General features: G+C 37.3%; 2 protein-coding genes across 4 annotated transcripts; one reads left to right on the top strand and one right to left on the bottom strand.

Moving 5' to 3' along the window:
• The first annotated feature begins 17,407 nt into the window (after positions 1–17,407).
• Positions 17,408–33,695, top strand: LOC143888414 (PQ-loop repeat family protein / transmembrane family protein). Of its 3 annotated transcripts, none has more exons than XM_077392819.1 (14): positions 17,408–17,546; positions 19,155–19,443; positions 19,768–19,810; positions 20,192–20,218; positions 20,526–20,624; positions 25,410–25,621; positions 26,597–26,789; positions 27,207–27,332; positions 27,811–27,927; positions 28,252–28,272; positions 29,744–29,802; positions 29,961–30,051; positions 30,608–30,711; positions 33,305–33,695. In XM_077392819.1, the coding sequence occupies exons 2-13, from the start codon at positions 19,208–19,210 to the stop codon at positions 30,707–30,709; spliced, it is 1,326 nt and encodes a 441-aa protein (XP_077248934.1). In that variant the 5' UTR covers positions 17,408–17,546; positions 19,155–19,207; the 3' UTR covers positions 30,710–30,711; positions 33,305–33,695. The 3 variants fall into 3 exon arrangements, with proteins under 3 accessions (XP_077248934.1, XP_077248935.1, XP_077248933.1); XM_077392818.1 differs by having other exon boundaries at positions 17,422–17,686; XM_077392820.1 differs by lacking the exon at positions 20,192–20,218 and having other exon boundaries at positions 17,417–17,686.
• Positions 33,696–37,057: 3,362 nt separating this feature from the next.
• LOC143887438 (uncharacterized) lies at positions 37,058–70,333 on the bottom strand. The gene is made up of 7 exons (XM_077391522.1): positions 69,813–70,333; positions 68,581–68,777; positions 63,792–63,872; positions 62,904–63,137; positions 44,713–44,790; positions 44,362–44,603; positions 37,058–38,170 (listed from the first exon to the last, which is right to left on the bottom strand). Exons 1-7 carry the CDS (start codon positions 69,925–69,927, stop codon positions 38,086–38,088), a joined length of 1,032 nt encoding a protein of 343 aa, XP_077247637.1. The 5' UTR covers positions 69,928–70,333; the 3' UTR covers positions 37,058–38,085.
• Positions 70,334–72,089: the final 1,756 nt, after the last annotated feature.

Genomic DNA, 72,089 nt, shown 5'->3' with positions numbered 1-72,089 from the left:
TCGATGAAATTTTGCAGGAACCTTGGTGAGACCCTAACCTAGATTAGGGTGAAGTTTGGGACCCTAATTATTTTATTTGATGGGCTTTTGAACAAACATGGAATGTTTAGGGCACAGTCAAAATGGGGTGTCTACATAATGGTTAAAGCAATATGAGTAAGTTATCTTTAGATTCAAATTCTCAATGGGTTGACGAGTTTATAATCTTATATCAAAGAGGGATTTTGGTGAGTATATGTGAAATACCCCAAAATACACTAATTATAAAATTCAGCTAGTTATGGGTATTTTTGTCAAATCTTAAGTTGGAAATTATATAAAGCTCTCTAACAGATTACTTAAATACTAATAGAGCCATATTTTCTCCAGAAAAGAACACTAATCTAGAGAGCATGGAGGCCACAGAGGATTTCGAAAGAGGAGAGCCGAATTCCACAGGTAAGAGACTCAGATTTTGATCTTAGTTTTAGTTTTGATCTCTATATCTAATAAGGAATAAGATATATCCATATCCAAGCTGGGGTTTGAGGGCTAATTCGATTGCCAAACTCCTTCCGACAATTTTGGGTTGAAGATGGGAGTTTGGGAGTGAGAAAATCCGCATCCCTAGCATGGATCTTGATTGTCTTGTGTAAGAAAGTTATTCTATGATTCGATTTAGGGAGATCCGAGTTTGTTGGGGTCTTTTTTTTTCTAAAAATCTCCATCAAGCTTTGTGTTGGAAAACCCAATCGAAGCAAGGATCCAAGGAAGATCATAGGCAAGGGTTAAGGGTGATTTTCATAAGAAGGAAAGTCAGTTTTTTGTGTAAAAATCACTTAGACATAAGGGATCCACGATCTGGAAGAAAACCCAAATCGCGCAATAGAATCCTATACAGATTTTTATATAAAAATACAGAACCTAAGGCTCATCCGACCAAAGGGGATGTTCAGCCGACCGAGACGGCTAGTTTGGCTGATTCTCGAGAATTTGTTTACGGGGTATTTTTAGGGTGCAATTTCACCCTGAAGTGACTTATTTCTACTCTATTATATTGACCTAGGATAAACCTGTTAACGTATTTGCCCTAAAAGCCAGTAAAACTTGTATTGAACTTATAATAAGTGAATAAATTGATCGTTTCATGGCATCTTATGGGTAACTTATGGAGTATGTCATATACTTATAGATATACATTTGTCCTCAGGTAGCATTATAGGATAGGCCATGCACATAGAGATTATGTGGCAGGGAGATATGGCCTTCCGGCTCTTTGCAAACCTAGAATATTCATGGTTGGGGTTGAGCTTGGACACCACGTACATGTACACAACCGTCATTGATCCTGCCTCCATGTATACACTGGGGTGGCTGTGGGACCCGATCTCGAACAGAGGGATGAGACCTCGCGGGCCTCTCGATCTTCCTCAGGAGTTGGAGAGCTCCGCTGTGGCTCTCTCAAATATAGTGCCCTCACATCACAACATGAGTCATGGCGTATGTGATACCTCTTGATTCGGAGTAAGAACTCAGAACCAAGACGTACCTAAATATAAAAGAAGAGTCGCCATCCAGGATTAAGGCCTGGAACCCATGAAATGCTCTGTGCAATGGATAACCAGAAAATAACAGGTCCGTGCCTGGTTACAAGTGGGGAAGGTGTTAGGCACCCTACTCGCCCGAGAAAACTCGGTCTCTTATGCCTTTTTTATTATTTTTGAAGAATTTTGGGCAAAAATCATAAGATGGGAAGAGGCATCCCCGAGAAGACGATCTATCTAAAGCATGCATGACCGAGGATGGACAATAACATACAAAAGAAAAAGAAAAATCATCCATGTCCTATGGAGGGTTGATATCAGTATCACCTGACATTGGAATGAACACTAGAGTCCACCATCTCCCCCTCTCAAATGAAAGTATGTATACATGTCAAGTACATCAGAATATCCTCACATCACTCATGGGGAGGCGGAGAAGACTAGAGCCAATCCAATATCAAATAACCCTTCTACCTGTCTCCACTAATCCTAACTCATCACATATAATCCTAACTCATCACATCTAGGAAAGCAGTAAACATCCACATGCATGCTACAACTAAGCAGATAAGCAGATATAATGAAATAAGATAAGCAAATAATAAGATAAGCAGATAATCAACATCTGGTGAGTAAGTAAGCTACAACTAAGCATGTGAGTAAGATATATTAAGCAAGTAAGTAGTAATGAGCTACAGGTAAGCATATGAATGAACATATAAGCAAAGCAAGAGAAACATAAATAATTCTACTGCTAAGCAAGTGAACATGCATGTGATCAAGGCAATAAAAATAGGTAATACTACTGCTAAGCATGTGATCAAGACAATGTAACAAATAACACTGCAGCTAAGTGTGTGCAGTCAAAGAAGTAAACACACTAACATGCCCCTATATAAGAGAGAGTGACAAGTAACAGACCACAAACCCCTAAAACTCTAAAACCCTAAAAAATGTGCATAGAGTGATCTGAACCTAGATGGTCATCCAAGCTGCCTACGTATCCAAGCCTCTTTTGGAATCAAAATCAACGTAGTTCAGTGGCGCTATTCTAAGCTGCAATGCCTATTGTGCCTAGAACCACTAAACTAGACTCGATCAACTAAACTGGATTAGTGATTAAAGCTTATTGAAAGTGATTAGTTAAGTTAATTGTAGATTTTATGACTTCCTATATACTCCTAAACTAAATACAAGTTTAACCCTGAATTAATGCATGTGGGCCCTACATCCTATGTGTGACTAGGCTTTGCCTAAAAAAAAGATGGGCTATCTAATGAACCCTATTATAGTCATCAGTTGATGATGTGTACAACTGACCATACAGAGGCACTCCTAACTCTAGGACTCTTTATGACTAATAGACTTTTAGGACAGACTCCTTAAAAGAAGATTTTTTTACTTTGACAAGTTTGAAAATATTATTGAAAAGGTTTTTTGAAAGGTTTGGAAAATTTTGTTTAAAAGATATGACTGGACTTGGGATGACAGTCCCAAGCTGCCTATGTACCCCGTGGAAGAGAATCAAGCCAGCATAGTTCGGAAACAGCTTTTTCAAAGTACTTCTAGTGTCTTTTCAACGTTTTTCTGATGTTTTCATATTTTTAAGATGTTTCAATGTTTTTGTGTTTTAAAGTGTTTTCACCCTTTTAGCTAAAGGGAACATATAAGACAACACTCTGTGATCCACAGCCTAGCGGAGTGTCAACACTAAAGGACAGAATCCCTGAAACCTAAAGGGTATCCCTAAAGAAGTGAGCTAGTGTCCCAAGGTGAATGAAAGCAACGATCCCAAGAAGGTACAAACTGAGCTAGTCTCTAAGATAGGGTAGTGACAACAAAGCTAAAGGACAGACTCCTAACTATATGACAAACTCCTATGCTAAAAGACCGACTCCTAAACTAGTGACCCTAAGAGGGAGTGCTAATGAGACTGGGTTATTCTCCTAAAAGAAGAGGAAACAAATGGGGTGCTAGTGAGACTGGGCAAGTCTCCTAGAGAAGAAAAGACAACTAGAGCTAATGGGACAATATATGTCTCCTATGGAGGGCTCCAAGTAACCTTATCATTGCCCTACAATGATAAATAGGGAATAGGTCATCTAAAAGACTAAGTTAATCTTTAACTAATGAGGGGAGTGTTCTAACAATGAAACTTGGATAGTCTCATAGGGGTTAACTTCTAATGAGACTGTAAGCCGGAAGGCTATCGATCACCAATGTTTTGATTGTAACAAACCCATATTGATTGATCATGCCGATGTTGATTGCTTATGAGATGAACAAGTCCAATACATCGAAGGCAAGCAAGACGATGTGGACTCTACAACCGACCTATGGAACCTTCACGCACACAGAAGAGAAGATGTTGTACATAAAGTTTGAAGACTCAAGAAACTCAGAAGAGAAGATGTTGTACATAAAGTTCAGATTGTATAGTCTCTCTTGGTTGTTTGAGTGTATTTGGCACTTAGGGAGGTTTTAAATGAACTTAGACTTATCTGAGAATCACACTCCCTATAATAAACCCAAAGTCCGTAGTAAATTTCCTCAAGAAATATGATTTTAAGTAGCCAGAGGAATTATGGTCGTCCGGGGTTCTGGCGGACGTCCTTCTGCAACTCGAAGAATTAAAACTGGATAACTGAGGAAATTACGGACGTCCGTTTGAAACCTGAGAGTCTAAAAGAAATAACTGAGAAAATTGCGGTCGTCCAAGAATTTGCGGACGTCCTTCTGAAACCTGAGGGTTTGGACAAAAATAACTGAGAATATGGCGGTCGTCCGAGATATTGCGGACGTCCGTGAAGGGACCTTGGCGTGCACTTTGAATTTCAAACGGCTACTTTTGTCCGTAGTCCGGACTTCGTCCGTGACGCTCTTAAAAGCAAAAAATTAGGGTTTTGTTCTCTTGCTATATAAGCAACACTTTGAGAACCCTAGAATGAAGCTCTTTTGCTTTTAAGAAACCCTAGCCACCATTTTCAAAGTCCTAACTCTCACCTACTATTTTCTTACAATTAAATGTGAGAATAACTTCCATTAATCTTTTCTTGGTGGCATTACATGCATTCTTTCAAGAGAGATTTATTAGGGTATATTCTTTGGGTGAGACAAGAGTCATTATTTGAGCTATCACCTTTGTATTTGCCTAAAGAAGAGGCTTGTGAGATTTTATTTTCTTTCTACCATTGTAAAAGAAGGGTGGTGACCCTTGGAGAGTTTAAAGACTCGGTGTTTGTAAAGAGGCCTTGGACCCGGCCTTGGTGTGGTGTCCGGGGAGAAGCCCATAGACGACAAACTTGGAAGAGTGGAGTAGGTCTTTTGAGAAGACCGAACCACTATAAATCTTCGTGTTCTTGTGGTGTGCTTTTTACTCTCTTTCATCTTTTGATTTCCTTGGTAATATCCTAATCTCTTTACTTTACAAGTGCATGATAAATAAACTCCAAAGTAATTGGTAAGATCTTATAAAACAAGGTTTTCAAAGCAACTAATTTTTGTAATACCTAATTCACCCCCCTCTTAGGTTGCCTAGTCTATTTTCAGAGACCAAGATGATCTCCCAAAGAAATGACTTTCTAATGAGACAAAGCCTGTCTCTTAAAGTTGTGACTTGCTAATGAGACAAAGTTTGTCTCCTAAATAAATGACTTACTAAAGAGACAAAGCATGTCTCCTAAAGGGGAGGCTCCGGAAAGCTCCATCATAGCCCTTGAAATGAATAGAGATAAAGAATATCTATAGTTTGGGGGTATGTCTAAAAGACCTAACAAATTTTATAAAAGGAGAAAGAAGGGTAAGATCTAAACAACTATGAAGAATATCAAAAGAATATCTTGACATGGACAATGTACATTTATAACCAAACTTGGAGAATGCTTTAAGTTTAGATAAAAGGGCTTATGTGCTAGCTGATCTCAAGCTTATGTGTTAACTAATCTTAAGATGATTGAACCGATGAAATGACATTCAATTAAAAATAATAATCACTCTTTGAGTCAATGACATAAAATTTCGCCCAGACCTTAAGACCATACTCCAAGATAAGAAAACTTCCCACATAAGTTGGATCTAAAAAATGTATCTTATACATCTAAATCAACAGGATGCTTCAACATAACAGAAATGAAGGAATAAACATCACAATACCAACTCAAAATTTGTCAACAACAGAATATCATTCGACACTCTATTTTCTTTTACTTTTAATACTAATGAACAAATGACCCTATACTATCTTGGGAGATAACCAGTGTATGATACAAAACTACATGGTGCAAGGATAATGTGGTGAATAAAACTGAACAATGTAGAAATTATATATGTGTTTCATGTTATCAGATAACTACACTTCCATTTTGAATCTATGCAATCACAAAACAAAGCTATGCCATGTATCAATGTCCTAAATCTTCATAAGATATTCTAGCAAATAACCATCATGCAGTGAAATTTTGAACTACGTGAATGTGAAGCAAATCACTACACTAAATGACTACCCTATGATGAAGTTTTAAACCATCCAATTATACATTCATTCACAGATAATTTTGAACCCTTCATATACCATATCATCTCGCTAATATGTAACATAATTCTTCACCATATGATTGTAAGGTAAATATTATATCAAACTCATAAGCTCAAAGTGGACGATTACAAGAAAATTTCAGATAGCACACAAAAATCCTAAACAACATAAAGATATATGAAAAAGAAACACAGCACTGATATTATCCCTAGAATGAATCTGAATAAGGAGGAGTTACAGATATAATAGGTTTTGACAATATTAATGCTTCCGCACTTTAATATCCACACTCAACACTGGTATCAGTAAAATAATACAAAATGTGATAATCGTGATAACCTTTCTTAAACAACTTTTTCAAAGTAAAAAAAAATGTCAGTCCCAGACAATGCTCATAAAAAAACAATTGTACTCAAATCACTTCTCAAAATTGTATAGAACATCATGCAACTGAGCAGCTATGGAACCCGATCCGAGAGAGGCGGGGGGACGTGCCCCCACGCAAGTCTCAGGATCATCCACGTGAAGGAGAGCTCCGCCAAGGAACTCTCGAAAGAGTGCCCCTCACAGCATGAGCGCCGATGTAAAGTGAGATACCTCTCGATTCGGGGACCAGCCCGGATTCGAGACGCACCTTAAACAAAGAAAGAGTCGTCATCCAAGGAAGTAGGCCCTGGATCCCATGATGTGCTCTGTCGCAACAGATAACCAGAGATACAAAAGGTCCGTGCCTGATGACGAATGGGGAAGGGGTTAGGCGCCCCCAATTCGCCCAAGTGCAAGCACCTGGTCTCTTATGCCATTTATTATTAACTTTGAAGAGTTTTGGGCAAAAATCATGTGAAATGGGAACAATCATCCCCGAGAAAACGTCTATCTAAGCATGCATGACCAGGGGATGGGCAAAGAAAGTGAACATCCAAATCCTAACTCATCGCATCTAATCCTAACTCATCACATCTAAGAAAGCAATAAACAATCGCATGCATAGCTACAGCTAAGCAGATAATGACAGATATAATGAGATAAGGAAAGCAAATATCTAAGTTTAGACAGATAATCAAGCTAAGACGAATGAATAAACGCTATAGCTAAGCAATCAAAGCAGTAAAGTAAACACACTAGCATGCAAGCCTATGCAAGAGATAAGACTAAGAAAATGGCAATCGATCGCACGCTAGAAGAACAAACAAACTAGAATGCATGAGAAATCTAAGATAAGCACACAGCAAGCTAAAAGGTGTAAGAAAAGAAAGAAATCGGAAAATCAACGGCATGTGAGAACCAAAAAAAATGCCAGGGGAAAGAAGATGGAACACACGATAGGCTCAGAGGGCGATTCAAAAGGAATCAAGCCCGGCGATCCTAATCTGCTGAAGATCGGAAAAGTCTCGCAATCGTCATGACCTATCGTTGGGCTCAGCGAGGGCAATCCCTGTAAAGGGGCCACGCTACGTCATCGCCCGTCCCAAAACCCGATAAAACGTCAGAAAACCGATGAAAATCGGAAAATCACGATGAAAACCGAAAATGGAATGAAAAGAGGGCTCCGAGTGACCTGGCAATCACCATCCTTGCCCATTTTTGCTTTTGTTTTGAAATGTTTGAAAATATTTATTAAAAAGGTTTGACTGAACTTGGGTGGACGAAAAGGTGAGAAATATTTGTAAAATGGTGATTTAAAAAAAAGGTGAAAGGGTGCAAAAATGGTGTGTGAAAATAGTGTAAAAAGAAAGGGTGTTAAAAGATGATGACTGGACTCAGGATGTCAGCTGCACGCCTGAGCTGCCTACGTACCCCTCAGCTAGGGATCAAGCCATCCGTAGTTCGGACCAGATTTTCCTAACTACACTCTAATGACTCGAGATTTTTGAGATTTTTTATTTTTCAGATGTTTTTGACACAAGAGGACAGAATCCTATCATCACAAGGGGAGGATAGACTCCTGATATCCCGCAAAGGTTGGACAGCATCCTATGCTTTGCGGGGGGGATGAACAGAATCACGATTCTACAAGGGTTGGACAGCATCCTATACCTTGCAGGAACGGACAAAATCACATGACTTGATGAGGGGATGGACATAATCCTAACCCCTATGATGATAGGATAAACTCCTGACAGACTGAAGGACTGACTCCTATGTTGAAAACTGACTCCGAAAGATGGGAGGACGGAACCCCAAACTTTATGAAGGGATAGGACAGAATCATAAACCCTACAGGGGTAGGACAGACTCCTAAACCCTAGGATGGTAGGACTGACTCCTAAACTCTCTAGGACTGACTCTAAAGAAGAAGAAATCCGTTAACCTGCGAAGACTCTAAGGCCAGAAGGGAAGGGGTTGGCTCGATAAGCATTCCGTCATAGCCTCTGCCGGGGAAGTTTTTCGAAAATCGACGAAGGTATCGAATGCTAACAACAATCTCGAACTCCACTGAAGACTCCAAAAACAAAAGGAAACTCTAGAAAACGAAACCCAAGCATCAACACAAACTCCAAAAGAATGAGTGAAAAAGGAAAGGGCAGGCTCCGAGATTCCTACGATTCAATTAGAAATACACAAAGAAAGCCCAATTAGCAGGAAGAAGAAAAATGGTCTTAGGGTGTCACCACACAACCGGCTAGTCAAACAAAATGACCAAGAATTACCGATGCCCTGAGTGAATATATCAATATTGGTCAAGAGCATCTGAAGGGAAGAATACCCCATAGGCCAACTGGATGGTCGAATCTATTGGGAATCATAAGCCTGCTATCATTAACAGGTGGCCAGGATAATCACAGAGTATTACAACTAAATTCAATTTGTAAGCACAGAGGTATCCAAAAACAAGTTAGAATTGCAGAGTGCATTAAAAAACCAAGATCAACTTGTGAGGACCGAGCAGTTCCAAATTAGTTTGTAATCAAAGTATATTACAACTGAAGTTTATTCGCAAACCCCAATCATAGCCCAATCTATCTGCAATTTCAGGACATTCAAATATATATATCAAAGCCACAACTAAAGAGGACCGACGATCACAACATTACCCAATGCTCAGGGCCAAAATAGATCCTCCTATTGAAACCAAATCATGCAATAGACACCATTCAATCGAAAGAAACGAAGCAAGGATAAACATCTAGTGCGATCGGCATTAAAAATAAATGGAAATGTTACCTGAGCTGTCAGAAGAGGAGAAATGACATACCTGAAGATCGCTACAAACTCAATTATGATGGCGGGATGCCAGAATGGGATGATCGGTGGAAATGGGTGTGATTGGCGGATGGGCAGAGGCCGACTGGAGGAGACGAAGTTGGGGGACGAGCTCCCCCTCTCTCTCTATTCTAATAAAAAAAAGAAACCCCAAATCTAAGTTGAACAGAGATGGCTGATTTGGGCAAACCTAGATTTGGATAAAAATGGGTTTGGAGAGCTCCCTCTCCCTCTCTCTCTCTCTCTTTTTCCTTTTCTCTCTCTCTTTTTTTCTTTTTCTCTTGCGATAAATATCGCAAAATCTGAGAATGAGCTGCGGTGGTGGCTTGGAAAAAGGGGGTTTGGAGAGGTGATCGGAGATGGAGGTGGCTGGCGGTGGGTGGCTGCGAAGTGGGTTTTAATGGGGTGCGGTTGCGGCTTGGAGGTGGGTGGCTGCGAAGTGGGTTTTAATGGGGTTGGATAAGGGTTTTAATGGGGGTTTGGGTTGGATTCAAGGTGGGAATGGAGGTGGCGTTAATGGTGGGGTCGGCCAGAGCTGGTTCGGATTTCGGTGGGCTGCCAGCCGGAGAAGGAGAGGTGGAGCTACTTCTTCTTCTTCTTCTTCTTTTTTTCTTTTTTCTCTCCTCTGTTTTCTCGATCCCCTTTTTTTTGGGTTTTGGGTAAAAGAGGGGATGGCGGTGGAGAAGCTTGGTGGCGGTGGTGGTTTAATGGAAGTTGGGGATGGCAGGTTTCGAGATGGAGATGGGTTTTGGGGTTTCAGGTTTGAGGTTGAGGATGGTGGAGGTTGCTGATGGAGGAGATGATGGTGGTTGGGAAGAGGGTTTAATGGAGGTGGTGGCTCGGTGGAAGAGGAAATGGTGGAGGTTGTGGATGGGGAGATGGGTTTGGTAGGTGGTGGCTGAGGTGGCAGCTGGCAATGGAAGAGGGGAAGAAGAAGAAGGTGGGGGATTGCTAGGCTTGCCGGAGAAGATGGTGCTGGTTGTGTTTTTTTTTTTTTTTTTTTCTTTAAATGGGTTTTGCTGGCTGATGATGGGTTTGGGTAGAGGGGTTTTGGGGAAGAGGCTAGGTGGTGACTGTGGAGGAGGCTTGGCCGGAGGTGGAAGAAGGCGGTGGCTGTGGGTTTTTCTCCTCTCTGCCTCTCTCTCTCTCTCTGTATTTTTTCCAACGAGAATGGGCTCTCTCCTATTTTTATTTTTATTTTTATTTTTATAACTAGGGTTAGGGACCTAGTCCTAATCCTCACCATCCATTTCCTTTGATGGCCTAGATCACTTCTCCTTGTGCTAAAATTTGAAACCCTAAACATGCTTTCCATCATGTCCCTACACTTGTCCTCCTTTTGATCTTAGGGTCCTTGCTCATTGCTTATAGAGGAAGCAATGAGCACATCCAAGAATACCCTTAAAGATGGGTTTATTTCCTTCTTGCCCCACACCTCTACTTTTGATTTTTTATTAGAGAAGAAAAGAAATACCCGACCCCCCTTTTTGCTCTAGACAGCCCCCATCTAGTGTATTTTAACTACTCTTATCTCTACAGGGGGGTGGCTCGGGTAGGAAAAGGGGGCGGAATAAATTTTCTTCTTCTTTGATTTGCCGATGGTAAGCTAGTATTGGCACACCCATGCCCTGCTAATTCACCCTCCCTTTTCATATTTCTTTAAACTACGCCCAGCTCGAGTTCGAGACATGGGTTGGGATGCGACTTGGGTCAATTCATGAAATTCGGGTTGAGATTTTCAACTGGCAATCGGGTTAGGCTCGGATTAATTCAATTCATTTTCCGCCTGACCTCGGGATTTCATTCGAATACGCGGGTTTAGGGCCCTGTCAAAATGGGGTGTCTACAGCAGCTAACCCATTCAAGAACAACAATAACATCATCACATATTGATTTTGACTAAAATCACAGCATTTAATGAAATATTAAAATATTATACTAAAAATGTAAAACAGTAGCAGACCATCATTAAAACTGACTTATGTTAAACTCCCCTTTAAAGCATGTTAATTTGACTATCATAACCAGATTTTTCATAAGTAGATTTTTTGAACCAATTGAACATCAAGCAGAGGAGTTTACCAAAACTGAATTCTAACTATAAAAGATGCCCAAACAACTCCTCAAATGATAACAATTAAAATAAACAAACCAAGTTATTTTTATACCCTCACATGATTGAAATTAAAGCAATCAAGAGCTGATGCGATCCATTTTTCATCATTCACTAATAAAGCTCAATTCTCAGCTATAATAAATAGAATCAACTAAATACCTCCACTTTTTTATCCTCACTCCTAACAATTCAAGTTTTTCATATGATATATCAATTTTTTTTACCAAAATCCAAATGCTTCGAACTCAGATACATCTTATCAGATATGATTTTCCATTACATGCCTCATACTCGTTCCGAAAAAGAAAGTCAATTACTTTATGAACATCTAAAGTTTTTTAAGCATACATCTATTATAAGAAAAAGAAATCTATTTAATTACGAGTCTAAGCATATGAAATGAGAAACCTCAATCAGTTTACCAGCATCTAAACTTTACAAAAGGATATTTATTCATTACAAAATGAGCCTCAACTGTCTTAAACATATGTACACCTTGAGAAAAATCCACCTAACCATATATATGAACATAAGACGTTCTTATAAATTCCCAGATTTTCACAGAGTTCTTAGAAGAGAGAAATAAATAAAAATACTCATTTAAACACTTTATTATAATCGCCATCACTAAATAACCTTCCATAACTACTGAAAAAATTAAAGAACAGATTATAACATCGAATTCTTGCTTTCAAATAGAAATCAACAGGTGAATTGTAAAACCATTAAACTTCTAACTAGTATTTCAATTTCAAGAAAGTTATAAACTATAGATTTCAAACAACAACTCAACAAACAAAACAGATTGAAGTTACCTGTTAAGAGAAATCAAGCTCTTTACCTTATCTTGATTTCTAGCAAGCTTTTGAGGAGATTTTCAAGCAAAAACAATTAGATCACAACACTTCAAAATTTTCAAAGAATTACATCAAAGACAAGGTGATACTACCAGATCCGAACTCTAATTACTCAAGGAATAAGGAATCAAAGTTAGGACCGATCATCAAAGGAGTTAGGGTTTAGAAATCTCAGATCTGGTGCTTAGGGTAAAATAATTGTGACAAAAAAAATAAGGAAAATTAAATTACTAATAATCGGCAAAACGATGAGAAGTATCTGGTTAGAATTCTAGCTAGTTAGCCGGAAAAATGATGAGAAGGATGGAAAACCCTAGCTCTCTTCTCTTTCTCTCTCTTGGAAAGGTAGAAAACCCTAGAATTTTTTAGAAGAATGCCCAAATGAGGACTCTAACATCCTATTTATAGGTTTCTAATAAATTCTACCCCCTTTATTTACCTTAGGACACCCCCTATGCATTATTTCACTTTGTTCCATTATATAATGGATAGTCTATAGGAAAAGATTTAATGAAAATTTAATCAAGATGTTTACCCCCTTTAAGTTCCTGGACAACCCCCTTTTGCAATACATTCATTTCCTTCTTTAAAAGGGCCACCCCTAACTTGGATAATTCACTCTCCTCTTTAGACTATACCCTAACTCGGCTTGTCTTATTAGATAATTTTTGGCGGATTTTGATGAAATTTTACAGGGACCTACTTTGGATCCTAACCTATTCTAGAGTAAATTTTGGGATACTAATTCACCTATTTGAAAGATTTTTACTCACACATATTTATTTAGGGTTCGGTCAAAATGGGGTGTCTACAGTGGCCTATCTCGGTCACTGGGGTAGTAGACCACTAAACCCTAAGCAGGTGGAATTGGTGCGATGATAGGATCAAGTGTTGAACGGATCACCTAACTGAATAACCTGCGGACAAGGAATTGATAGGGTTGTTCCGTCTGTCAGGACCCTTTCTATATATGTCCTTAAACATGAGGGATCATTTTTGTCTGTGGGCAAGTCGTATGACTTCGATCTAGCTAACCATAGTCCAAATAGGATTGCCAGAAGCTCATCGAATAAACCCATGCGATCAATAGTGTTGCCCAACATGGAATCCTCCATCTCTCTATGGATAATACACCCACAACCACCACTATGATCAACATAGTTTATGGTTATCAACCAAAACATAAGGGTACTTACAAGTACCCTGAACGATCCGCAAAATGTTCACTGACTACATTCACGAACTCCTTTGCATTTTCGAGCATCTCATATTGCATCCAAAATGGATCTCTTGTATGATCACTTGATCGATACACTTACAACACTCCCATTCTTTAGAAGCATCTTTCAGATGAAGGTTCAATGGGCTTGTCCTTCAGTAATGTAGAGTCCAGATCCATGCAGTCTAAAAGTGTATGGATCAATTCTATCCCTTGCTAAAGGTTCTGACCCAGTCAAGTACTTAACACAACTAGGCATCTAGAAAAGACATTGAGTTGTCTTGGATTTAATGCTATAGATATAGACTTGTAATTCCAAACATGCTCATTCCAAATGACACCTATTTAATCTATAAATGGAGTTTAATTAATTCAATCCACAATTTAAATCAATCCAACTATAACAAAATAGTCAGACTGTACAGACTTACGGAAAAGCATGAGTGTACTTCTAATGGATATCAGCTTATCACTGTGGCCCTTCTGTTGAGCCGAGCCACAGTATACAATTAGCTCTCACTACAGATAGCACAATACCATATTTCTGATGAGACACCAGGCATATCATCATGACCCTTCCATTGGGCTGAGTCACAACAGACAAAGGTTCCCACAAATAATACTCGTTCAAACTAGCTTTAGGAAAATAAGTCGGATTGCCTAGAATCATAGAAACACATAAGAGTGATCCCGATGAAATACCAGGCGTGTTATCGTGACCCTTCCATTGGGCCGATCAATGACACACAGTCGATTTTCAATTCAGGCATCACAACGCCATGATTCCAGCGAGACACTGGGCATATCATCGTGACCCTTCCGTTGGGCCGAGCCACGACACACAATTGGTTCTTACTTCACAAAAGTCATCATGTTTGAATTAGACAGAATACCAGGCGTGTCATCAAGACCCTTCCGTTGGGTCGATCCGCAACACACAATCGGATTCTTATCCATGACTCATGAGACCAACTAAACCACACATTTACAAATTGCTCAACACTGTTGAGCAGAATCAACACCCAAAACCGAGCCACTTAGGACTAGCCTCCTCACACCGTTCATTTGCATAGAACACCGCCCCTTCGTTGGGCTGACTGATGTCCTGAAGAAACAGACACAATCCTTAAAGTGGTTTGATTAGTTTTGGAATGAGTCACTATGTGCGACACGGTTTTTCGATCCAAACACTAACACTTAACATATCTAATTTTTCAAAAAAGGGATCAAGAGCTTCTAAGTTTGTTCAAAAGTGATTCACACAAAGGATATACAATTCATATTCATCACAAAACAACAAACAATTCAAGTTTGAAAACATATCCACTAATAAACACGTATCCCATCAATTAACAGATAACAAAAGGTGCATACAGTTATTTAGAAAATTTTACCATAAACATCAGTTTGTAAACATCAACTATCAATATCCCTAACCTTTAACAATAAATTCCCAAACTAACAAGTCATTTCAACTTGAAAATTCAAATTAAAATTCAAAAATAAGGAAACTTTATGTTAAAGTAGGGTCCATAAAGATATTTTGGTTCAAAACTGTAAACTAAGAGACCAAAACAGTATCAAAATACACCCAATTAGTATACAACTAAGTTCACATCGATTAAATATAAGCTTCCAAATCCAGATAGGGCAAAAGTCACATGAAAGAAGCCCTTGTTGTATACTTTTTCACTATAACAGTAAGATCCGAGCCTCAAATCGCCCTGAAGCCCCCACCAATGGATTTGAAATACCGAACAACCATAGGAACCGGTCCTACCTTGCAAAAAAACTACCTAAAATTGGGCCTAAAATTATAAAAATAGGGGTGGGGCCGGTTCAGACCAGCACTTTAAAATTATTTGTCTTTAATTCCGGTTAAGCCCCAAAATCTGGCTAAACTCCCGACGGTCGCTGGCGGAGATCTCGAACTCTGATCGACCCGCCGTCGATGGCGTTGGGTTCGTGGTGTCGGCGTCTATCCATCCATGCCACCATCCGATCGCCGGAGACGAAGCCAGATCGCCGATGGTGGCCGTATTTACCAGAGTTGCCGGAAAAGTCCAATTTTGACCGGATTTAATAGCGTTTCTTCGTTTCTTTACCATTTTCTTGCCCTGACCTTAGATCTGATACCACATGTTAAGGCTCAAACACTTTAGGAGCATTAGTTTGGATCATGGCCATCCAACTTTGCAGAAATCTTACTTTTATCACTTTAGTTTTGAATAAAATTTGATAAAACCACTTACGAGAGGCCATTGAATCCGATCAGATGATTGTCAGTGCTTGTGTAGAATGTCCAAATCAACTTCCATTGGTTCTCCTCACTTTACAAACAAAATCGGTGATGGGGAGTGAAGTTTCACTCGTCATGGATTGCGAACGGAACCAAAACTTGAGGTGTATTCTCGTGCGCGATCATGGGACCCAGGAAAGCCTTGTTTATAGAGTTTGGGAGGGGGATGAGAGACTCCACATCATGTCTCTCTCCATACGGATCTCTTCCCTTACTTTCGTTCGTATTTCCCTCTTTAGGATAGACGTTAGATAGTTTGGTTGTTATCAACAACCATATGACTTCAATATCAAAGCGCCCACATGATCCGCACGGTCCATCTTTGCCAAGGCCACCAAAGACAAGGATTTATAATTGAAATGATTAAGGGCTGATGGAGTCTCCTTCTTTGAATAGACTGCAAAAACCTATGCGAGTTTCCTTCTCTGTATTTCTTTTCCTTCTGCTCTAAAAATGGAAATTCCTTGATGTTTCCATCTTCTTCCTAAAATTCGCCACCAAGGATTCAAGAAAGTGCTGAAATCTATGCAGGAGGAAATTTATAAAATAATTGAAACCTTTCTTTTTTGGCTATATTTAAAACACTATAAATCATATCTAAAAATAAAAAGAGCAACTGAAAATTACATCTCTAAAATAGCTGTAAAGAAATTTATTTATAATTGTATTTAATAGTTAAATGATACATTGCATTTTTTTAACCCAGAATTCATTTAGGAACTAGGAATGCACCTTAGATTTTACTAAAATGAAATAAAGATATAGGAAGAAGACATAAAACCTTGCCTCTAACCCATATATATAAGAGAAATATAACAATAAACTCCTTGCCCCTCAAAAAATAAAAATAAAACTAAACATTATTTCTTAAAAATAAATATAAGGAATACATTACACTTAGGGTAATGAGAGCTTTTTGGGAACTGTCGTAACCTTTTGACAGCTCTTAAATACTAAAAGACAAGATTTGTTAGTGCAGATAACAAACATGGTTGTGCTGATATCATTTCACAAACTGGTTTGTGAATAAAGGGGAATGTTATCAACCCAATCATATTTTGATATTTTCAGATAGCATCTTGTCTTTTATAGTTTTTAAAGAGCTGTCAAAAGGCTATTACATTTCCCAAAAAGCTCTCGGGAGCCAATTAAAGAAGAAAAGACAGATGGGTCAGTGCAGATATCAATATATGGTTGTGCTGAAATCATTTCCCTACATTTGTAAGGTTATAAATAATATTGGGGCTACCCAGTTGTCCAAATTATAAGTGGGATTTATATAGAAAAGATGATGGGATTACAGACATACAGAGAGCCGTAAACTGACATGATTTTGTCTCCCATCACACACACTGACGTGTCAGCTAACGGTCCCATTCTCCTCCGCTCGCGGCGCCTGGACTGCGTCTCTCCTCACACTGCCACGTGGCATGCACTCATGCACTAAGTGCAGTACAGGTGGCAAACAAATTCCCTGCCAAAAGGCCCAGAAAGATAAAGGGCGATGATAAATTCGCACCTCCTACAGGATGATTCGCTCCCCTTTTACACCAAAAAAGCGTCGACTCTAAGCAATTCACACCAACCAGGGGAGCGAATCATCCTACAGGGGGTGCGAATTTATACAAAATAAAAAATAGAGCTTCTGCTCTACCCATCCTCATCAATTTAAAACTTCATCCCAAACATCATCACTATCATCCTCTTATCTTCAATCCTGAAAAACCCTGAAAAAACGTGCTGCTTTGTACATACCCATTCTACAGAACGTTTAACAGTGCACTGAATTTCATGGTTTTCTTTCAGTCCCCATGAGCCCCAAGACTCTCTTTCTTTTCTTCTAAGATTTTGACTGTTGTTAGCATTTGAACGCTTCCTCTATAGTAAATATTTCTGAGCTTATTTGACACAAGTTTTTTTAAAGCTCCCTACAGGTAGTCCTTTGCATTTGAATGATTTATCTCAGCCTATGATTTCTGGGTTTTCTTTTTTCCATCTTGATACCAAGTTTTCAATCTTTGTAGCTATAGATTTAAGTGATTTCTGGGTTTCGTTTGCTTCATCTTAAACCCTATTTTCTGTTCTTGAGAAGTTTTAAGATGAGTCAAGAACCTCTTTGGATACCCAAAGATCATTTGCATATAATCTTTTTTCTTATACACTTACATGTAAGTTTTTTATATTTCATTTCCAAACTATATATATATATATATATATATATATATATATATAACTTAATTAATGGCTTCCAAAGTTACCTTAATGGGTCTGAATTTCCTCTTTCCATTTCAAAAAAAAAGTTACCTTAATGGGAATAATGCCTGATTTGAGAATAAGGTTACCGTAAAATATCTTATTTAGGACCGAATTTAGATTGTGTTGATATGTTATAGAGGTTTCCTTTCTTGCTTTGAAAAGTTTATTTAAATTTTTAGAAAGTTATGAAAACGTTATCTAAGACCATAAAACCCTAGTATTTTTTCTTGATTATGTACAAATATATAATTTTTTGAATGCTTTATTTTGTTAGTTTATATTGACCATGAAACCCTAGCCGGCAGAAAATTTCAAGGTTTTTACAGTCCCCTGAGATGTTGAAATCATGGTTTTTCTTCTTTGATTTTTTTTTTTTTAAATGATGGTTAGAGTTTCAATGTTTCATCTTGTCCTATATTTTCTGGTTTTTGCTTGCTTAATCTTACAATCTAATAGATTATGACAACCGATTTTCAGTCCAAAACCTATTATTGCACCCAAAATTTTGGGTCCAATAATAGGTTTTGGACTCACAATTGGTTGTTAGGGCCTAAGTTTATCTCTTCAAAACTCATAGTTCATTAAATTTAAATTTTGTTTTACGGTTAGCTGGCTCTGGAGCATACTTTTTCTTTATCTTAGTAAACCCTAAATCCATAAATACCATATTTGCTCTTTGGGGTTTGAAGATGGCTCATATGCATTGTGTTAATTTCAGTTTCAATAAGTTTCCTTAACAAAGCAGTTGTTCTTTTTTATTTCTGTATTGGTTGTTTGGAACCCTAAATTGGGTCTGTAATGTTTTAGGTTTTCTAAGATATTTAATTCTGAGGTTCTTATTTCCTCTAAATATTAAGTTTCTAGGCTTTTTAGATGCAATTTATTAAAGTTTTTGATGGGTGTTGCCTTTTAAAGAGTCATAGTTTTAGACACTGGGGCTCTAATTCACCAGGCACAAGTTATTCTTTTGGCTTTTCCTGAAAAGTTTGTAGAAATTTATGGTTTCTTGTAAAGGCCTAATCGCTCCTAATGATATCCTATTTAAACTATCAGAAGGGATTTTAATGGTTGACATTTTTAAGAAGACCATATGAATCAATATCAATTATTTTGAGCTGATTTTGTGATATTTGTTGTGTTTAACAGAAACTTGATTCCCCTCCAACGTGCTTTTTTACTTTGAAAGTCTGTCACATGCGATGGGGCTTCACGAAGGGTCTTTGCTTGTCTGCCCTAGAAACCAGCATTGCTCAAAATGGGCTCAGATCTACATGAAGTATTGCCTTTGCAGTGTGAAGGATGGAATATCTCTAACCCTGGGTTTGGTTAGCGTTATCAGTTGGGGTGTGGCTGAGGTTCCTCAAATAATTACAAACTATAAGACAAAGTCCGCGGAGGGTCTTTCCATTGCGTTTCTGATGACATGGATAGTCGGGTACTGTTTCTATTCGTCATTAGTACTCTAAATTTCGCTATTATAAATTGATTTGGTTATGATTGATTGAGTTGTTTCTTGGAAGAATGCTTCTGTTTTTATCTCATCGAGTCACTGTCAGTTATTTTGCCATTTTTCTCAGTGAAAACCAATAGAGTATCAGACAAGTGAAATCGTTATTTAGATGAATACGGTCAAATGGTCAACATGAAGTCCATCATGCAATGAAACCCTTGACAATGTCGCAATTTATGTTCAAATTTAAGATGTTTTGGGGTTCCCCGTATTTGAATTATCTAATATTTTGTGTTCACTTCTTTCCAGAGATATTTTCAACCTTTTTGGCTGTATGCTGGAACCAGCCACTGTAAGTTATCTTTTTATTCCTTTCTAGAGTTGTTTTTACACCAAAATATTCTACAAGCCTACTTCCACTGTTGTACACTTGTACTTGCGAATCATAAATTCACATGATTATGGTGGGTGGGCTTTCTGTATCCAAAAAATGAATGTTCCCTTCATGCAATTCTATACGATGTTCAATGAATTTAAAAACAAAGGAAGGGAAAATAAGTTGTACTATATTGTAGATTGATTGTTCTTCATTTTCAATTGGATTTCAAGAGTTTGGATTCTGGAAATCTATAAATCCCTAGCTGCTTAGATTGTGAAGCCACAATACACTCATTTGAACACGCTAAATTATTTACTTTAAGACTTACTAATTATTTGTCCTTGTTTTTTGCAGCTACCAACACAATATTACATGGCGATAGTAAGAATGTCAATGAAAGTCTTTTTTTTAAATTTTTTTTAGGCAAATGATATCCACATTCCTATGTGTTGATAATGGAACTCCTCACTTTGTTGCACACTTTTCCGGTTGGCTGATGGTATCTTTTTTGTGCATTTTAACAGCCATAAAAGCTAATTGGAAAAGTATAAATAAAGAGAGAAGTTCCATTATAAAAAATGGGAGTGTGGATGTCATTTTCCTTTTTTATTTGCATTGCATTTGATATTACTAATGGTTTCTCATAAAAACATCACATACTTTTGTTAATGTTCTTGCTAACTTGCAGTTGTACACAGCAACAACAGTGATTCTGGCCTCACAAACTATCTATTATGGTCATATCTATCATCGATTGAAAGCCAACAAAAAATGTCAATTACATAAGGTCAGATTTTATAAGCTTGCTTGTTTCTTGACTAATATGCACGTATTTATGATATAATTTCCAGTTGTTTGTAGAGAATTACTAGCAGGACACCAGGCAGAGTCCATCCCAGCCTGGCATCCTCACTACGGCTTCCTCGAATCATTTTTTCTTGTATATAATCCAATTCTAGCATCTTCCAAGAATGTTTCTACAAGAAATTAGAAACCACATTTAGCCAAAAATGATTTTGAACTTTTGTTTTCCTTTATACACATCCATTTGTTTATTTCCATAGCATCCAAACAGTGTTGACAATTTTGTAGGTTGGCCCTTCACATAAAACTAACTAGCTTGCTTTTGACTGACAGCATGAATGATCTAATCAATCTTATTAGGTAATATGGTTTATTTTTTGTAGAAATAAAACCATGCACATAATCTTCCCTTCCTGTGAGTTATTATTCATCATGGGTCTTACTTGTAGATTGATTAAAAATTCAATGTGTCTTCAACAATAAAATGAGTGTACCTATGATTTAGACAACACTTTGAATTTATTGCTGACACGCGTGTCCTGCCGTGTCTGACACGACATGTGTCGACACTCCTTTGGACACTTTTAACACTTTTAAATGTATTGCTAGGAGTGTTAGAGTTAATGTGGGAGTGTGGACACATATTTGTGTAATAATTGATAATTTTATGTGCATTTAAGTGTCACCTTTTCTAGATTTTTAGATGTTGCCTTGTAAAGCAACTCATATCAGTGTCGAAACTCTGACACACGAATCCGTATCGACAAGTTATGATTATATATACTTTCTATTTTAGCCGTGTCCCCGTTTCTAAATTTTGGGGGTTTGCCATGTCTGACACTCCGTGTCATTGTCGACTTGCGACACTTGTCCTTGTCCACAAATCATAGGATTGTACTTATGGAACTTTAGGATCATATTTTGGGAGAATGGATGCACATGACTCCAAAGTTCAGGTTTTGCTATGTCTGATAAATCTTTCATATGCTAGGTGCTATAAGGTTCATATCTGACAGGCAAGGTAGTTTGTCGTACCAGTAAGATTGATTTATATAGTAGGGTTCATTTCACATGCTTTTTCTCGGTGGTGACCATTGTGGCAGTGTTGACCATTGTTATTGGCAGTGTGGAGGACAAGGTTTCCAATTGTGTTGAAAGAAACTGAAGAACATGACACCAACTTGCTTGGAAGAAATTAAAACAAAGTCTAAAAATAGATGAAAGAGAGAACTACAGGGAGTCCTAAAAAATCTATCTCCAGCCTCCAGGAAGATTTGGGAATGCTTTGGGGATGAGAGGTCGGCGCTGCTTTGCTTCGCTCTGTTGGACCTACTCAAAGGAGTAGTTCCGACGTCACTTCGTTTTGCTTCATGAATACAATAGTTTGGAATATTAGGGGGCTAGGAATGGATAAAAAACGTAAAGTGGTAAAGGGCCTGATCAGGAGGTACCCAGACGTTATTGCTATTCAATAATCCAAATTACAAATAGTAACTGAGGATCTAATTAATCAGAGTTATGGGGGAATTCCCATAGGATGTGGACCCATCTTCCTTCTATTGGATCTGCAGGTGGAATTATTTTGATTTGAAAGGACTCATCAATCTATGCTGGTGCTATTATAATGGGTGTTTGTTCGGTATTGATCGATGCTACTAATGCAGAATTGCATGCTCTCCTAAGTCCTAGCTGGCATCCTCTAGGTAGATGAGGAAGATCTTGATTGACTTATTCTTGGAGGGGATTCCCTCAAAGTGGTCCGTTTTTTCCCCTAGAGATGTGCATACGCTTTAGAAGAGATCCTGGACAGGCTGACGGGGCATTTGGTTTGATTCCGCCTTGTTTGGAGAGCGGCAAATAGTTGGGTTGATTGTCCTGATAGACCAGTAGTAGGTAGACCAACCTTGGAGATGTTTGATTTTTTACCTCCTTGATCTATTTGTATTGTTGTTTTGTGTTTTCCATTTTCTCTTCTTTCTTCTCTTTGTGTATTGTTTACTGACCACCACGGTCGTTTTAATAAAATCGTTGTCATTAAAAAGAAAGTGGTGTTGCTGAGCGAAAACATTATCATATCAAGGCAAGTTTATCTATGATGTTTCACTTTGGAGAACCACGATGCTTCTGGACAGAGGCATTTCACACTGCAATCCATGTGATTACTGCAACCCATGTGATTAATTAGCTCACATCCATGACTTTTACGCAATTAGACCCTGACCCTGATTATGCTCTCACTGGACTACATCTGAATTATTCGTTACTGCATTCATGGATTGCATTTGGTATGCTCACATAATGGCATCACAATGCAAAAAGTTATATCCAAAGGTGTGTGACATGTATATTTGCAGTGTATGTGTGACATGTATATTTGCAGTGTATAGTGACAAAAATTTTGGTTACCATTGCTATTCCCTCTCGTCCAAGAAGATAATAATCATACACTGATTATCCTTGAATGAAGGGCACATCTATTATCCACCACCCATTGGGGGTGAGCTTAAGGGGGAGACAAATACTGCCATCACCACTTCATCTCATGATATTGCACAAGATCCATCCAGTCACATACTAGGTATCTTGCAGCCTTGTAACAGATACTTTGTTTGTCAAATTCGACATAAGAAGTCCCTTTCCATCAAGGCAACAAGTCTCACGGAACCCTCTTCATTTGTAGAACCATAAGGCATGACAGATAGGTAGAAGCCATGAAAAATGAAATCAATGCATTATACAGGAATGACACATGGGAGATTTGTAACTAGGCCTCCAGAAAAGAATACAATTGACTTTAAGTTGATTTACAAGCTCCAGCAAAAGTAAGATGGCACGGGACACCATTGACAGGTAAAAGGCATATGAAGGGATCTTTGGTCTCCTCGTTAAAGTATCAATGTTGCCTGAGAAATCATTTTGGGTTGCCTTATCTCAAATGGATGTAAATAAAGTGTTCTTACATGTTCATAAAAAGGAAGAAGTGAATATGGAATTATGGCTATGTAATGTAACAGCTGGCATGAGATCATTTGTGTGCAAGCTAAAGAGGGCCATACATGGATTCAATGAAGATTGCAGAGTTTGTTTGCCAGATTTCATGAAGCTATCAGAACACAAGTATCACATAAGTCGAACAACTCATTATTTGTGACACTCGATTAGGTGAGGTTCTCATTTTGGTTTATGTTGATGGCATAGTTATCACTAGGGCATGATGTTGATCAAATATAGATTTAGGTCTTAAGTGTGACTTTGGTATGGAGGATCATGGTAAATTGCATTAGTTCTTAGGTGTTGAGATTAAATGCACCAAGGAATAAAAAAAAAGGGAGTCACTATGATTCAAATAAAATAAGTATCGGATCTACTCTAAAAGTTCAATGTGATGTGTTACAACTTACAAGTCAGTTCATACTCGTACCATTTGTATAAAAGTTGGCTAGGAAGAAGAATAAATGATAAAAAGATTCTCTCATGTATCGTAGTATGGTTGCTTTATTACAATTACTTACCTTTACCAGGCTTGACATTACATATGCATTAAATCAAGTCTGACAACATTTACATGATCTCCGAGGGGAACATTTACCATGGATTATGAGATACATAAATGAAACAATCAAGCATGGTTGTATAAAAGACATTGAGACCAAGGTTTCAGAGTACTGTGCTGATTGGGAAGGTGATCTTGATACCAAAAGATCAATTAGAGGATAATATATCATGGTTCATGAGAGTGTAACAGTTGCCAGGATTTTTTCTCAAAAAACAAAAAAAAAAAAAAGTTGCCAGGATTAATGTATAAGATCATGGCGGTTGTCACTGCAGTGCTTACATGAATATGACATGTATTACATGAGCTACATCTCATCTCAGGTTCTCACACTCTTCTATGATTATGAGACTGCCATTAAGATGTCTCTGAATCCAATTTTACATGGTAAGATAAAAAATGCGGAAATGGATGTTCACTTCATTCATGAGAAAGTAGAGATGTGGGAGATTATTCCAGTAGACATATCTAGTGCAGATCAGGTTATAGTGATTTTCAGCAAGAGCTTGATTGTAGAACATCACACACTTCTGATTAACAACCAGAATGTGTTTCATGGAAATATTTAGCATGAGAGACTGTTAGAGCATACAAGTACATGTGAAGGTATTTTAATTATTTATGATGTATTTTATGTCACTGTTTACACGTATTTCAAAAGTAACAAAAATATCACAGTAAATAATTACCTAATTAAAATATAGGACTTTTTTTTTTTTTTTGAATAACTAAAATATAGGACTTGTTAAAAGAATATTTAAACCTCATACAGACAGTTGGACTGTATATTTATGTCTCTTGTCTATGGAATATTTAGACCCCATATAGACAGACTCTATATTTATTTCTCCTTTCTATTTATATACAGTTGGCAGTGCATTCAGTAAGTTCTTCTTAATGATTAAGTTGTTGATTATTGAAATTTGATTGGAAAATTATTTTTGGATACTTAGTGCTCTAGATTACTCATGTAAGAAAAAGAAAATTAAAATATGTAAATGCATAGTAAAGACTGTGAGCAAAGTTGAAGAGCATGGGCTTGACTCAGGAATAGGTGTCCTTATTTTCAAGTTACAAAACACTCAAGCAAACAGGTTATATGATAAGAAGGTGCTGTAGTCATTTTGCTACAGAGAACAGTATTTAAATCTCTTATTTTCTGTTTCTATGCTGACATGTCCATATGTATTTTGACGGCTTGACTCGTGAATGTAGGGACCCGAGCTTCACCAAGCAGATACAGTCATTAAAAGCAAGCAAACTGGTTATGTCCCTGATGATAAAGAGCAAAAATTCACGGCCAAGTTTTCTCAAATACATGGATCTAGTGTAGAGGAAGGAATTTACTGTTCAACTTCACCAATCCCTGTTTCTTCGACAATACTACTTCCTCGTTATGGTTCCTTTGGAAAGGAGTCATACTACACGTAAGGCACAATTATTCTCTGTAAATAACAAAAAATCTTGATTCCCCAAATGATAAAAGCTTCACTTTGTAGGAAAGATTGAGGTAGTCCAGCTAGTCAAAATATTAAGAATACTCCAGCATCTCCTAACAAAATGCAGAATTTTAATTAAGAAACGTCTGTTGATTTGATGAATTTTTAAAATGTGTTTATTGGTGTGGAACTTAGCTGAGTCAACTCGGTATGAGTTGAGTACTAACATCGATTTGATAAAAGAATCAATGGAAACAGTGCTCGACTCTGTAGAATTTATACTAGATCAGCAATTTTTCATTGGTTAATCTGAATCAAACTAGGACTTGTAAGATCATTTCCATGTCAAGTCTTGAGTTTTTTAACACTGTTTCACACTAAGTCTAGCAATCAAGATTTAGTTCATCAGTGACAACCTGTATCGCTATCGCTACTGGAGCCGAATGTGGTGCCTCTTTGGATACTTCTTCTTTTCTTTGTTTTTTTTTTATGACATAGGGTATGCCCACCCCATTTTAGGGCAGGACTAATCCTTATGGATGCGCGCAATCACCCGTAAACCATGCGCATCCAGTTTCCTACAAGGGGATTCGAACTCCCGTCACTGGGGAGCATACCCATGACTGTAAGCCAAAGAGCCACACCCATCCGGGTTACTTTTTTTAAAAAAAAATTATCTCTTTATTTTCTGTACAAATGGTTCTAAAGTCGAATATGATTGTTTGCAAACAATAATCATAATAGTTTTAGAAATGAAATAGTTTATGCCTTCCAAAGAGGACTTAACGTCCCATTTGCAAATAAGATTAAATTAAATAATGTTATTTGCAAATAAGGACAAATTTTGATGGCATCCAAAGAGGCCCTTGACAAGCATTCTATTCATGTTCTTTCAATCTTAGCTTTCTCCAGATGGATATGGATTTCTATAATCTTGACTTTTTGCCAACTTGAACTGATCAGATCCGCAAGATCTCTATCAAGGAGCCATACACCTACAATGGGATCATATTTTACACACAAGCTTGGTTCTCCCAGAACGCCTCCTCACCCTATCCCTATTCATGTTCATAATTCTGTGGAGGAGCCTTTGCTCGGTCAGCTTAGCTCTGTGCAATCTGCACCACCTCTGAATACTAAAAGCATGCTTTGCGTGGTGAGCTTGAAAATGATGACATGGATTGAAACTATGTCACAAATATCTACTATATTTTCAAAATATCATGTTTATATTGTGACATTTTGATAAAACGACAAAATCCCGAAATAATCCCGAGATTTTAAAAATATAGCAATATATTCATTTTTTATAATAAAATATCGTCATAATATCACAATATTATCCCGATATTCTTATTTTATATTTTTATTAAATTTTATATATTTATATATTTTTAAATAATTTTATTTTATCATTTTTCCCTATATAAACCCAAAAAAATAACGAAATTAATATATCCCGGGATTTTCCCTTTCAGAGAAATTCCCGAGAATGATATTTGTGACATAGGATTGGAAGTTGTTCCTTATGTTTCAAAAGATGGAATTTAACTATTGTCCATTTGGTTTCCAGGTCTCTGTGGTGACATTCTTGCTCAGTAGCTTTAATCTCCACCGTTCTGCTAATAGCAGGTTTTATTCAGTTTTGATAAAAGAGCCACAAGGAATCGTCATTCGAGTAGGTCGGAAGCTTTTACAGGTACCACAAGCATCTTAATTTCTTCTAGTGAGTAAATAAAAGTTGGTATTTGTAGTCTAGATAAAATTTCCGGGGAAGTTTAGAGGTATGGTCAGAAATGTTTTTCCTGCATTCAAACATGGCCTAAAGTTGTAAAACCTTAGAAGTTATATAAAGTTGGCGACTAATATTGGCACGACGTGTTTTGAATATGGGCCTAACTGACCTTGTCTTGTATTATTTAACCAGCTGTCAAAAGCTATTATTACAATTCCCAAAAAGCTCTCTGCGACCAATTAATCTGTAGTGGAATTCAAACTACATTACTGGCCTTCCTGGTTTCTTGATGTTAATGCAAACTTGAAGAGTACTTTCTGCTTCTTGAGATGAATATCTTGGGAATTGGTTTTTTGAGCTGTGTATTCACTATTCAGAAAACTAAGTATGAAGTTTATAACGGTAAATTAACTTGATCCTGTTTTGATTGCTCCCTTTTCAGAGAAATGACCGCTCATCATTGACGGAAGAATACACAAGCAGTGGGATTGGAACCTTCCTTGGTTGGGCAATGGCAGCTATTTACATGGGTGGACGCCTTCCTCAAATTTTCTTAAATGTGAGATTTAACTATTGCATGTGGAATTACGTGATAACAACAAAACGAAACAGTTGGTCATGTCTGTGGCGTTGGAATTTGAGTTATTTTAACAGAAATTCTAAATTTCTGCTAATGAGTTGTCTCTCTGTTATTTTAATGGTTTGTGATAATGTCCATTTCTGAAAGTTTGGGTACTCAGATATTGACCATTCTGATTATACTTTCAATTGCCAATGTGGTTCACTAGATTCTTTTGCCGCGCTTCTAATTATTCTGGCAGTATTTTTCACTACATTAGTATGCCTGAATCTGACTTATTACTGGTTTCTAATCTTCGTGCAGATTAGAAGGGGCAATGTTGAGGTAATCCTTTTCGATTTTTTCCATTTATGAATTTTTTTACACGTACACCAACCTAAGTTGTCAATTTTGTTTCGGTGACCATTTCGTTTTGGTCACCGGGATGGTACGTTTCAGTCATCTTGGTAATTTCGTTCCGTTATGACGATGATTTTTTTTTTTAAATAGTTAAAAATCCCAAAAATTCAGAAATTGTTAGAAAAATATAAGAAACAACTAAATGAACCAAGTATGTAAAAGATCCAACATTTACTTAAAGGAAAATCACTGTGGGTCAGGTGAAATGCCTGTGTTGACTGTTGACCAGTGCCTCACAAGATGAAAAAAATTTAGAGACCAAATTATGAGATTTTTTTTACCGGACTTCTTGGATTTAATAATGTTTGGACATGATAGAATTTATGAATTTTTAAAATTGGAAAATACCCCACCATTTGGAAGTTATGATTTTGAACCGACCCCTTTTTTCGAATTTTGTACTAGAACTGGAGAGTTGACTTTTTATCCTCGTAGATTTGGGTCTTGAAACTATTTTTAATAGATCCAAATGGGGGTATTCCGTTACTTACATGTAAATCTGAATTCCGGGCATTCCGGTCTGGATTTTGGTGAATTTCGTCCGAAATTCCCGAATCGGAAGAAATCCAGAACGAAGCGAAATTCTCGTCGTTTCGTTCCAGTTTTCGAACAAAACTGGTAAAAATGGCCGAAACGAAATTGACAACTTAGACACAAACTGATATTGTATCTCCTCTGATATTTTTTATATTTTTATACTTTTAGCAAATAATAGTTTTCTAAATAACGGCCATATGATTAGTCTGCTGTGAACAATCTCACTCCCAATTTTAGTCTGATTCAAACTTCTATATGGGTCCAATCTAATTATGGTTTTTCAAATCATTAGAGGGTGCATCTCAAGCAACTATTGGATCCAAGGTTCAAGTTGTTGGTTCACCATTCAGTCGGGACCTCCCCATATCCACGTCAGAGTATCCTAGTAAAGATGGAAATTTTAAAAACATATACTTGACTGAGGTTTAGAATATAATTTTAATTTCAAAAGAAAACACTGAATCCTCATACTGTCACCTGACCGGATGAAAATAACCAACTGGGGAGGCTAGTGTTAAGTCCTCCATTTACTTTCAAGGGTGCTTTTTGTAACATCAAGATTTTCAACTTTGTATGGATTTTGCAACTTTGTGGGCCTCAAAACTCCTTGCCAAAATTACTGGGAGGAAAACCCTTTAGAATCTGTATGTCAGGAAACAATGTTACTTGCCATTCGAATTTCTATAGTACTGTTGGCAAAGCCTGCTGAGAACAGAAATTTAGAATGTGCAATGGCCCTCTGATATTTTTTTTCCTGAATATTAGGCTTCTAGAAGTTTCTAGAAGTTATAGGCGTGTGTGGCCCGACTATGTTACTGTGTTTTTACTACATGCCCATTCTCTATTTTATTGTATGCAGGGGCTTAATCCATTAATGTTCATCTTCGCACTGATTGGAAATTCGACATACCTGGCAAGGTAATTATGTTCATTTTCACGGTTACACTTTATACAGTACTATATCTCGAGAAAGATCTAATCCTTTTAGTTTTTGGTATCTTGCCTAAATCCATAGAAAAATAGTCTAGTGTTTATAAATGAATCATATATAATCAGCTCTTTCTTTTCTTGTGTAGTATACTTGTTAGTAGCTTGGAATGGTCTAGGATCAGACCAAATCTACCATGGCTGGCAGATGCAGGAGGATGTATTATTCTGGATTCTTTTGTATCCTTGGCCACTCTTATTTATCTTAATTCAGTTCTAATATGTTAGACACCAACTTGAGTATTTATGAAAAATTATGAAATTTCCATCGTTTTTTAATTGAAATCAATTCCTCCATTACTTGATATTTGATCTTTTGATTTTGTGTCTTTAATTGAAATCAATTCTTCCATCACTTGATATTTAATCATCTTTTGATTTTTTTAACAACTAATATGGAAATTTTAGAGCAACGATTCAAGGTTTTATCTATTATAATTTAATATTTCCTGTCTGACAGAATTTTTGAGTTTTTAAATAAGCGCACTGGAAAGCAATTGGGTAGTTAGATTGCCCTGTTTGAGAAGAAAATGTTTTGTTTACCAAGTTTGGTTCTCAGGTTGAGTTGTTGCACTCATTCTAAATAACCATTCAAAAAAAAATTTGTTTTTAAAAGTAATTAGTGATTTTTTCCAACAAGAAATTATTGACCTTCAACACTAGTTTGCTGTTTTTTTATTCCTGCTTTGAGAAAGTTTAGTTTGCTTTTTGGTACAAATCTTAACTTCTTCCCCAGATAGTTCTTCAGTTTATCTATTTCCATTATCGGAAACTCAAGGTGACTGAAAGCAACCATGACCATTTTGTTGCAGTAGAGAAAATTGCTAACAAATTCTAAAGGTGATAAATCTATCTCTCAGTTGATTTCATGATAGAAACCTTTCTAGCAAGTATATATGCCATTTTTTCAAGGTCGTTGACGATTTTTGTATTCTAGCTTTCTCGTAAGCTCACATTCAAGACTTCGGTTGATTTTTATTCTTGACCTTGCTGTTCAAAGGCAGGTGCAATTCACTTGGCATCAGAAAAATAACAAGAGACAGAACTGCAATCCAATCCTTTACCCCATCCCTAAGACACACAAATATCGTTCTTGGTAATTTCTAAATGGAAAATCTTGGGATATTAATTTTTTTGGGGATTTATATCAGGAAAAAACGGAAAAAATAAAAAAATATAAATTATATAATTTGAGAATAAAAATATCGTGATATTATCGCGATATTATTTTAGAAAATATCCCTATATTTTTTTAAAAATCTTGGGATTTTGTCGTTTTATCAAAATGTCTTGATAAAATCGTGATGTTTTGAAAACGTCAGCGATATTTGTGATATTGCCCCATCCTACTCTCTCTCTCTCGGAAACAAGGACAATTGAACATGTTCATCTTTAGCTGTCACGAACGCATTGAAACTATAGTTGAAACTGTAGTGTCTTCTTTTGAAGTTTTTCACCTGAACTGTTGGCTGGGTCTCGTTCGAGATTGGTGAAGGAGATTCCTAGTCTTTATGAACTTTCCTTCTCAACAAGTCTTGCTAGATTGCTACACGACCAATCTCTAACTCATGGATTCTTCTTCCTCTCCTCTAAGGCTACTTCTTGATTCTTGTTTTTATGTTCCATATCTGCAATCCCATCCTCTTAACTGTGATTTTGAGAGTTTCATCATCATTCAGCCATATTCTATTTGACTCGATGACGTCATTTTTTCCTTTGTGTATGCTTCAGCGTGGGAGAATTCAGCTTCTCATCATCAAGCAACATGCTATCAGACTCCACTCTCATTTTCTCTTCTGTTTGTAACTCATTCCTACATTCTAGTCACCTATGATTTGTGGACATGGACGCGAGTGTCACATGTCGACAGAGACGGAGTGTCGGACACGGAAAACTCCAAAAAGTTATAAATGGGGACACGGCTAAAATAGAAAGTACATATAATCATGATTTGTCGACACGGATTTGTGTGCCGAGTTTCAACACTGATACTAGGTATCTAACATGGCAAACCCTAAAAATTTAGAAATAGTGTCACATGTACACATACATACATATAAAGTTAATGACACTTCTAGCAGTACACTTAAAAGTGTCTAAAGGAGTGTCGTCACTTGTAGACACGGGTGTTGAGTCGGACACAACACGTCACGTGTGTCAACAATAAATTCAAAGTATCGGCCAAATCATAGCTAGTCACTATAATTTGAGGAGTAATGTCTCATTATTAAGAGAAATGCTATCAGAAGCTTTAATATCCAGGTACGGATACTTTTATAGACACGGATACAGTAATATAGATGCAACTTGGCATTCTCTAAAACTAGGACACATATATGGATACAGTCGTCCGACATGAAATAAGACACATCTATAAATAAATTACTATAAACCTGATTAGATTGAACTTAGAGGGATGAGAAAATCTGATAAAATACCATGGAATTAATAATATATTTGAAAAAGAGGATCAGTAAAATTCATATATTCAAAATTATAATTTCAAGACACTAACAAGCAAAACGAGGATCAGTAAAATTCATATATTCAAAATTATAATTGCAAAAGACAAAAGAATTCAAAGAGAGACTTGCATTTGAAATATATTAGTTCTTTTTTTTACCGACAATGTATCTATATAATATGTGGCATGAGTATGAGTATCGTGTCGTGTTGGACATGATAGTACGTTGTGCGTCCTCTACAAGTATCCATGTATCAAATATTGATACTCCCTGTTAAGGTTTGAGTAGCTGAAATGAAATGCAATAAAAGAAACTCATAAAGTAAACAAAAATGACAAAGATAATGAAAGCTCACGATCTTTGATAATCCCCAATCACATATGAGCTTCCCTGCTACATTTCCTGAAAACTTACTACCTCCTACATGTTATGAAATGAATATTTACATCTTTAGCTACCTCGTAAATTACTTCTGCTACATTGCCTGAATACTTACATATACTGCTCACATCAGAATGAATGTTTACAGGCTTAACAAGCTTTTAAATTGCATACATCACAGATCAGATTGGTATCATCTATAGCAAGCTAATATTATACATGGTTATATAATATTATCATATGCAAATGGATTATAAGTTAAATAATCGCTATAATAGCTTTAGAAATGATATAGTTGATGACTTCCAAAGAGGCCTTAATGGCCCATTTACAAATAAGATAAAATCGTCTTATTTTCAAATGAGGACCAATTTTGGTGGCATCCTAAGAGGCCCTAAAAGTTTAATCTGACACCAAGAGAATTGCACTAGTGCTGTTACTGAAAATCACTAGGTGTTGAGTATCACCCTCCCTTCTCTATTGGAGAACTCAAATGGTGAAATCAGTTGCATAAACAACTACAAATTGACTAAGATTCAAGAACTTCTATTGTGTGAAAATATATTGACTGATGATCATGTTTATAGGGTCTTTCTCTTTGCCGTCAATGGTTGACTTCTATCTACCACATATCAAATTGGTTTATGAAGCTGACGATTCTGATGGGTCCATGGCTGCTTAATTTCCGGCGCCGATCCTGTAAGGAGTGCTGATAGAAAGCTGCCAGACTGAAGTGAAGGTAACCATTTCAATGGTTTAGTAAGCAGAGGGTTGGAGACTCTTCTTTACATTTTATCTCATCTTATCACGGATACACGATATAACTCTGTTATAGGTGTTGCACTTTATGGGATGGGATACATCTTGAATTGTCTTTCACTTTTTTTCTTTTTTTTCTTCTTTTTTGTTAGTTTGATCCACAAATAATTTGCATTTTCGCCTATCGAAATTCTCCATTACTCGGTCTTGCTTTGCCTATGATATTGGAAACTTAACCACCCTTGATCTTGAACACATGACACTTATATGGTGATTGGAATGTTTGACCTGATTTGATGGCTCGAATATCAATGGTTGATCTGACTGTATTGCCCAAATATCATACCGATCGTTTGATCCTAGCCATCCTATCATAGGTAGATTAATAACTGATCTGTGCTTTTATGACGCAGAGAGCTATGTGGTCTGCCTCCCATGCCACATGGTACCCGCTTAAAAGGTCAATCCCTTTAGCGCTACTAATCATGCTCTACGCTCTTGCCATGCACAACTTCAAACCCAATACAAGGCCTTCACCCACAGATCCTTTCTTACTAAGCTTTATCTTGCTATGAACAATTTTAGACTTACTCTCGTGATCAGCCTGCATCACGTGTTTATCGAACACAAGCCCTCCACATTCAGTGCAAGTCCATCCTGTGTGAGGCATATTGATTTCTATGTACACATCCGCCAAGTCTTATGACATCAGTTCAAGGCATAGACGTAGGTCATGAACCAATCGGTAGGACCGGAGTCCCGTGAGGCAGCTAAAGTCATCTGGAGGCGAGACCAGGTCCAACTATGCTCTGCTTGATGATGGTAGTGCCGCTTTTTAATTTGCACTTAGTTTAATTGTTTGTTATGCAAGGTAAATATGTTTTGAACAACCAGTATTTAATATAGTTAAAGAAGTTTACACTTATAAGGTTAAACAGATAAAAAATTACAAATTATGTATAATACATATAACAAAGATGTGCTTTTTTCTTGGGTTTCAATCCAAGAATGTATCTGGTAACTATTAGCCCCACACGAGGTTTCTGAATAAGTGATTGTCTGAAGATCCCAATTGGAGCGAAGTCGTTAGTGTTGGGTAGTGTTGATTTTTTTCTTGGGAAAAATACACTTAGACCCCCTGTGGTTTCTGACACATTCAACTTAACCCCTAATGTTTAAAAAGTTCCAAATAGACCTCCTGTGGTTTCAATTTGTGTAAGGTAGACCCCTTCAGTTGTCCACAGGTTGAAGGGTTAGGAAGACCTATGGAGCTGATTTTTTGGGCATACCCTATCTATGTAAGGGCCCATCAAATGAACGCTTTGGATCATCCAAACAATGTGGGCCCACTGTGTTTTTGGTAGTATTTTGGAGGATCCGTTACTAATGGGAAGCTATTAGCCCTATTGATGTTCTCTCACGTGCTATGCTTATTAATTAGTTCTCTGAATTATTAATGGATGATTACGGTTAACATATAAAAACTGTAACAAAAATATATATCTATTACCATGTAGCAAGATGAAAAATCTAGGATTTATCTCTCTCTCTCTCTCTCTCTCACCATGTGCAGGCAGCGCGATGCACAGCGAAAATGAAAAAAATAAGTGATATTAACCTTATGAAGAAAAAGTAAATGATATTTTTTTTCTGATGGATAAAAAAAAAAGTAAATGATATATTTTGAAAGAAAGAAAAAGAGGAGTTGATCTTAAGAGTGTGACCCCAAAAGAAAATGATAATTAAAAAAAAAAATTCTTCCAACCAAATCCAAAGAAAATGAGTTGCCCAGAAAAAACTAAAACATGACAGATTCCAGACTCTCAAAAGTGAACAAAGAATTATCCGACCAAAAGTAGGATCAGAAAATGTGCCAAATTTTCTCTAGTATAACATAGTGTCAAAAACTACTATTTTTTTTTTATCGGACATGGATATCCTCACATATCATTTTTCTTCGAAATGAAGAAATGCCAGAAGGACGGTGAAATGCTGTTGGGACACATAGTCCTCTATGCCCTTGATCCATCAAGCCTCGTTTAAGATTTTTTAGGTTCTAGGGTTGTTACTTTGGGACGTGATTCACAGGGTTCAACAAGCAATCGATATTTCACGATCAAAAGTGTAGTATTGCTTGTAGTAGCTGTCCTTATATATTGTATTAACAATCGAAATATGGTCGAAAGAAAAAATCTCTATTTAGCTGGTTATTAGTTCTATAGTTAATAGTTATGGGCTGGTCCATTGTTTTGTTTTTTTTAATCCAACTCTAAAGAAAAAACCAACGAGTCACACACTAAGCATAGGAATTCTACCAAATGATCAATCGAATTTTTATTCAACCCTATATAATTAATAATTAGAATTAGAATTGTTCATTTTTTATTTAAGGGGAAAAAGAATGAATGAAAGAGTTTGTCATCAAGTACCGCCAAGGGTATGATTGGTTGGTTAGACGGCGGTCCTTAAAAGAATTCAAACCATTGACTTCCTTAGACAGAGGAATATTATGATTATCGATCCTTGCGCTCTATGTATAGAAGCAGGGGAATCGGTGGACCATCTACTAGTTTATTGCAAGTTGGCGTCAGAGGTTTGGAGTATTGTGTAGATTTGGGATTAAATGGGTATTCCCGGCAACTTTCTCGGAGCTATTTGAAAGTTGGGCCCTGACACCATGGAAGCGGAAAGGTAAGATCCTTTGGTATGTCTCTTTTCTAGCCACCACTTGGGTTCTATGGAAGGAGCGCAACTCTAGGATCTTTAAGGGATTTTCAAAAGGTGCACAATTCCTATTCAATAAGGTGATTGCTTTAACTATTTCCTAGGTGAAAACGTTAGAACCTTTTATATTTGTATCAGCATATGACTTACGGCATGGTTGGATAGAGATATGGTGTGCTTCTAGTAATAATACTAGAGTGATCCAAGCATGGTCCCCTCCTTCCCAAGGGATTCTTAAAATGAATTTTGATGGCTCGAGTATGGGGAATCTGGGACCTTCTGGCATTGGAGGGCTTCTAAGGAATGAAGATGGGGTTGTGATTTGGGCATTCAGTGGCCTAATAGGGCTTGCAGACTCCAATGAGACTGAAGTACGAGCTATTCACCAAGGTATCAAATTGCTACAAAATGAAGACATGAAAGGGGTGGTGATAGAAGGGGGCTCTCTCAATGTTATTAGGTGGCTTAAAGGACCACACATTGCACTGTGGAGATTTGCTGCTTTATTTAAGATAGAATTGGGTCCTCCTCAATCTCCTTCAACCACATAAGGCAGTCAGCAAATGGAGAGGCTGACAAACTTGCTAGAGACGGTGTACATAGGGTGAGGATGGAGCTTTTCGACATCTTCCTGCCTTAGCTGTTTTTCTTTTGTTTTGTGCTATTCTTCAGGTTCTTATGCTCAATTCCTCTTTGTAATCTATGGGTCCTCCTCGATCCCGGTTTGGTTTTAATGAAGTCACTCTTGCCATTCAAAAAAGGGAAAAAAAAAAAACAAACAAGGTTTTAGCATAGTTACAACGTTTTTCTAACCTACCTCATGACGCTCTAAAAGATCAACCGTCTAGGTTGCTCATGCATGTCGCTATGTGGGGGTACTCATCCAAACCGACAATAGTTCTTAAAGAACTACTCTAGGTTGCTCATGCATGTCCCTACTGCCGGTTATTCATTATTAGCATTGACCCGACAGTAGTTCTTAAAACAAACAAATATTGTTGAGTTTTGAATACAAAATGAATAGATCAGGCAGCTCATGTTGATTGTCAAGGGAGAGACAGGGGGAAGGGGGTACTTCCTAGTGGAGGGGAGAGGTTGAAGAGCAAAGAGGGTGAAGGAAACTGTGAGATCTGTGGATTTCCAATTTCTTATTTGCACAGCATATTTGAAAATCTGATTTTTTTTCACTGTCAGTTTGCTGAATTGGAAATCCAAGAATTTGATCCATATCCAAATTACAATGCAAAAAGAGCTGCAAATGTTAGAAATCCAAATCAAACTCTTCTCTGCATCCAAACAGGCCCTTAGGGTTCATTTGGAAATATGTGGATTTGAAATCCATAATTTCCAAATCCTCAGACTTTTAAATATTCAAATCCAAAATGTGACAACAAGATCTGAAGATAAAAAAAAAAGTTGGCAAGCAAACCATGCTAGTAATCTCAACCCATGAATGCAAGGGACTTGAAATCCAGTGATAAAAAAAATTGACACTTGACAAAAAGAACTAAATTCTGTAGTACATTAGAAAGAATAAAGGCAAAACTATTCACAAGAAAATTATACTTAACAAAGAGAATATGTTATGTGGGACTTGTTAACATTCCTAGAAGAGATGCCAAGGTGCAAAATCTTCTTCTCTTATGAGAAGTTAACATTCCCTGTACAAAATTAGCAGAATCTGTTGCTAGTACAAAATTAGCAACATGAGATTAGGTTTACATGTTGCTAGCAACAGAAGCTTCTTCTCAACTGGAATCCCATTCCCTGTACAAAATTAGCAGAATCTGTTGCTAGTCCAAAATGCAGATTTATGAGAAGTTAACATTCATAACTGTAATGCTGTGATCATATCTGATAAGAGTCTCAAAAAAATACTAGTTGTCTAGTTGTACGTTTGAAAAATAGTGGTGTTAACTCTTGTACGACGTGTCCTCTTTCCAGTTCTCCAAGAAACTAAGGAGGGCATCCTGCATTTATGGGGAAAAAAACAATCTGAGTTACATATTAAATGTGTTATTTCCCTCCAAATGTAGAGAAAATGTTACTCTCAAAACAATCTAAGAATGAAGAGACCAAAAATGAATTTTAGGTGGCTGCTAAGGTGTAAGTGCATGATGATCAATGATGGCTGCTAAGGTGTACCATTCAGAAATTAAAAGAATGCTAAGGTGTAAGAAGAAAACGTCTCTTATCAAAAAGAATTTTAGGTTCACATAATAACAGATAAAAGAAAAACATAAAAAGCATGAGCATACAGAAAGTAGAATAGAGACCTTTGAAGGGATATATGCTCCAAATAACAAAGGTTTTTTTTGTGTGTGTTACAGTCATAATTTGACCCCTCTTTTTCTCAGAATGAAAATTTTTAACAGCTAAAGCTTGATCAAGAAATATAGAGATGGAGCAAAAGTAATCAAATATTAAAACAGAAACCTTCAAGATTGAGCAGAAGTGATCAAAGGTAGAACAAAAACTGAACATTTTCTTAAACATAAATTATCAAGATAGAGCATAAGTTGTCAAAGATTAGAACAGAATCATCAAGATAGAGAATAAGTAATCAAAGATTAGAACAGAAACAGAACAGTTTTCTGGAACTACTTGAAATTAAAAGGGTTTACAAATAGGTGAAATTATATGATTTTCACGCATTCATGAGCTTTATGGGGGGTACAACATAGGTGCCGCCCTTGATATTTGATCCAACAACAGCCTCTGAAAAAGTCAGTTGTCGCTGGATCAAATATCAAGGGTGGCGCTCCCATTATACACATGAGCACGCGAACACCATATAAAAACTACAAACAGATTTAACTATCTGTGACGAAAGAGGCCAAAGCATAATGCAAAAAATAATTCAATAGGGTTTGCAAAGGTTAGAAAGAGTTATTCTTGTTACGGATGTTAATTGTTTTGGGCTTTTTCTCATTTTTCTGATTAAGTTTGTCACAACCATCAATCGAAATGGATAGAACCAGGGATTAAACAGGCTCCACAGGCAAAATTCTACTACAGAAACGTTGTGACACTGTACAGTAGGCTTTGGCCTCATGCCAAAAGAAATTACCCGATTGATTAAGGCTTGAAAAAATGAACTGTCAAAGCAAGCCTGTCTATACACTTTTTAAACCTAAAATCAATGGTCGAATACCCTCCAAAGCACGAATGGCAGGGATGTTGGCCGATTATTTTTTGGACCAAATGGGTCCTCAAATCATTTTTCATATTAGAGGTGCGCCAACCTAAACTTAAATACATTCAGGTCCATCAAAAGAACCAGTGCCAGTGAAAACTAGTAAAAGCAAACCATTGGCTATACAAAGCATTATGTGCAAAGATCCTTACCATCATAACACAAGATTCAAAGCACATACTTACCATTTGCTTTTTGAAGAAGGTAATAATTTGCATTCACAACATAAAAACTTAAAAAGAGAGTATCAGGTATCCCAACATATCAATCGTAGAAGAAAAAAAGGATCAATGGAAATAGATACAAGATCAGCTATCTTAAGGATTATTGGAGCTAAGCCCATCAGTTCACTCTTTTGATTGGGCAGTAACAAGTTTCACAGGTAGCAAATTCTCAAACATTTGCTATAGGAGCCTCGGATCCGATCACCATTTTATTTCATAATTAAATGAACAAATGTCATGATAAATAACAAAATCATCAACGGCTTAAATATTTCAAGAAAATATCTTGATTTAACATGATATAGAATTATTGTGATATTGATATAATATTGCTGATAAATAACTAATCATGTAGCAAAACTGCAATCCACCAATAATTACCGATAAACCTTCCAACTGATCAAAATATGAGAAAATATCAGATGGCAAATGTCTGCATTCAAAAAAAGGTCCAAGACAGTTCCACAGCCACCCAGCCTGACCAATTTACAGTCGGTACATGAAGAGATGAAAGTCGGTGATATAGAGCTCAAGAGCAACGACAAAAGAATTACAAATAACACAAAGATGATGGTGTCAAAGGAGAATTTGTCTGCGTCATGCAAAATGGTGGGAAGCAGAGGTTCTAAAGCTGATGTTGGAGTGTAATAAAGATCCCTGTAACCAGGAAACCATAATTTCCAACATCGATGGAGAGAAAAGGTCACAGATCAGCGTCAAGGAAGATAATTTCCAACATCGATGGAGAGAAAAGGTCACAGATCGGCGTCAAGGAAGACAATTGGATCCACATTCTGCAAAGTTGGACGGAATGAAAGCTAGAGAAACAAAAAAAGAGCAGTGTGACGGATTCATTGAAATTTGAGTTACTCAGGAAAGAAGCTAGTTTGTAGCCCTGCAGATCGGAAGCAGGAAATGACAATCTGAGGATCTGAAAGCAAAAACAGTGCAGATAGAGAGCAGATCGATGGATTAAAATTGGAGTAACAAGAAGGAAATAAATGGAGATTGTCAGAAAAGCACAGTTGTGAAAGAAGCAGAAAGAGAAGGAAGGGGTGGGGTGTGTTTGTGTGTGTGGTGGTGGTCGTGTGTGGGTGCATTTGGGTGTGGGGGGAGTGTTGTTAGCAGATTTTGCCTACAGGAGAGTGGAGGTGATCATGTGAGAGAATCCAACAACCATGAAGAGGGGAGAAGTCACACAAGAGAAGAGTCAAGGAACAGAAATAATGATATTAGGACTGGATTTAGATTTATAAATAACATGTTTTAAAACATATTTACAGATCAAAATCACTCTTCTTATTTGATTGATTTGGAAAATTTGGCTCAACTCCAAATCCAGATGTCAAAAAATGGGGCCAAACGCCAGATTTGGATTTATAATCTCAAATCCAAATCCAAGGGCTATCCAAACGGGCACTTACGGGCTGTTTAGATGTAGGGAAAAATGTCCTATGGAAAAAGATTCACATCTAATGGAGCTGAAATATTCCAAGAAAACATAAAAGTTTTATATTTTGAAAAAGAATTCATAAAAAAAACTAGTAAGCCCCACATTAGAAATTCATTTTTCAGTGAAAGTTTTTTCTAGGAAAATTGTCCCCGCACATAGAACAACTAGTCAGGCATGCAGATTGATGCTAGCGATCATTGTTGGGACCCACACACAGATATGTGCAGTTGAGGCCAGATGTGTTTTTGATACAACTGTTCCCGTGGCTCAAGACGCACCACGAGTTGCCGTAAAAAAACCCAGTTTTTTCTCGATAAGATGGGTGCCACTGAGATCAACGAAAGGGAGATGAACTGACAAACCTTCTTTATCATGATTTGACCCGAACCGACCCTTCCTGAAAAAGATAGGCGATCCAGCTTCCCACCCAGACCCAACAGAGTCTTGTTCACCCATCCTTTGGAACATTGAACCATTGCCCAAAGGTGCTCATTGAGCCGGTCACCGTTGGCTAAGAACCATAACATGTGTTCAGCTTGAGAAAGAATCAGCTAATGGCTTATGGTTTCTGCCCCACTTTAAATCATTAATGATTCAATTGGAAAAGTAAAATGGATTTCTCTTATGTCTTATGATGATCAAATTTAGTCATTACAGGAAAACTTATTTCCATTAATGATAATGATGTCGAAGTAGGAAATTCTTGAAACCATTTTTCATGATTCCTTTATCAATCCTTAGATACTTGAAGAAGCGTGAGATTGATGAACCTAGTCTATAATCGATTCATTTGCGACTTTTCCGAGTCATTGGAATAGCTTATGTGGCTAATGACTTATTTTGTTCCAACAAATGCAAAGAGGGAGCATCTTGTATCCAGCAGCAAAGGGTTTGAACCAAGATTTCCAGATGGATAGGGTGGGGTATTAGTATATCTGACACATGATTTAAATGTGAAAATTTGCCCTCTAAAAAGAGAAATATTGAATGAATAGATCGTATATGAGATTTTGCTATTTCTTTTTCTTCTATCTGTATTAAGCCCAAAACTCCCGGCGGATGACCAGTGACCCAAGGAAACGAAAGAATCGGTTACATTTTTCATATGCTCTCCTCTTATAGATAGGACTAACAAAATTAATTGAACAGAGTTTTCTTTATTGTATCATTTCGCCCCACTTTTGATTGAATTGGATGTGGAACAAAGGATTATCCAGGATCTACACCGAGGTATTGACGGGGATTCTCAAATATCGCAGAACAGAATGTGATACGATGAGATAGAATGCAATAGAAACAAAGACAGGGAACAGGTTACCTACTCCTAAAGGTCAAAAAGCGAGCCCTTTCATTCTTAATTTCTTAATTCTTTAATTTTAGAACATCATGAAGCATCCCAAAAGATCTTGGTCTCATGCCAAGCAAATGCAAGATAAGGAATACATAAACCATCGGCTTATCAGATATAAGATAAAGAATACACAAATCAACAGTTTATCAGATGTAAGATAAGCAGTTCAGCAGGCCACATTTTGACAGAGAATTGGAGAAACGAGCCAAACATGCCGATACCGATATTGGGGAATTCCATTCTCTAGATTTTTTCCAATTTGTCATTCTTTGCAATGAAAAAAAAAGGCACAGAAGCATTGCCAAGAAAGGTTAAATAAGGCAGTCTAATGTCACGGGGTGACAATGTAGCTCAGCATATTTCTTTTTGCAGGCCTATGGGAGGACAAGCATAAGAACTGACGAACCTTCCAAAAGTCTAGAGTTTCGTAGAAGTTTCTTAGAGAAGTCTAGAAGCATGTTGAGACCTCTAGAATTGTTTATAGAATTCGAGAACCCTGTATTCATCTCTAGAATTATGTATGAGATTCTAGAACCTTGTAGAGGCATCTCTGGAATTATGTAGAAGATTCTAGAACCTTGTAGAGTAGAAGACTCTAGATGTAGAGGCATTGAATAATCTAGAATAGGGTTAGATATTTGTAAAGAATGTACTTGGAATATTCTTAGAATATTCCCAAAAAAAGAAGCGTGTAAAAAGGGTTCTAAAAAGTTCTCCTGGGGCCTATAAAAGGAGAGCACTACTCTTATCATTCAAAAAAAAAAGAATAGAAGCACTATTCTTGAACTCTTAGTGTGTTCTCTTAGTCCAAGTGCTGCACTAGTTGGGTAGAAGGCTGACTTTTGCTAAGCATAGGGGTGCAAGTATCGTAAGATTTTAGCTAACAGAATTACTAGGCCCGTGACACTAAGCTTCTAAACAATGCTTATAGAACAAGGGCATAGGCTCATCAATCAAGGTATTCACATCGGTTTCTGGTCGGACTTGTGGTCGCCGGTTGAATCAACGAGTCCAAGCACACTCATGCCGTAAAAGAGCATGAAAAGTGTTTGTTGAGAAGGAGAATACTTTTTTCTGAAAGATTGGGAAGAAGAGAATACTAGCCACTCTTTTTTGAATTTTTCATGAGTTTATCCAAATATCAACATATTAATGTACATTACAACTTATCAAAATAAAATATGGCATCAAACCATACCCAATGAATGTTTGTATAGCAAGAAGAGAAAACGATACATTTTGCAAGACAATTCTTATATTATCATCTGGAATGAATGACAATGCAAACATTCTCAAAATCTTAAATATTCCTGAGTTGAGAGATATGACTGAGTTGAGACTCGGTTAAAAAAAAACTGAAATGAAGGTAAAGAAAAAAGTATCCAGCAACTCTATGTTAAAAAACATCAAAAAACTATTTACAAATCACAAGCCATTAACCAGACATTCTGACCCAAAATTTTCAATAACTAAAGAAAATTTTTACTGCAATATTTCCACATTCGATCTGCTAATCTCAACTCGTCAATACAATCCAGTGGGTCCTGATAACTTCTCTTTAATCCTTCCCCTTGAGGAGAAAATGTAAGTATTTCAACAAGGAACCCAACGAGCGACCTATATGTTGTAGCTGTTCTAGAGCCACTATTTCTCCTCACCAGCAAATCAGAGTTGTTTAGAACTATAATCTCAAAGTCTCAAACTTACTGGTTCGAGATAGAATTCATTTTCACGATCTTTATACATTCTAACAATTATAGTTCAATTGAATTGTTTGGGACCTTATGATTAAAGCTGTGCATTAGAAGTGTTAAGAGTCAACTGATTCACCTTTTCAAAAAAAAAGAGTCAACTGATTCACAATCTAGGCATGCTTGTCTAAATTGAAAACGAAAGCTTACAACTGATTCATAAGAAAAGCACACAATTGCAACTACCTTACGAGGGCAGATTTTTGGGTTTTCCTCCCTACATAAGGAGGTAGTGTAGAACTCTGAGAGGGACCAGCCCCATCAGTATCCGTTGCTTCAGTCTTGCAGCTTCTAAGCTTCTTTCTCATGGCAGAAAGGGAAGAAGATGGTGCTTGGCTTTGAATAGGCACACTCATCTTCTGTTCATATTCGGAGTACCGATCGAAATGCTGCCATTTAGTGCCACAGCCGGGGCAGACTCTCTCGACCTAGCCTCTCATAAGATTGAACAATTTAATAAATTAACCATGCACATAAGAAAAAAAATCAACCTCAGGCAAGCATCCTGTAAAAAGAAGAGGAGAAATGAAAGCATACCCTTTTCTGTGAAAATTTCTTCTTAAGACAGTAGTCGTGGATTCGAACTGAACAGCCTTCATTATGGCACAGATCAGCCTGTCATTAAAACAGTTCTAAAGACGAGATCAGATTTTAAATAAGTGATGCACAAACAAATCAGCAGGAAAAAGCATGAAATTCAGCATCTATTTGACAGGAATAAATGTTATAAAAATATTACTTTATGATAATAGAAAAACATAAAACAATCTTGGAATAGAGGACTGAATCCAATGTAACTTTAGGCATAAGCCGAGACCACCTTAATAATAAATGCTACTCGTTTTCAATAGTGTTTAATCCTCATTACACAGAGGTCAGCCGGTCATCCAAAGCCCGTGTGATGCAGGACAATACCTAATTTAGGGAGAATCCTACACTCCTAATGGGATTAAGACTTTAGGACAGTTTAGGGCTTATGCGGAAAACTAAAAGAACACTTAACAACTAACCTAGGGCTGAATTAACGCCTAATTAATCTATGGGCAGCAGCAATAATGAGACTTAAGTAGCATAAATAATTGTAAAGATTGTAATTAAGCATGAACTAAACCTTATACAAATCAATCAAAGTGATAAAAATTCGTAAGATGAATTGAAAATAGAAAGATTAGTCCGAAACTAGGCCTACACATGCAACCAATTAAAAGAACCAAAAGATAATGTAAGACCGATCAATTAGATGTAACAAAAGCACGAGAAATTAATAATAATCAATGAAGAAAAAAAAATCAAGCAACAGGAATTGGGTGAAAACAGTTCAGATTTAGTCCATAGGGGTATTTTGGTAATTTCTGTAAATCTGGAAATTGAGGGAAACTGTTGTCCAAATCTTAAGTAAGTGTATAGGTAGGTAAAAGAAAGGTAATTCTACGGTTTAGGTTCTGATTTGATAGTAGATTTAGGCTATGGATCTTTAAAAAACGGTTTCCGGGCTTGAAAACCGTAAAACTTGCAATAGGGTTCAAAAAGGTTTGAAAGTTGAGATTCTTGTGAGTTTTAGGTGAGGTTTAATCACTAAAACAATCCGTCAAAATCTCAAAACAAGATCTTGAAGCACAAGGGAGATCTATGGATTTTGGGTTTTTCTAGTTTTAGGGTTCAAGAACAAAGAAAATAGAAAATATGATTTACTAACCTTGTTTGTGCTGATTTGATTGAAGATATAGAAGAGAATACGTGAGAGGAGATGAGAGAAGATGGTTCCAAACCACCAAGAAGATAAGAGAAGAAGTTCCAAGCTTCAATGGCTCACAAAAAAAAACGTCAATTTTATTCTAAAAGTCCCTTACACCGAGGTAAACTAATCTCAACCATCAATCTAATCCAAAGTAAACTAAATAAAGTTAAAAAATTACCAAAAATATTAATCCCGTAATAGACCTATACCACTTCCTAAAAACACTCACAACTTGCTCAAAACACATCCAAATCATGTGATCTTGGGCACATTAGATAGGTAATTGCAAAACATTTCTAATAATACAAAAAACACGCCAAACGGATGAGATTTGATGCCTAAAAAGTAGGCTATCAATAAAATGGCGAAAATAGAAAGTAAATAATAAAAAAAGACGCCCATGTCTGTAGCCCATGCAAGAGTCTCCGCTATCAGTCCCGTCCACGTCTGCGCTTGTAAACTGCTAACTTACCAACTTCTACAAAAGCTTAAGCTGTTGGAGAAAGCCGTTATTTATCTTTTATACTTTAACACTCCCCCGTACGTGTGGCCCACTTGGCAAACACATGACACATGTGGTCCCACTTTCGGCCAACCACTGCATGTGGATTTTTGCTATCCGGGAGGTTTGAACTCGACACCTTTGGCTTTGATACCATGTTAACTTACCAACTTCTCCAAAAGCTTAAGCTGTTGTAGAAAGGCGTTATTTATCTTTTCTACTTTAACATAAACCTTGAATCCACGCCCATTGTATGTCCCCATCATTTCTCCCCGGCTTGGAAAATTCACTTCGGTGAATTAACCTGCTTGTACTGCTCTAACAAATCTGGATCAAGCTCCTCAACTGTAATCCAAGAATCGTCACTATATGGCCGTCCTCACCATTTGACTGAGAACTTTCGAATTCCTCCAGTGTCATTGGAGAGAATCTTCTCATCTAAGATGTCTTCTACTACTTCTTTTCTTTTCTCAAATCTGGGTAATGGGGGGATAGAAGAAGGTAGTACTGGGATGGGTGGAGATTGGCATATTTGGGGTTATCAAATGAAGAAAAGGGTTCATGATATGGTGAAAGGTCTTCAACATTGAAAGTATTACTAATTCCCATGTCAGGTGGTAAATCTAAAACATAGGCATTAGCACTAATCTTTTTAGTTATTTTAAAAGGTCCTGCGCCACGAGCGTGTAGTTTGCTAACTACACGTTTATCATAACGTTCATGCCTAATTCTTACCATTACCATATCACCTTCTTTGAATTCTTGTAGCTACATCTGCATAAGATTTGTAAGATTCATTACTAATTATTATCTTTCTTATTTCTGCATGTAAGTCTCGAATATGCTGTGCAAAGAACTCGACAGACTCAGAAACTCTAGAATTGGCACTAGCTACACTAGGAATAAGATCTACCGGCTTCCTGGGGTGTAGCCTGTGATAATCTGAAAACGAGAAAGACTTGTGCTATGGTTCACAGAACTATTGTAGGCAAACTCAGCTTAGGGAAAGACTCTAGCCCAACTAGAAATATTATCACCAATAAGACACCTAAGGAGGTTTCCTAGACTCCTATTAATCACCTCTATTTGACCATATGTTTAGGGATGATATGTAGTAGAGAATTTTAACTCGGTTCCCATCATGTTCCACAAAGATCTCCAGGAATGACTGGTGAACTTAACATCACGATCAGACACAATTGTTTTTGGGAGACCATGGTATTTCACAACCACAAAAAAAATGTCCAAGTAATAGCATAAGCATCGGATGTTTTAGAACAAGGGATAAAATGAGCCATCTTCGAGAACCTATCTACCACTACAAATCATGGTTTTAAATTTGGCAAAATATTTCAGTTTCGCCACAAACCGAAACGAAATTCACATGAAGTCGTTATTTTAAAAGATTTCGCCGAAATTTACAGAAATTTCACCCAAATTATGAAATTTCGGCGAAATATCGCCGAAATAAACCGAAATTTCATTTTTGGACTTTCTTACGAAATTTCCACCGAAATTTTAAAAATGTACAACAAAATCTTATAATTTCCACCGAAATAGCCGAAATTGACACCAAAATTTTAGACATTTCAGTCGAAATTAAAAAAATAAACGAAATCATAATCATATTTTTACATGATTTCGGCCAAAATTTCGGCCCGAAACCGAAACATTTCGGTTTCAATGGTGGCCGATAGGGCTGGACATGGTTCGGTTCGGTTTTGGGGTAAAACCATAACTGAACCACCTAATGCCGGTTCTCAATTGCTGGAACCAGAACCGAACCGAACCAGAATCGAATTTAATCGGTTCGGTTCTGGGTTTGCAACAGTAAAAACAATGGGTGGTTTTTTAAACCAAGTGAACCTGAAATACAGTCATACTAAACACTTAGTCCTATTAAAAGAGACCAACCATGTCATTGGCTATAGAATTGTAAAAGGTTTGTATTTCTAACCAGTAAAGAGACCAACCATTAACAAATTCGTGGCCTCAATAATGATATCAACACCCCCCTCTTTTTTCGCATTTCACTGATTTTAAATGACACACGTAAATACGTAATCGTAATCGTATGGTATTTTTCCGGTTCGGTTCGGTTCGGTTCTCGGTTCCATGTCCCCTAACCCAGAACCAAACCGATCACCACCAGTTCCCAGATTTGGGAACCAGAACCGAACCGGCTCCACTCAGAACCAAACCGAACCGGTTTTACCCGGAACCATGTCCAGCCCTAGTACTGGCCGAAACCGACACCGACACCGAAATTGAAAACCTTGCTACAAATATTGAATCATGTCCTCTTTAGGTTCTCGGAAGACCTAAAACAAAATCCATACTCACATCCTCTCATGGGGCATATGGTACTGGCAATGGAGTATACAATCGCGTGTTCTGTTTATGCATCTTGGTTGTAAGACAAATTGGACAATGGTTAACAATCCTAGCAACATCTCTCTTTAATCCAAGCCAATAGAACCTATCTTCAACCAATAATATGGTCTTATCTCGACCAAAGTGTCATGCAGTTCCTCCAGCATGTAATTCCAATATCATAAAATCTCGTAAGGAGGTACGAGGCAGACACAACTTAGTTCCCTTGAGCAAATAACCATCCCGCATTAAATAATCAGAACATAAATCGGAATGTCCATCGTTCAAGCTAGAATACACAACTCCAAAGTCTGGGCATTTGACATATTCATCTTTTATCTTATCAAACCCAATGACTTCTATAGTCATGGAATTCAATAAGTTCTTAACATGACTCCATGCTTGAAATTCACATGAGGCATTGATCTTCTGGAAGGCCTTAGAAGTCATGAGAAGTGTGACACGACTGAGGGCATCTGCAGCTGTATTCTCAACACCTAGCGATGTTTGAGGACAAAAGTGTACTGCTGTAGATACTCTCCCATCTCGCACATATTGGTTTCAATTTCTTCTGCGAGTTAAGATATCTGAATGCTTGATGGTCGGAGTATAACACACTCTTGTGGTAGCAGATAATGTCTCCAATAGCGCAAAGCCTGGACTATTGCATAAAATTCTTTCTTGTAAGTGGTATACTTTTGCCTAGCCTCATTAAGTTTTTCACTAAAATGGGCAACTGGGTGTCCCTCTTGACTTAGAACACCACCAATTCCGACACCAGATGCATCACATGCAACCTCAAATACCTTATAAAAGTCAGGTAGACGCAATACTAGGGCCTCAGCCATGAGCTTCTTAACTTCTTGAAATGCTTTCGTGGCACTCTTGGTCCACTTGAATGAACCTCGAATAGAATGTTGCCAATCCATGGAAGCTTTGAACTTCATGAATATTAGTGGGTTTTGGCCACTCAACAATTGCTCTTACCTTCTCAGGATCAACTTCCACACCCACAACTGAGACAACAAACCCAAGAAATATAACTTGATTGCTGAAGAACGTTCATTTCTTCAGGTTTGTGTACAGTTTCTCTCTCTTGACTGTCACAAATACTTGTCGAAGATGTGACAAGTGGGCAATTTTGGTTTTACTATAAATTAAGATATCATTAAAGTAAACAACCAAAAACTTGCCAATGAATGGTCTAAGCACTAGTGTCATTACTCTCATGAATGTGCTTGGTGCATTTGTTAGGCCAAAAGGCATAACTAACCATTCATATAAACCATCGTCTAAGCACTTGTGTCATTACCCATGAATGTGCTTGGTGCATATGTTAAGCCAAAAGGCATAACTAACCATTCATATAAACCATCCTTTATCTTAAAGGTGGTCTTCCACTCATCACTTCGAACTCTAATTTGGTGATACCCGCTTTTTAGATCTATCTTTGAAAAGATGGCAGAGCCAGCCATCATGTCAAGAATATCATCAAGCCTGGGAATTGGAAATCGATACTTGACAGTGATCTTGTTTATGGCTCGACCATCAATGCACATGCGCCAACTTCCATCCTTCTTTGGCGTAAGCCACATGGACTAAGGCTTTCTCGAATCAAGCCTTTGCTCAAAAGTTCATTTACTTGCCTCTTTAACTCGGCATGTTCTTTTGGGTTCATGCGATAGTGGGGCAAGTTCGGTAAAGAGGATTCAGGAACTAGATGAAAGGCATGCTGAATGGCTCACATAGGAGGTAGTTCATCTGGTAGTTCCTCAGGAAATAATTCCTCATATTCTTTCATTAACGGTTTCACCTTAGGAGGAATTTCAATAACGGCCTCATTCTGGAGGACATAATCCTCTTTTGCCACTAGAGCGTAAATCTTTTCAGACTCTTTACACTCCTTTTCAAAATCCTTTTGATTAAGAATACCTAAGGATTTCTTGAACTTGCTAGTAGAAGCAATGTCTTTCTTTTCAGCCACTTCGAATGCTTGTAGTGGGCATGGCTGCAAAGTAATTTTCTTGCCTTTGTGCTCAAATGAATATGTGTTGGATTTCCCATAATGCACAACATCTCTGTCATACAACCACAGCCGTCCTAGTAAAATGTGAGCAACATTCATCTCAACTACATCACACCAGATTGTGTTGGTGTATGATAAGAATTGAAGAGGCAAACGACATCTCTGCGTAACCAGAATGGTTGACTGATCAACCACGCAGCCTTTTATGGATTTGGGTGTGGCTCGGGTTTAAGTCCCATTCGGTTAACTCCACTAGGAGAAATTGCATTCATACAACTTCCACTATCAATGATAACACTACAGTTCTTGCCTTGGTGTTTAGTGAAAGTGTAGAAGATGTTGCTTCTTCTCCAATCCTCATCCGCCTTTGGTTGTGTGATCATACATCTCATCAAATTTATCCTTGTTTGAATTTTCTTCTGCTTCTAATTCTTCTTCCTCAGGTAATATCTTAGAAGCACGAAGCGGGTGCGGGTGCGGGAGCGCGGAAGCGTGGGGTCTAGAAGAGTCTAAGTTTGGGAGCGTTATGGGAGCGTGTATATAATATTTTCTTTATATATCTTTCAAAATTCAAGTACATGAAAAAATAATAGTTTCTAACCATTTTCATATGTATCTTTCAAAATTTAAGTACATCTAAAAGCTAATTTCTAACCATCTTCACCGTCTTCATTTGTGTGCACTCATTTCTCGTGCCTTCTGAAGATGCACAAGCCTTTATGCTTGCTCTAATGAAGTACTTTGAAGAGTTGGAGGAGTTTGATGTAAGGAAGTTGGTGATGGTGGGACTTATAGAGTAATAGAAGCAGGCTGGGAGCGTCATTAGAGCGGCTCCCGTCTCTCTGGGGTTGCTCTCCCTGGAAGGTCCTTCCTAAGGAGCGCCAAATCGAGGTTTCGAGGTGGGAGCGGCACCCCGAGAGAAGGTTCCTACTTCTAAGAGTAATATAGCCATCGACCACATAATTTTCCTCATCATTCTCGGCCATTCTCGGCCTCATTGGTTTTGTAATGACCCGCTCCCAACAAGGGCCTGTAAAGATACAAATCATAATTAAATCTAGGCCGTAGATGTTTCGATCAAAGATTAACGGCTAGATCTGCGATTTTGAGTTCTCGGACCATAGGTATGTAAATTAGATATTGGATCGATACTCAATCTGTAAGATTCTTGTGTATTTCCTATTCCGCATTAGATTAAACGATCTTAAAAATCGACTGTCATAGTGTATTTTCGTCACTTTTAGTATAACCTATTTTTGGGGCATCAAATCTTGTCCGTTCGACATAATTTTGGTCTCAGTAGATGGGTACTTCAAATACCTATCCAACGGACCCAAGATTTAGCGATTCGGACGTATTTGAGCAAGTTATGACCATTTTTCTATTAGGCTTAGGCATAGTTACGATTTTTGTGTTATTAGGCAACTTTAAAGTTGTTTTATTTAAAAAAATAAAATATAAAAGTAACCTAATATAACTTAAATACTAATAATATATTAGAATAAGCTAGAAAACCCAATATGAATATTTCCACCCATCTTAAGTTAGTATTTGATTATAATTAGGAATCAATAATTAGAATCCTTCTTGAAATAAAACTCTAGGCTAAGTTTATAAATAAACCCATCTGGGATTGTTTTTAATCACCTAAAAATTTAAGGTAAAGGAAATAGAGAGAAGAAAAGAAAGAAAAAAAGAAAAATAAGGGTTTCCTCGAATTGTTTCTTTTTCTCCAATCAAGTAAGTGCTTAAACTTGAAATTTTGTTTTAATTATTAGGGTTTTCTATAATCTAAGAAGAAAAATAAACTTTTTTAATCAAGAAGAGAGGGTTTCATCGATTTTCTTTAGGGTTTTGTTGTCAGAACCCTAATCGATTGTTTTAAGGACTTGTTTTCGTGATCTAAGTCTATTCATATAATCTTTAAGAGGTTCAACGATTTTAATTAAAAAAATCAGAACTTAAAGGGACTATTTTTCAAGAAAATAGATTAGGATTTCAACCTAGAGTGATAATAAATGGGTTTTAATGGTGAATACATCATGATAATGGCTTTTGCAATATTTTAGGAGGTTTTTTTTTTCAACAAAATCAGCACAAAACAATATTAAATTGGAGTTGTTTTTTGTGTACCTTTTTGTAGAAATAGCATATATAGTGTATGTATAAGATTTTATATGAAATGGGTGATATGTATATACAATATATAGGTATTTAAGCGAGGTTTTTGATCAAAATCAGCACCTAAAAATAACTGGAAATTTATTAAAAATGTTGTTTTCGGATGTGTTTGATGTACAAGTATGGAATAACAACATATATGAATTAGTTTAAGATAAAACGGCAATCGAGTATGTATCTTAATCATGTTTTGGGGACTGTTTTTTTGTAAGAACAGCCCCTATACGTGTTAAATAATAATTGTTGGATTTGGGCGCTAAGGAAAAGTGTTTTCTAAACTTAAATGGATGTGTTGGGGTAACTACTTAGTAAAAACAATCATTTAAGTAGAAATCCTATGGCTTAAATTAAGGCTTTTGAAAATGACTAGTGTATGACATGGTTAGTGGGTTAAAGTACTAACATCCTACCAAATTTAAATCATAAATGTTAGATAAGAATTGCAAAAAAGAAGAAGGGACTTTTAGGATGAAAAGAATGACATAGGAATAAATTAGGGAAGTGAAAATACTAGGGAAAACAAATAGATTAATGGGGACCAAAGAAAAGAAAGAAGTATTTGAAACATCAAATATATTTGGATTGACACCCATGCGACATGTCATGATTACAGGCTTTCTTCTGAGTGACACCTAGAGCATGGTATTTTAACTTCTTTCACTCGAGAAACAGAAGACAAGTGATGACTGACTTTTATAGTATTAGTTATTGTTAAAGTATAAAATATAAATAACGCCTTTCTCCAACAGCTTAAGCTTTTGGAGAAGTTGGTAAGTTGACATGGTATCAGAGCCAAAGGTCTCGAGTTCAAACCTCCCAGATAGCAAAAATCCACATGCGATGGTCAGCCCAAAGTGGGACCACATGTGCCACGTGTTTGCCAAGTGGGCCACATGTGCGGGGGAGTGTTAAAGTATAAAATATAAATAACACCTTTCTCCAACAGCTTAAGCTTTTGGAGAAGTTGGTAAGTTAACAGTTACAATTATGATTTCTGTGATTATATTTCTGTTTCCCGTGATTATTCGCATTCTTTTGGCACCTATGTCATTGAATTAACTGATTATCCTCGTAGAATTTCTTGTGGTAGGACTTTGTACCTTTATGCCATAATCTATATACATGGTGTTTTTTATTATTAATATTACGCCTCGTGCTATAGTACGAGAAGGCCATAGAGCTACATGTGGCCACTTACTGACGGGTTTGTGATGATTTCCATCATGTATATACTTATGATGAGATACATATGACCCATATACCTCGTCGAGATGACATGATACTTCTCGTGGTTTACCTATCTCTATATGTACTCTGTATGATTGACGCTCTCTTACATGATTTCATGATTTGCCATCTTTAGTATATTCCCTTGACATTCTCACATGCGTATTGATATTCTTTATCCTTAGAAATAAATCTTATAATTCTTATTGCTTTTCCTTATCACATGTGAATGCCACGAGAAACATCTTTATAATGCATATTTTCATTCTTGTCACTTTTATTATCCAAGCCGGTCACATGAGCTTGTTGTTTGACTTAGATTATTTTTCAGACTTTGTAGGTGAGTAGACATTCTGTTAATGGAATATAATTGTTTAGTTGTTGTTTCCCTTTTTGGGTAGCGATTCGGATTTTGGGATTTTGAAAAAAAAAATCATGTCTAAAAATTTGCCCCAAATCCGGGTCGTTATAGGTTTGATCATCATAGTCCTCTCCTTCATCTTGTCGGGGCTCTACAAATGCAAGACGCTCCGGACAATCACGTGCATAATGTCCATAACCCTTACATTTAAAGCACTGCCCTTTCTTAGGACCTTCTCCCAAAACTCATTTACCCCTAAAGTCCTTTGGAGGTTTGTAGTTGTTGTTGGACTTAGGATAATTGGGATTTGATTGTTGAGGTTTCTTCTAAGAAGCCTCCCCAGCTTGGTTGCTTAACTTCTTGGGGAAGAACATCTTTTGGTGCTTCTCAATTTCGCAAGCCTCTTGAAAAGCTTGATCAACATCACCCAAAAGATGCGCTCTCATTTCCTTCCTAATTTATGGTTTAAGTCCATCCATGAATCTGGTGAGAGTTTGATCAGGTTCTTCTCGAACTCCATTACGGATTTTGGCCTCATCGAATTGATTCATATATTCGCCAACATATAAGTTATTTTGTTTAAGCCTATGCATGGCTTATCAGCTGTTGTTTATAGGTCATTGGCAAATACTCTTCTGTGTGCTTGGCCTTCATCTCATCCAATTTCTGGATGCTATCCTCACCTCTCCTAGTAAGTTGATGTTCAAAATCAATCCAATAGGTTCGGGCTAGACCTGTCAACTTTAGTCTAGCGAACCAAACTCTTCGGGATTAAGACATGTTATACCAATCAAAATATTGTTCCATGGCCACCAGCCAATCAGAAAACACTTCAGGGTTGTATTTTCCATCAAAGTATGGAACATCAATTTTAACCTTCTTGGGAATGTCTCCAGCGTAATCGGGTTCATCGATCTCAGGATCATACTCTCGATCACCATCATAAACGTCACCATGCTGCAGGCGATAGGGAGCTCTATATCCCTGATGACCCCCTCGGTATCATCCTCGGCCACCTCGAGCATTCCAGTTCCCAATCGTATAATGACCAACTTGTCGGTCATTCTTGAAGTCATCCCCCTATACTATTCCGATCCTTGCAACCTTGATTTTGATTGAATCCAATTTCAGAATTAGGTGGTGGATTCTGGAATCATTGATTCCCTTGCCTAGGCTGATTATTCTGAACAGTTGGTTGTTCAGGATAAATTTGCCTAAGGCCCTCTAACACAGCAAGCCTTACTTGCACGGCATGGATTTGAGTGTTAATGGCATGTAATTCCTGCCTGCGAGCTTCACGGTTCATTTTACTAAGTTGTATCTCTTCGCGGTTGTCTCTAACAAGTTGGGCCAACTCCTCAATCGACATTTGATTACAGGATGTCATTGTGTGGTAATCCTTACCAATCCTTGTGGGCATGCAAAGTGGAACTAAACACAAATTTGGACTCTTTTTTTTACTCACCGTAAAAGGTTTCCTAAAAAAATAGTTGATGCAGGAGAATACCTAATTTAGGGAGAATCCTACACTCCTAATGGGATTAAGACTGTAGGACAGTTTAGGGCTTATTCGGAAATCTAAAATAAAACTTAACAACTAACCTAGGGCTGAATTAACGCCTAATTAATCTATGGGCAGCAGTAATGAGACTTAAATAGCATAAATAATAGTAAAGATTGTAATTAAGCATGAACTAAATCTTATACAAATCAATCAACGTGATAAGATTCGTAAGATGAATTGATAATAGAAGGATTAGTCCGAAACTAGGCCTACGCATGCAACCAATTAAAAAGAACTAAAAGATAATGTAAGACCTATAAATTATGTTAAAGTACAAAAGATAAATAACACCTTTCTCCAATAGCTTAAGCTTTTGGAGAAGTTGGTAAGTTAACATGGTATCAGAGCCAAAGGTCTCAAGTTCAAACCTCCCGGATAGCAAAAATCCACATACGATAGTCGGCCGAAAGTGGGACCACATGTGCCACGTGTTTGTCAAGTGGGCCACAAGTGCGGGGGAGTGTAAGTATAAAAGATAAATAACGCCTTTCTCCAACAGCTTAAGCTTTTGAAGAAGTTGGTAAGTTAACAAATTAGATGTAACAAAAGCATGAGAAATTAACAATAACCAATGAAAAAAAACAAAACAAAAAATCCAACATCAGGAATTGGGTCAAAACAGTCCAGATTTAGGTCGTAGGGGTATTTTTGTAATTTCTGCAAATCTGGAAATTGAAGGAAACTGCTGTCCAAATCTTAAGTAAGTGTTTAGGTAGGTAAAAGAAAGGTAATTCTAGGGTTTATGCTCTGATTTGATTGTAGGTTGAAGAGAAGAGGAAAAGTTCCAATCTTTAATGGCTCACAAAAAAAATGTCAATTTTATTCAATATTCAAAAAGTTCCTTACATTATTTTCATAAGATGTATTTATAAGAAAAGAAACCCTAGAAAATAACTTAAAACCTAAGCAACTAATATCAACCTTACATCTAATCCAAAGCAAACTAAATAAAGTTAAAAACTTACTAAAAATAATAATCCCGTAATAGACATATACAACTTCCTAAAAACACTCATAACTTGTGATCTTAGGCACATTAGATAGGTAATTGAAAAACCTTTCTAATACTACTAAAAACACGCCAAACGGATGAGATTTGATGCCTAAAAAGTAGGCTACAAATAAAATGACGAAAATAGAAAGTAAATAATAAAAAAAGATGCCAATGTCTGTGGCCCATGCTAGAGTCTACGTCGTCAGTCTCGTCCACGTCTGCACTTGTAAACCTTGAATCCACGCCCATTGTTGATGTCCCCATTACCGTGACAAGTAAATGTTTGAGTTTCAGCAATTTCTCAGCATACAGTTGAGCTGGATAGATCTGACAAGTTTTCAAAAATTCCCAGTGCCACCTAGACATTTGGAATGAACGGCAACGTCCAAGAGTCCATCATGTTAACGTCCAAAAAAATCAACACAAGGGCATGTAGTACAAAAAGTAATAATACAATAAAAAACTAAAAATGCAATTGAAAATATATTAAGAAAAACTATTTATTATTCCTGATAATAGTCTGTCGCTAACAAATCCATAATTTTAACATAAAGAAATTTTGTATAGAGATAAAAAGACGGAAGTACAAGGACACAAGTTTGTCATTGCCATGAAATAATAAAAAAGGGGAGAGAGAGAGAGAGAGAGAGAGAGAGAGAGAGATTGATGTAGGGATATGAGCATGGTTTTAAATTTCGAACCAAAATTTCGAATTTCGGTGGGGACCGAAACCGAAATTTCCTGAAATTTGATATTTCGTGAAATACCAAATTTCGGCTGAAATTTCGAGAAAATGGCATTTTTTTAAAAATAAATAAATGTTACAAAATTTCGGATTTCGGTGGGGTCCGAAATAGGTGCCGAAACCGAAATTTAAAACCTTGGATATGAGAGAAAATGCGGCCACTGCAAAATATGAGTGTACTTCTTGAAGGAGTGAAATCGAAAAGTAGTGTGCGATGTTGTTTGAGAGCCTTATGTTCCTTTCAGTCATATAAGACATTCTAGATTAGGTTTAATTTCCGTTTTAGCTAGGTTAGATTTTTTTTTATAGACATTTTATTATCCAAGATGTGGAGGTAAGTACAAACTTACTATTTTTAGTAAAGACAAACTTAATATTTTTTTATGAAAGACTCAACTCTACTCAACTCAACTCAACTCAACTCAACAAAGCCTTTGTCCCAAACTAGTTGGGGTCGGCTAAATGAATCCTTTAGAAAAAATTCATGAAGAAGGTAAAAGGAATCTACCCGGATCTAATCCTGGTTCTAGTTGGGTTCTTCTACGTGGATTATTTTCTTCCATTCTATCCTATCTGAGGTCATGTTCTCTGTTATGTTCCTAGCTATCAAGTCTTTCCTCACTATTTCTACCCAAGTTGTTTTTGGTCTGCCCCTACCTCTTTTTACTCCATCAATTTGACACGAGTCGCCTCTTCTCACCGGAGCATCCAAAGGCCTACGTTGGATATGTCCAAACCATCTTAAGCGGTGCTCTCTCATCTTCTCCTCAATTGGTACCACCCCCACCTTTTTACGAATGTCTTCATTTTTAATTCTATCTAACCTTGTATGTCCGCACATCCATCTAAGCATTTGCATCTCCGCTACACTCATCTTATGCACATGTTGCTTCTTGGTGGCCCACCATTCTGAGTCATACAGCATGGCTGGCCTCACAGTTGTCTTATAAAACATTCCCTTCAACTTAGTAGGGATTTTACGGTCGCACAGAACTCCTGAGGCAAGCTTCCACTTCAACTAACCTGCTCTTATTCTATGGTTAACATCATCTTCAATCTCTCCTTCCTTATGTAGAATTGAACCAAGATAGTGAAAGATATCCCTCTTAGGTACCTCATGTCCAGTAATATTTACTACATCCTCGTCCCACCTCCTTACATTACTAAAGTTGCATTCCATATATTCTGTCTTAGTCCTACTCAGTCTAAAATCTTTAGATTTCAAAGTAGTTCTCGATAACTCTAATTTAGCATTTAATCCTGCTTTGGTTTCGTTGATTAACACCATGTCATCTGCAAATAACATACACCACAGCACTTCATCCTGGATATCCTCCGTAAGCTCATCCATAACTAGCGTAAAAAGATAAGGGCTTAGAGCTGATCCTTGGTGGAGTACTATTGTAATTGGAAACTCACTAGACGTGCCATCCGTGGCTCTAACACTAGTTACTGCTCCATCGTACATATCCTTAATCACATCAACATATTTAGTAGGCACTTTTTTCCTTTCAAGAACCCACCACATAAAACTCCTGGGAACCCTATCATTCGCTTTCTCCAAATCAATGAAAACCATATGAAGGTCCTTTTTATTTTCTCTAAATCTCTTCATTAACCGCCTAATCAAGAAGATAGCTTCCATAGTCGATCGTCCGGGCATGAAGCCAAACTGATTCTCTGACACCTTAGTCTCTTTTCTTAGTCTATGCTCAATTATCCTCTCCCAAAGCTTCATGGTGTGACTCATTAGCTTAATTCCCCGGTAATTGGTGTAACGCTGAATATCCCCTTAATTCTTATAAATAGGTACTAATGTACTCTTCCTCCACTCATCAGGCATCTTCTTAGTCTTCAAAATATTGTTAAATAATCTAGTTAATCAAACCAAACCCACATCACCCAAGCATCTCCAAGTCTCAATAGGAATATCGTCAGGTCCCCTAGCCTTACCTAATTTCATATTTTTCATAGGTACTCTTACCTCTGATGTTCGGATTCTACGAACAAACCTCTGATTTGTATCATCAAAAGCGTTATCAAGTTCTCCCAAATTCGCTACAGGTTCTCCATTAAACAACTTATCGAAGTAACTTCTCCACCTCTCTTTAACCTCGTTTTCTTTTACTAACAATCTTTGATTCTCACCTTTGATGCATTTTATATGATTCAAGTCCCTGCTCTTCCTTTCTCTCAACTTAGCAAGCTTGTAGACATCTTTTTCACCCTCTTTCGTCCCTAACTTGTGGTATAAATCCTCATATGCCTTGCCTCTAGCTTCCCTTACTAACTTCTTAGCTTCTTTTCTAGCTAATTTATACAACTCAACGTTCTCCTCATTTCTACACTTATGCAAACATTTATAACACTCTTTTAGACCTAATCGCCTTTTGGACCTCCTCATTCCACCACCATGTGTCTTTAGATGGCGACCCACTTCCTCTAGATTCTCCAAGTACCTCCCTAGCCACTTTCCTGATATAACTAGTTTTTTATGAAAGACGAACTTACTATTTTTATTAAGTACAGAATTGTTAAAAATAGTTAATATAAACCTTGGCAAAGATGGCCTCATATCAAATAACTAAAGGAGGAAGCCCCTGAGGACTTTTGGATTTGGACTTCTCCACAATATTTTTCTTCCTCTCTTTCTTTTCTTCTCATTATCTCTCTTTCTCTCCCTTTTTCTTTCCCCTTCCTCCTTTCTCCTCCTTTATTTCTCTTGTTGTCCCGCAGGTTACACGGTTGTCGACCGACAACCCCGATCCTATTTCTTTCCTTGTTGTTTCTGATCAATTCACCTGCAGATCAGCCCCCTATCCTTTGTTTCTTTCTCTAGTGAAAGTCAGCTTTGCAGCTGCTGTCTTATTTCTTATTCATGCTGTATTTTCAGCCAATATACAGCATATCTGATTATTTTTCCCCTTCTTGTTGCCCTCATAGATCAGCTCGTGTCGATCTCTTTTCTCCCCTTTCTTTTCCATTGGGCAGTCAGCAGCAAAGCTGATTTTTTATTCTCTTTCTGCTGCAATTTCTATAGCACAACAAAACGTGTTCTCTCTCCCTTCTTCCTATTCCATATATTTTGTTATTATTGCAGTCCTTGCTACCCCACACTTCAGATCCATTACTTTTCCCCATCATTTCATGCGACACCATGACTGGTACAGTCTTGGACAGATCATAGCTATTGTCTCTCTCTCTCTCTCTCTCTCTCTCTCTCTCTCTCTCTCTCTCTCTCTCTCTCTCCTTGGGACTTCCTATACAATGGGATTCGAGGCCAAGGCATACTCGATCAGATGAGATCACTTTATTTTATTTCCAGCAGGATATTGATACATATCTTGTTGTCTTTTCACCCTTTATCAGCCCTACATCTGCCACACTTCATACCTTGATCACCCTACCTTAGCTATATTTTCTCTTGGGACCTAGTTTGCTTACTTTTACACCATTTCACAATGTGGACAGATTGATACATTATTATTTCATCTGATATAAAAATTTGATTTCTTTGATACGGCTATGCATTTTCAAATGATACTAGGGCGAACTTAACCTGGTAGTGAAATAACTCAAAAGCCAATAATCTTTTCAAATCCTAGTTGCGAGCTGATTACTTTTTGGATGTTTTAACTTGTTCATGGACTAAATGTGCTACTTTAATTGATAATCTAGACACTTTATGTTCCTAAGAGTTTTCCAAAGAACCCGCAAACCCTAGATTCGCACCACATAATGAATAGAAGATGTGATGCAGTGAAGAAACCTTAGACCATTTACTCCTTGGTTTTAGTTGAAACTAATTTCTAAAGGTGAATATATAAGCATGAGCATTTGACACAATTAAAAGTTCCATGCACCTCAATTTTTTATTTTCAGATTTCCAAAGAAGGACACCTTAAATTTTCATGTCAACTATCGCCATGTTTTAATGACATCATAAGGACACCTCGTCCATGCATGTCACGAAGAATCGTGTGTCATGAAGTGTTGAGGTCATATTTACCAAGTTGGGAAACAAATTCGGAAACAGAAGGAAAAATGGAAAAAAATAAAGAGACAACGAGACACATGGAAGCAATAGATAATTATATGAGAAATGAATTGAGAAACATCTTAAAAACGGGATGAAAACGTTTCAAAAATGATAGAGAAACGTCAAGGGAAACACATATGGAACACAAGGAAAATACAAGAGAAATTGTGAGAAAAAAGCACTTAATGAGTTTTTATTTTTATTCTAGTTATTTTTTATCTTATTGCCCTATTTTTTAATTTATATTTTTATATGTACTTTTTTGTGGGTTTGCATATTTGGAATATGTTAATTTCAAATTTCTATCAACATTTAAGCATAAATACGTGCATTTCTATAAAAAATTTAATGATATTTATTTGAATGGAGGCATACATAGGTGATTTATGAATGTTCTTTACTTATTTTTAGTAGAAATTTTTACTTGTTTATTTTATATATATATATATATATATATATATATATATATATATATATATATATATTCCACAATTTTTATTTTGGTTTGATTTTTGCAAAACATTTTTTGCATGTTCACATACGTTTCATATGTATTTCACATACATTTTTCACATGTTTCCCAGACATTTCTCACATGTTTCACACATGTTTTACATAAGTTTCCCATATATTTCTCACGCATTTCCCATGCATTTCATAAATGTTTCTGATTTCTCCAAAAAAAAATCACGTTCTGGAAACATTTGCAAAAACTGTTTACGGGGAAACATGCTTCCCACTCCCCCAAGGTGTTTCTACGACTATGGTTGAGGTGTCCCAAAGTGCTGACACTTCAGCAAAAAATTTGTGGTGTACAAAGTTCCAGAAAATATTAGTAAATTAGCAGTTCCATTGTTTTCCTAAGCAGCAGTCTAGATATTCAGTAAAAGAGGAGCATCATTGCCATTAAATAAGAAAAAAAAAGGAAGAGAACAATATTATCAAAATGTAAGATACTATGGGAAATAAAGAGAAGACCTTCACTCCAGCTTCATTGCAGATGTTACAGGATGGAATGTCATTATTTCGAAACCAGCTACGGAGATCAAAGAAGGATCTGACACCAAGACCAATATTCCCATTTGACATAGAGCAAAGCCAACGGTCCCTTACAAGATCATGAAGAGTTTTCTCCTTCTGAGATATTGAGAAATTCTTGAATGATGGAGGGACATGAGATTGACTACCCTGTGATCTCTCCCATGTCTGAACCTAAAACCAAACCAGCAGAAATGTAAAGAGAACTCGCAAAGAAATTCCATAAATGGACAAAGAGAGAATACAAGCACAATGTCATGGGCTTTGCTGCTATTAAAGATTAGAGTAACTGAAAAGGCACAATGAAACCAACATCTTTTTTCATTGCTTTAATAAGAAGGATGATCAAAAGCAGAGAACCATTCAACATAGGAAATGCCATGATTTTTAGATTTAAGAATTTACAAATTTAGCAGCAACAGCCCTACAATTGAGCAACATCCAGATAATGTCAACAATGCACAAGTAATTTTGTAACTATTCTTGACAATTAATAAAACCAACTGTCTCCCATAAGTTTCCAGAACTATTCTTGAAGGCACAATACCTCATAAAGTAAAACAAGTTCTTTCGGATATGAAGTTATTGGAGAAGGGTGTCATATGGAATAACCAATGTGATGAAAAGAACAGGATCTATATGACATTTTTTTTCCAGACAGCAATCAAAGTTGAATGTATCCTCCAAAACTAGACATCACTGAGCTTGAAAATAATGGTAATCAGATTTAAGGTGAAACAAACACAAAAAACATGCTAAATTCCCAGATTTCCAGAAATGCATTCCCGTAAGCAAGAAAATGTACACGTAAACACCATCTGTACAAACCTGACTCTCGAGACGAATATTGAGAGCTTCAATATTAGATATGCTTCCCCTGCTTGTTGCATCCTGCACAATTGCCTCTATCTGCAAAAAAAACATGAGGTATGGATTCAGTCTTTGTTGTGGAAGATCGCTTCTCAAAAATGTCTCATTCATAGGGAAAAAACCAATAGAAGATTGTAATAAAACACCAGCAGCCTAGTTTGACAATTTTACATTAAATAATGATCATTTATGGGGTGACAATAGGCTATAAGCGGCCCACTGTCACGTGTGTATGCCTGCATGCTTGATCCAATTTGGCTACCAATACATGCTTCCATTATATACAATTAGCATAACGTTCCGCACACACATTTAACTCAACTTCTATCCTACATCATGGGTGAGTTTCTTGGTGATAATGAAACTAGGGAACCTGGATCAAGAATCAACAACAAGAATATTATGAGTGGCAATAGACTATAAGCGGACCGCTGTCCGCATGCATGTTGGTCTCCTCCTTTGAACGTCTTCTGTCCATCCAAACGGGGTAGATTGATTTCAGTTGAAATCAATTCCCCTGAATTTGATTTTCCCCCGAAATCGGTTTTAGTGCATCTGAATGACCAGTTAGAATTTTTTATCAAAAGCATGGATGATGTGATCCGACCAGTGGATGATCATTTTTTTTATTACTTGGCATATTATTTATGTTATTTTATTTGAGGATTATGAGTTCTTTTAGACATTATTTTAGACCTAGATGTGGGGGATGTCCACATCATCAATGGTCCACATATGCACACACCATTTTTATCTCTTTTTTTCCTTTTAGCTAGCTTGTTTTCCTATTCCACCCCTCCTAACCTATGTTCTTTTGCAAGGTAGGGGCATAGCAATCATTTCGCCTCTATTTACATCACTTAAGTGACTTAAGTGAAGAAAAGAACACTATTGGGTGTTGAAGAGGGCCCACCACAAAGCCATATGTCCTAGCAATAAAAGGAAAGCAAGTGTGTGTGTGTGTGTGTGTGTGTGTGTGGTGGTGGGGGGGGGGGGGGGGGGGACCTAGTTTTGAAGGGAAAAAAAGTGCAAAGTGAGCAGCCGTCCCCTCTAAAACGCCTATGGCGTCTTCTCCCTCTCCTCCTCCCGCACAAGCAAGATGAGTCCTATCTTCTTCTCTCCTCTATCTCTTCTTTTCCTCTCCCTTTTCTTCTTCTTTCTTCTTTTCTTCTCCTTGTTCTCTTTTCTCTCTTGTCTCTTGCCTCACTCTCTCTGTTTCCATCCCTCCCCCTTTGCGCCCCTCGGTTTCTCTCTCTCTCTCTCTCTCTCTCTCTCTCTCTCTCTCTCTCTCTCTCTCTCTCTCTCTCTCTCTCTCTCTCTCTCTCTCTCTCTCTCAAGGGTGCAACTTGGGTCGGGTTCAACCCGAACCCGTCGGGTTGAACCCAATTTTTTCTCGGGTCGGGTTGGGTTCAAGTTGGAAAAAGAGAACCCGAGGAAAAATCGGGCCGGGTGAGGGTTGATGCATGGGCAACCCGACCCGAGGCACAACCCGATTATATTACTTTTAGCATAGAAAGCTTAAAAAGAGGATCGCTTTTGGCAATGGCACACGAAAAATATTTTATTTACTTCTCTGCATTAATTTCTTTTTACTTTATGTGAGAACCAGCCTGTCTTTTTCTCTACTTGTACATGATTTATCTGAAAACACACCATTTAGTGTAAAAGAATTGTCAGAAATACACTAGTGAGAGCTGTACCAAGTAAAAGAAACGATGTGAATATATCACTCCATTTATTTACCTCTTCGCATTAAATTTTTTAAGAGGTTTTTTTTTTTTTAAGAGGACCTCTTCGCATTAAATACTTTTTAGTTTTTGGCAAACCTAACCTGTCTTTTCCTCCACCCACTTTTTGTCAGACACACCATCCTTCCTTGTCTCCCAATTGAACCGCCATCTCCTTCCACAAGCAACTCTAACCCTAGTTTCTTGCCTTATTCATCTTTCTTGAGAAATTTTCATAACAGTGCCTATCTCTTCATGGATTCTCTTTGCCAAATCGACTTTCCATCTTCCGATACGTCACGGCCGGAGTTCCTTCTCAAGGCATCGCGGCTGGATTATTGAACCCAATAACCTTGAGCAGAAGAGGGGAGAGAATGGCGTGTTTCTAAAGATGCAGCACATCAGCACTTTGGTGGGAAGAAGCAAACCGAATTCCAAATTTTTTCTCTCTTTCTTCTCCCTGTTTCTTTTTTCCCCCGCGACTTGGGTTGGGTTCGGGTTGGGTCGGGTTCAGAAAAAGGTAATCCGGGTTGGGTCGGTTGGCCTTGTTCGGGTTGGCCTCAACCCGACCCAACCCGACCCGAGTTGCACCCCTACACTCTCTGATCCATAGTTACCAGGGTGGGAAACGGAAACGGAAAACGAAACGTGAAACAGAAACGGGAAACGCATGAAAAAAAATTATAGGGGAAACGAGAAACGTGAAACAATTGAAAATGGTACGACAAATGTCTTAGGAAATTATGTGTTTTTTCCAAAATGATTTTCGTAAGTTCCACACATGTTTCCTACACGTTTCATATGCGTTTTCTACGAGTGTTGCATACGTTTATTACGCGTTTACACATTATTTACATAAGTTTTTCATATGTTTTCCATGTGTTTCATAAACCTTTCTCCAATTTTGTATCATATTTTGGAAACGTTTCTGAAACGTGTTCCCCTCATTTTAGGGGAAACGAGTTTCCCAACCGCGAGAAACGCATTTTGGGGGAAACGGGTTTCCCACCTGCCCAAGGAGTTTCCGGCAACCATGCTCTGATCTCCCTTTATCTCTCGTCTCTCTCTCTCTCTACACTGTCATCTCCCCCTCTATTTCTTTATCTCTCTCCCTTAGTTTCTTTTCTCATCTCCTCTCTTTATTTCTCTCTTTCTTCCTTGTATTTTATCCATCTTCTCCTATTCTTTCTCTTTCTTCTATTTCCCTACATCATCTTCTATTACCTCAAATTTCTCACCATTTTGGAGGTGGGTGCTGCCCGGTATTTCAGATCGTGCCCACGAATCTCTCCCCCACGCTCTTGAGTGCTTGCACGGATTTGAGGTGAAAGGACTGCTACACCTCCCGATGAGATTTTTCCATATTATTTCAGCCCTATCCCATGATTTTTGCCACCTTTTTCCCTTAGGATTGAAACCCTTGATTGTCTTACTTGCTTTAGAGCCATTTGCCTCTCATTAGTTAGATTTTGGGCCCTGGATCTTTTATTTATTTTGCGGACAGCGTGTACACAGAGTTTCCTTTGGCATAATTGAGCTATCATTTTTTATGATATGGAAGTTGTTATATGCGAAAATTGCTTAAAGTAGAATCTTATCCTATTAATGGTTTATGTCTAAGGCTAACCCTCATGATTTTCTATGCTGAAATTTATAAAACATTGTTTGTTTATCTCATTTGAGGATATGGTTTGGCTATGTGATTGTGAAGACTTGGCCCCTTTAAGCTCCTAAAGTTCTCGGAATTATCCGCAAGCCGCTGGGTTTGCACCAATGGAGATCAAGTTATATACGTACACCTGTGTCAATGATGTACAATATACTTTTGTGGGTATTCCACTAGATATTTTGGCAAGCGCCCAGTGTAAAGTTTTTTTTTTTTTAATGATCGTCAATTTTATTGAAAAAGAAAAGGGACCGAGATGGTCAAAATACAAAGAAAGATAGATACATGAAAGCTAAAATCGAAATATCCAAAAGAATATATCGGGAGAGCATCAAAAAGCGCCAAACCCTCTTTCGGTACACCCCATCTAGCCAAGCTATCGGCCACCTCGTTTGCCGACCTACGAACATGCCTAGATGATATCGCCATATTTCGTATGCAGCCTGAGATCTCATCAAAAAATCCATCAAACCTCCAAGGGCTTTTTTGAGTCCCTTTAAGCCACTTGATAACATTTAAGGAATCCCCTTCAACCATCACATAATCCAACCCATTTAATGCTAAGACTTTGATGCCTTGATGGGAGGCCCAAACCTCTGCTCCCTTCTGATGCATCTGCCACCGCAATGGGACCCGCAAAAGCCCAAACAATACCCCCTCGATTGTTTCTGAGCACCCCCCCTCTCCCAATTTCGGCCAGACCCGAATTTCCATCGTAAAGTAATACAAATCCATTTGTGGTTGTAATCTCATTAAGGAACCCTAATCTTTGACAATTCAAAATTTTAAGATGGTAAACTTTCCATTTGTGACAAATACCAAAGTGCATATTCGATGTATAAATGGCATAAAATATATAGCTCATTTTTTTTTTGAGCTATGATATATATATATATATATATATATATATATATATATATATATATATATATATAGTTCTTTGTGAGATAGATGAACATCTTGTGCATGATGTGACATAGAAATCCCATTTTCTCAACATCCATTATTGATCAATGCATGCCTGATTCACCCTCTAGTGTGGATCACTAATCAATTTGTAGCATTCTGCTCTCAATAAGTGCTCAAATATGAAACACGCGGGCGCGCGAGCCAAAAAAACAAAAACAAAAAAAAAAAACACTCTTCGCCTCTCTCACAATCTGTTATTTGTCACAACCTTGTCTAGTATCATTGGGATCAACATTGTAATACAGGCTGGCGGAGTTTCGCATTCCCTTTCTAACCACCGAGTGTTATATAAACACTAAGTAATGCAACGCTGTCAGCCCACATTTTTTCTTGAGAAAAAAATAACAGCAATGCTACAAAAAATCATGCACACCGAAACACTTACAACAGCCTTATAGAATGCAATCTGGGGAACTGAATACTTCGTTCCAAGCTTGGATTGTTCGTCAGCTACGTTATTCACCACACCATAGTAAATTTTGCCATCATATTGGTTTCGACAACCCCGTAACTCAAATTGCACATAGGCTAACTCCTTGTTTATGATCCGAATATAATCGTTGAATAACTGTTGATAGCTACCTGCAAAACTCCAATTAAATTCACGACCATACTTCTTATGAAAATTAGAAAGAAAAAAACACCAAGTCTGGAAACACTCGACATTGAGACAGGACAATCTTGTCGTCATTTATACGATGGCGATCTACACTAGGCTCCACATTTTAAAAGGTCAGAGAGCAGGGCCAATTTCGCATAGAAAACTTGTTTCCCTGAGGCCCCCGTTTGGATTGCAAGAAAAACATTTCTGATGGAAAAAAAAATCTATGGGAAAATTTTTCTATTTCCATGATTTAGAAGATAATGATGTGACTATAGTTAATTTAGAGGGATATTATCATAAATTGAAGGTGTCTCTAAAGAAAAATTGAACAGGTTTGATTCAAGATATCTTTTTCCAACTGTAAAAAAGGTAAGAACATTTACACATATTTTTCTTTTCCGAACTTTTCCAAAAAAAAAATCCTACGATCCAAACAAGGCCTGAGTGTTTCATGCCATCACTTCATTAAAACACAATCACAATCCAAATTTAGGTATAAGACTCATAACACCTCTAAATCTAATTTAAAATCTAGTACTAGAAAAAGGGGCTAATTTTGAAACAGTTATTAATCAAACCTAAAAATTCAAAAATGTATATAGGAAAACTTCGAATTTGAATATGAATATTAAAGGGTGATGATAAATTCACACCACCTCTAGGATGATTTTCACCCCTGTATCATGAATTGATGTCAAAAAGCATTAAAGTCTGGCGCTTTTTTGACGTCAATTCATGATACAGGTGTGCGAATCATACTAAGCGGGGAGCGAATTTATCATCTCCCATATTAAAATAAGAGGAAAAAACAAAAGCAGTATGCATACTTGCAAACCTTAATTTTAGTTAAATAAAGAAGAAATTGATTTCGCGAATATAAAACAAGAAAAACGAAAAATTAAAGCAAAACAACAAAAACCCAAACCCTAAATAACATAAAACGAAATATCAAAGTAACTGCAAGTTGAGATAATTAAAGAAGTAATCAAAAATTAACAAAGATAAGATAGTACCTTGTCTTTTTCCGGTGGCACCCGCGAAGATCGAATGGAACTCCTCTTCCCTCAATGGGCCACGAGATAGAAGCGCTTGGATCAGAGTGTGGTGTTTCCAACTAAGTTCCCTCATTTTATTTTTTTTACTTCGGAATCAAGGACTAATTCTAATATATGAATATTTTGCAGGGAAGAGCAATAGATGATTTGGAGAAACCCTAGACTTAGATTTATGTGAAGGGGGTAGAAATTTGCTATGTGGGTATTTTTAGAAAACCTAATTGAAAGATAAAAGGTTAAGGACGAACAGGAGAGAATGTATTTGGAAGCCCTGATTAAGGATTCGGGCCTGAAGGAGGAAACGGAAAGGGTAAACGAGAATGTACGAGAAGGCTATTTTCCCGCCAAAATCTTTGGGTGTAGAGTTCGATGAAAAAGGCGCGAAAGTCCAGGGTTTAAAAGTGGGGGTTCGGGTAATCGGGTGTAGAGTTGGGGATGAATGTTCGTACGAAAATGTTGTAAATCTTTGTTTAGAATGGGAGTGAATTTTCCGCCCCTACCCACTAGGATAATGCGACCCCCTGTAGCGTGAATTTGTGGGCAGTCTGTAACGCTTTTGACTTCATATCGTCGTTAAGAGAGGGGTGCATTATCCTACATGGGGCCAAAAAACATCGCCCTGAATTGGTATCCACAATCCTTTTGATATCCGTCACTTCAAACTTTCTTAATTTAAACACGCCTAAAGCTCCTAACATTTTTGCATGGATGCAGTCAAAAACTCAAAATAGCTAGATCAAACCCTCTAATTTATAGTGAATATTTTGAGAGCTAGGAAAAATCCCTCAACTATGGCCAAATTCCACTTCTAAACCTGATTCCACTTCTAAACCTGTGGTATCGTAGGTACCAGAGACAGCCCTCAACTTTATGACATTTTTAAGTAGACCCTCTAAGTTGACGGTTCGTTAGTTCATCATAACCATCTCCAGCCATTGCCGTCACCTCTACCATAGACAATGAAACCCCACTCCATGGATACATGAAACCCCAAATTCCAAAAAAAAAAAAAAAAGCACTGATAGAAACAAAAAAAAATCTAAAATATTAGGGTTTCTGCACAAAGTATGATAATGATGTAAATGAAGACAAATAAACCCCTACACTGAGGGTTTGTGCTGATAAATTTTCAATTTTCAAGTATGAAAACCCTAATTTTTAGTTGGAGAATACGAGGGCATTATAGTCATTTCCTCCTCTCAGTTCACTCCGTCACATTAAAAAAACCCAGGGATACTTTAGGGGTGTCTTTGGTAACTTCAAAACCACGGGATTGAAAGTGGAATTTAGCCATAGTTGAAGGGGTGTATCTGTATTTTTCCCAACAAAATAAATGCGTGATAAACTTAAGGTCGCTCCTGCAAAAACAAGCTGCTAGGATGCCCCCCTGGCCAAGCTCAACCATGGTTTTAAATTTCGACCGAAACCAATTTCGGATTTTGGTGGGGACCGAAACCGAAATTTTCCGAAATTTAATTTTTCGCCATTTGGTCCGAAATTTCGATTAAATGGCATTATTTATTTTTTAAAAAGTGTTACAAAATTTCGTTCGAAATTTCGGTTGGTTTGAAATTTTGAAAATTCGGTCCGGAATTTCGAACCAAATTACCAACTTTCGGACCGAAATTTCGGCAAATCCGAAATTTCAGTTTTTGATGGGGTCCGAAACGGTTACCGAAACCTAAAATTTAAACCATGAGCTCAACAAAGTGCATTTATTAGGGCACATAATAAAATGAAAATGGTGTAGGCATTGCAAACCATGAATGCACTCTATTAAGCTTGACCAATAGGGGCACCCCTGTAGATGGGCTTTTGCAAAGGTGTCCTTCGGTCCATCATTGCTCAGATAATAATAAAGTAAAATAAATTGCTTTCTTCGGGTGACCATGGTTTTAAGAAGGAAAACATGCGGTTGTGTGCCGATAGAGCTTTCTGTTTTGGGTTTTTCGCAAAAAGAGTCTCCAACTATAGCGGTTTTGCAAGTAGAGTCCTCTAGTTTATCAATTTGCAAATCAGGTCATGGCTTATTGCTTTTCATTGCAAATCAAGTCATATGAGACGTTTCTTAACGGAATGTGAATGCCCTTTGCTTGTTAAAACTAGAAATTACACTGAGGATGATCCGTGAATGCACGTGCAGCCCAAAAAGGCAGTCGAGCCCACATTGTTCAGGTGATCCAAACCGTTCATTCATTGAGCCATAGCTCCAAGAAATCTTCTCAGTAGGATGAT

The sequence above is a fragment of the Tasmannia lanceolata genome, unplaced genomic scaffold (assembly GCF_043159265.1).
Source record: "Tasmannia lanceolata isolate RefF3 unplaced genomic scaffold, GAP_Taslan_0.1 ptg000012l, whole genome shotgun sequence".
NCBI lineage: Eukaryota > Viridiplantae > Streptophyta > Magnoliopsida > Canellales > Winteraceae > Tasmannia > Tasmannia lanceolata.
The sequence above is the reverse complement of the archived record's forward strand: the minus strand, read 5'-3'. Positions and strand labels throughout refer to the sequence as shown.

Excerpts from the sequence above, each read along its gene's own strand:
- LOC143888414 (XM_077392819.1), top strand. The coding sequence starts at position 19,208 with ATGGGGCTTCACGAAGGGTCTTTGCTTGTCTGCCCTAGAAACCAGCAT. Across the intron at positions 25,622-26,596 it reads GGAAAGGAGTCATACTACAC|ATCCGCAAGATCTCTATCAA; the intron begins GTAAGGCACAAT and ends TGAACTGATCAG. Across the intron at positions 30,052-30,607 it reads GTATTATTCTGGATTCTTTT|ATAGTTCTTCAGTTTATCTA; the intron begins GTATCCTTGGCC and ends CTTCTTCCCCAG.
- LOC143887438 (XM_077391522.1), bottom strand. The coding sequence starts at position 69,927 with ATGAGGGAACTTAGTTGGAAACACCACACTCTGATCCAAGCGCTTCTA. Across the intron at positions 44,791-62,903 it reads GCAATGAAGCTGGAGTGAAG|GCTGATCTGTGCCATAATGA; the intron begins GTCTTCTCTTTA and ends TTTTAATGACAG. Across the intron at positions 38,171-44,361 it reads CAAAAATCTGCCCTCGTAAG|GATGCCCTCCTTAGTTTCTT; the intron begins GTAGTTGCAATT and ends CCATAAATGCAG.